General features: G+C 50.3%; 3 long non-coding RNA genes across 3 annotated transcripts; all 3 read left to right on the top strand.

The window, feature by feature from the left end:
* Positions 1 to 6,641: 6,641 nt before the first annotated feature.
* LOC142077100 (uncharacterized) lies at positions 6,642 to 13,866 on the top strand. The gene is made up of 4 exons (XR_012671551.1): positions 6,642 to 6,723; positions 8,474 to 8,532; positions 9,397 to 12,219; positions 12,324 to 13,866. It is a non-coding gene; the product is annotated as an uncharacterized LOC142077100 (long non-coding RNA).
* Positions 13,867 to 28,284: 14,418 nt separating this feature from the next.
* On the top strand, positions 28,285 to 36,670 carry LOC142077103 (uncharacterized). The gene is made up of 3 exons (XR_012671555.1): positions 28,285 to 28,561; positions 30,311 to 30,369; positions 36,658 to 36,670. It is a non-coding gene; the product is annotated as an uncharacterized LOC142077103 (long non-coding RNA).
* An 18,984-nt stretch (positions 36,671 to 55,654) lies between these two features.
* On the top strand, positions 55,655 to 62,751 carry LOC142077101 (uncharacterized). Its single transcript, XR_012671552.1, has 5 exons — positions 55,655 to 55,736; positions 57,488 to 57,546; positions 58,016 to 58,138; positions 58,446 to 61,230; positions 62,209 to 62,751. It is a non-coding gene; the product is annotated as an uncharacterized LOC142077101 (long non-coding RNA).
* Positions 62,752 to 70,784: the final 8,033 nt, after the last annotated feature.

Here is a 70,784-nt window from a genome sequence, read left to right as displayed (position 1 = left end):
GGTGGCCAATGTATAAATTAGAAGATGAGGAAAAATGGCCAGAATTGGGAACCTTGCAATATAATACTATTTTACAATTAATGTTATGAGGTACCTTATGTAATTTGTTTTTTTTTTCTTTGAGAAATGATCATGAAATTTGGAAAAAATATAAACTTTTAGATTTAGATTTTAATGTGATGATGATGATGATGGAAAATAAGGAACCAAAAGTGCATTGTTGTTCTGCTTGTAGCATAGGAAAATGATGTTTAAAACTAGGAGAAGAAGAGGAAGATACACAAATGTTAGTACCACCAAGTAAAAATGAAACTTCTGAAACCGAAGCAAGAGGAAGCAATACTTTTAGTCCGATAGCTGGCAGGACTAGAACCCAGCAAGGGTTAGCACCCCTTCGCCAGGCAGTGGGCCCAAGGGGGGAGCCAGTATTTGTGAAAGTACCATTTACAACTTCTGATTTAATGAATTGGAAAGAATTAGCAGGATCATGTCGAAAGAATTCTGAAAAGGAGTATAGACCTTTTCAAACAATTATTGAAAATCATAATCCAAATTGGCAAGGTATTAAAATTCTTTTGAATAATTTGTTTACTCCTGAAGAAAAGAGGGTAATATTAGAAAAAGCAAATATAGAAAATGAGAGAATAAATGCAAAAGAAGATCCTGCTCATTTTATGCTAACTCAAGACCCAAATTGTAATCCTAATAGTAATGATGGGAAATTGATGATTAAACAGTATCAACAATTAATTTTGTATGGAGGAAAGAATGGAATATCCCGCCCAAAGAATTTGGCGAAATTGACTCAAATAATTCAGGGAAAAACAGAGGACCCATCCACCTTTTATGAACGATTATGTGAGGCAGCTAGGAAATGGACAGACTTAGATCCTGAGACTGATGAGAATAGAGCAATATTTACTACTTTGTTTGTAGGGCAAGCTGCTCCAGATATTCGAAAGAAATTGCAAAAAGTGGATGGGATTACAGGAATTACTATATCACAGTTAATTGAAATTGCTTATAAGGTGTATAACAATAGGGAAGAGGAGGAAGAGAAAAATCAGGAAAAAGAAAAAATAAAAGACAGGAAACAAAAAGCTGCTATTTTAGCAGCTGCTTTTGTAAATGCCCAAGGATCAGCTGGAGGAAGAGGTAGAAGATATTTGAGAGGTAGAGGTAGAGGGTATTTGAGAGGAAAAGGCGGAGGAGGTAGAGATATGTTTAAACAATATACCCCATTAGGATTTAATCAATGTGCTGTATGCAAGAAACAGGGACACTGGAAGAGTGAGTGTCCAGAGAACAAAGGAGCAGTCATGACTCAGTCACAGCAGATACCACCTGAAGCTGATTTACTTATGATGGGAGGAGACTCTGAATGATGGGGACCGGGGGTAGAAAATGATATTTTCCCAGCTGAGCCCCTGGTTCCAGTAAAGCTGGGAGATGAAGTAGTCGATTTTTTAGTAGATACTGGAGCAAAATATTCTGTTATAAATACATGTAAAGGACCAATGAATAAATTTAATGTATCTATTGTTGGGGTCACGGGAAAGAAGGAGATAAGGCCTTTTTTGAAACCTTTAAAATGTAAAATTGGAGGAAAAACACTGATGCATGAATTTTTATATATACCGGAATGCACCATGCCTCTCTTAGGACGGGATTTATTGAATAAATTGGGAGCACAAATTAACTTTAAAAAAGGAAAGATCCAAGTTCATTTTCCTGAAGCTAATGCCTGGCAAGCCCAAGTTTATTTATTACAGACAAACACAGATGAATCTGAAGAAATTCCAGAAGAGATTAAAGATGCAGTTTACCCTTTTGTTTGGGCAACAGAGAAACCAGGAAGAGCGAAAAATGTGGAACCGGTAAAAGTTGAATTGAAAACAGGAGCTCGACCGGTAAGAAAGAAACAATATCCTATTAGTATAGAAGCCAGAAAAGGTTTGGAACCAATAATAAATAATTTTCTTAAATACGGACTTTTAAGAGAATGTCAATCTGATTATAATACTCCTGTCCTTCCAGTGGAAAAGCCACATAACCAAGGATAGAGGCTGGTTCAAGATTTAAGAGCGATAAACCAGTTAGTGGTGGACATTCACCCAATAGTCCCTAATCCATATACGCTGTTAACAACTATCAATGAATCAAATGCATATTTCTCTGTTATAGATTTGAAAGATGCTTTCTTTTGTATACCTCTGGAAGAAAACAGCCAAAAGATTTTTGCTTTTGAATGGAAAGATCCTTCGACTGGGAGGAGGACTCAGCTCTGCTGGACCGTGCTGCCACAAGGGTTTAAAAATAGCCCAACCATCTTTGGAGCAGCTCTGAATAAGGAACTGGAACAGTGGTCCGGTAAGGAAGATCAAATCACCCTCCTTCAGTGTGTTGATGACATCCTATTGGGAGCAGATACTACTGAGATCTGCAAAGAAAAGACTGTTAGCCTCCTAAATTTTTTGGGAATGGCTGGCTACAGGGGGTCAGAGAAGAAAGCACAAATTGCAAAACAAACTGTAATTTATTTGGGGTTTGAGATTTCCCAAGGACAGCGAAGATTGGGAAATGGTAGAAAAGAAGCCATTTGCAGGATGGCACCCCCTCAATCCAAAAGAGAGTTGAGAGGATTTCTAGGAATGGCTGGATGGTGTCGCCTTTGGATTCCAAATTATGGTTTGATGGCAGAACCATTGTATGAGGCAACCAAAGGCCCTGAAGAAAATCCTGCCTCTTTAATGCCAAGTGAAAAAGAGCGTGATCTTAACCATGATTGTTTACAAGTTATCGAACAGGTGTATGCCAGCAGGCCAGATCTGAAAGATGTCCCTCTCCAAACTCCGGATGAAGAATTATTTACTGATGGAAGCAGCTTTGTTGTAAAAGGAGAAAGGAGGGCTGGTTATGCCGTGGTAACTTTAACTGAAGATGGAGAAGTAAAAGCATTACCTCCAAATACATCCGCCCAGAAAGCAGAAATTATAGCCCTCACAAAAGCCTTAAATTTGGCTAAAGGTAAAAGAGTTAACATCTATACAGATTCTAAATATGCTTTTGGAGTTGTGCATGCTCATGGAGCAATATGGAAGGAGCGAGGACTTTTATCTGCTAGCGGTACCCCTATAAAATATGGAACAGAGATTTTGAATTTGTTGGAAGCAGTACAGAAACCTAAAGAAGTTGCGGTGATTCATTGTAAAGCTCATCAAAAAGGGGACTCAAAAGTAATACAAGGAAATCGAAAAGCAGATAAGGCTGCTAAACGTGTAGCATTAAATACTATGATTTATGTTTTAATTCCATCAAAAGAAATTCAGGTGGAATCCCCAAATTATAATGAGAAAGAAAATAAATTAGCTATGTTATTACATTGTAAGAAGAATGATCAAGGATGGTGGATAACTTCACATGGACAATGTATAGTGACCCCTGAAATTATGAAGAAATTAATGGTCAAAACCCATGCTGAAACACATATTGGGAACAGAGGCAATGGTGGAATCAGTAAGACGATATGCGATAGGAACCAAAATGTTATTGATTGCTAAAAGTGTGAGTAATAAATGTGAGATTTGTCCGAAAATACAAATCCGACCGCCTCCTGGAGAGGTAAAAAGAGGCATAACTTCCGGTGAGTATTGGCAAATAGATTTTTCAGAGTTACCGCGATGTAACCAATACCGATATCTATTGATATTGGTAGATATCTTCTCTGGATGGCCGGAAGCTTTCCCGTGTCGAACCAACAAGGCAAAAGAGGTTGTAAAACATTTGTTGAAAGAAATAATTCCAAGGTTTGGAGTCCCTTTAGGAATATCCTCAGACAGAGGTCCACATTTTGTAGCAGAGGTTGTTAAAAACATGAGTGAAACATTAGGGATTAAGTGGGATCTCCATACCCCTTGGAGACCTCAATCTAGTGGGCAGGTGGAAAAGATGAATCAAACATTGAAAAGACAAATTTCTAAAATATGTCAGGAAGCTCAATTGAAGTGGATCGAAGCCTTACCACTTGCCTTGTTGAGAATTAGGGTGACCCCTAGAGCTAAAGAAAAAGTGAGTCCATTTGAAATTTTATATGGAAAACCTGATAGTGTTAATTTGACAGGAGGATCAGAACAAATGCATGTAATAGGAGAAAAAGTATTAACTGAATATCTTTTATCTTTGAGTAAGGTGTTGAATTCTTTCCATAAGTATGTCCTTTTGAAGACACCTTTACCTCTTGAATTTCCAGTACACTCATTTAATCCAGGGGATCAAGTTTATTTGCAAACGTGGAAGGACGACCCTCTTGGAGAAAAGTAGAAAGGACCTTTCCAGGTGCTGTTAATAACAAACACTGCTGTGAAACTAGAAGGAATAGATTCTTGGATTCATTATACGAGGATTAAAAAAATTCCACCTGGACTGTGGACATCTGTATGTAAGGAACCATTGAAGTTAACTTTGCGGCGTGTTCAATGAGATACTGGAGATGCTGCTAAATTAGTGTAACAATTTGATTTTGAACAGAATTAAATTAGAGAGAGAAGGAAGATGTAAAATGTGTTGTTGTTAATAATAACGATCAGTCAGATTGATTCTCAATTTTTGTTATAGAAATCGAAATATCTGGGAACTTTTAGCCCGAGAAGTAACCGACATGTCTTCCTTTTGTATTGCAGCCGAAAATTCTGTGGGAGAGATGTATAGTTCTTGTTTGGTAAGAAAAGATATAAATTATACCTCCCAAGCACTTTCGACTATTGGTATGGAAATGACACAAGTAAGAGAAGCCACACTTGAAAACAGGGCTGCAATTGACTATTTACTTTTAAGACACAATCATGGCTGTGAAGAATTTAAAGGAATGTGTTGTTTTAATTTAAGTGATAATTCACAGTTAGTGGAGAAGAAAATCCAACAATTAAAAGATTTGGCATATGGGTTTAAAGAACTGGAAGGATTAGATTTTCTTGGTTGTTCTCGTGGCTTCCAAATTTAAATTGGCTTAGACAATTATTTTTGTTTGTGGTACTGATCGTTATTTTAGTTATGATTACATGTTGTATGATTCAATTTGTATCTTTTTGTAGAAAATAAGTATTATGAGGCTCATGATGTTTAACATCATAAGTCTCAAAGGGGGGAATTGTTAATGTTAATCTTAATCAATATTAATCTTCAAAGTGTTATCATCCTGTGTATAGCCCTCACCCAGAACTGGGTTAAAAGACCAGTTAATAAGAAACCAGAATGATGAAGCTAGTGAGTGGGTGTTTGATTGGAGGAGATCAAGATGTATATGTTTTAATTTAAGAACACTATGGTGATAGATAGAATCCACAACAAACTAAACTGTATTGCTCGCTTCTGTAATTTTAAACAATGAAGACTTGTTGCTTAGAAGTTAGGTAACTAACAGGTGTGTGTTTTAGAAGTAGTGATAATTAATTTTAGCTATGGAAACTATAAACAGACGTGGTCCAAGCATGGCTCAGGGACAAATTGCGACCCTATAAGGTAAAGAGGAAATAAGTTCATGAAGAGTTCACTGCCCTGCCGACCACCAGAGACCACCCAAGACCCCCAAGAAGACCCTAAAGGCTTTAGTGCGCATGTGTTTAAGATGATGCAATATTATAATTAGTTCTCGGAAATGTAACGCATATGTAACAAGGAAACTTAAAATATGTATGAGAAGCATGGATATAAACAGAAAGGTGATTAGACCGTGTGTGCTTGATTTGTGGCAAGTCCACCGAGCACCCAGGCCTGAATAAAACAATATCTCTCCTGAGCGTGTGGAATTGGTTACTTGCACGCCGGGCACGAATCCGCTTTTCGGACAACACAATCCCCACCGTTGCACGGGGGTCCCTGCGCAGGCACCCGCACTGCACAAGGCGCCGTGCGCATGCGCACTTCCGGGGCGGGGACTACAACTCCCGGCGTGCCCCCCGCGGGCGGCCCGGAGGAGCCGCGCGCTGATTGGCTGCGGAGGATATTTCAACGGGGCGCGCGGCGGGGTCTGCACCCAGGCGGCGGCGGCGGCAGTAGTCTGAGGTGCCGCGGGCACGGCGGGCTGGCGGGAGGCTGCGGACCCCCTGGGGGACTGAGGAGGGGGGCTGTGCGTCTCGGGGGGACCGGGGGGGGGGGCTGAGGGGGGCTGTGCGTCCCGGAGGGGGCCGAGGAGGGGGGCTGGGGGGGGCTGTGCGTCCCGGAGGGGGCCGGGGAGGGGGGCTGGGCGGGGCTGTGCGCCCTAGATGCGCTGAGGAGTGGGGCTGTGTGTCCTAGGGGGGCTGGGGAGTGGGGCTGGGGGCGGGGGCTGCAGTCCCCCAAGGAGCTGGGGAGTGGGGCTGTGGGTCCTGGCGGGGCTTGAGAGTGGAGCTTGGGGCTCCCACGGGGCTGGAAAATGGTGTGGTCGGGTGCTGTGAGCACCGGGGGTCCTGGGGCTGGGAGGCGCTTGCAAACACCGGGGAGGGGCTGCGAGCATGGGGGGCACAAGGGTTGCACCAGGGTCGGTGCACGATCACCTCCATTGTACGGGTGTCGATGTAGAGGCAGCCGGGCTGCACGAGGCGCCGTGCGCATGCGCACTCCCGGGGCGGGGACTACAACTCCAGGCGTGCCCCGCGCGGGCCGTGCGGTGGAGCCGCGCGCTGATTGGCTGCGGAGGGTATTTCAACGGGGCGCGCGGCGGGCTCTGCACCGAGGCGGCGGCGCAGCGTGAGTGTGAGGGGCCGCGGGCCCGGGGAGCCGAGGAGTGGGGCTGTGGCGGGGGGGGGGCTGTCCTGCAGGCTCCGGGGACGGGGGCTGGGGGGGCTCCAGGCGGAGGAGGGGCTGTGAGCATCTGGGGAGTGGGGCTGGGGGGGGGGGGGGGCTGTGTGCCCTAGGGGGGCCGCGCAGTGGGGCCGGGGGGGGCGCTGTGTGCCCTAGGGGGGCCGCGCAGTGGGGCCGGGGCGGGGGGGGGCGCTGTGTGCAAACAGACCCTCCCTGCGAGTCCCCACTGTCGCCCCGTGGGGCCGGGGACCCCCCAGCCCTCCCTGCAGGCAGACGGGCAGCCTGTAGGCAATGGAGGCCGCCCGCCTCAGCGAGGTGCTCGAGTCTGGGGGCTTCACTGGCCGAGTCGAGGGAGGAGCTGCTGGAGAGAGGGCTTAGAAACGGCCTTCTGCCCCCGAAACTGCTGGAGCATTTGAAGGGGAGGGACAGGTCCACCCCAGGGCCCCAAGGGGAAGACCTCGGAGCAGGGACTTGGGGTTGTTCCAGGAGCAACAGCTGGTCCCAGCCAGCTCGCCTCTGCTCCCCCGGCACCGGGATCAGACCTTTCAAAGCCCCGTTTCTGCCCGAAGCATCACACAAGCGCTTGCCCTCCCCGGGGGCATCTTTGGGCCTTGAGAACAGGCGCAGCAGCTGGGTTTTTGGGCTCAGAAATGGGTGCCAAGTGAGCTGGTTTGGGGGCCCAAAGCAGAAGCCGGTTTGGCCGTTTGTGCGGGGGGGTGGGAGGGCATTGGGGGCTGCAGGGGAAAGGAGGGGGTGGGCAGGGTGCGTGGACCCTCCCCGGGGGGAGGGGCTCTGGTCCTGCCGGACCCCGAAGTGCGGGAGGCCGGCATGCACCAGGCCCAACTCAACGTGTGCGGTGGTCTCTGGGGGGAAGAGGTGGTCTCTGCTTTTCAGACCCCGCACGCCCTCTTCGAGTCCAGCTCTTGCTTGTCGACTGCTTCGAATAGTTATTAACTGGTTAGTCCTACAAACTGATTAATGTTTATACAATGTCCAACTATGATATTTTATCCTAATAGTCGAGTTTTGACAGCGGTTGGTTTACGACCTTGTCAAAAGCCCAGGCTGTTGCAAACAGCTGGAGCTTGTAAGGAGAAGGAGCTGAAATCAACGCTGCAGAGCTGGAGCTTCAATTAGCCAGAACCGTCGCAAGCAGGAGCTGGAACGAGACGAGGTGTCCGCTGTCTGGGGCATGCCTTAGCCAGAGGCAAAATTACCAGCAGCTGTAACGAGCGGGAGCTGCGATTCGCTGCAGTGTCTGTTTGCCGGAGCATCCGTCGGCCAGACTGCACTCCCAGCACGGCTGAAGAGCAGCCAGGCGCAGGCAGGGCTGTCCCCAGCAAGGCGCTCCGAGCGGCAGGGAGGCGAGTTGTCCTTCTGCCAGCGGGGAGCCCGGCCTCTTCCCTCGGGGATTAAATCCACGCCACGCGTGGATCCGCTCTCTTTGCGTGGAGGGTCTCTCCCGGACCCGTTCCCGAGGGCTGAAGTGAGGTGGGGGTCCCCCGGCTCTCCCCGGGGGGCAGGCGGCAGCACGAGGCGGCGGTGTCTCCCCGGTACCCGGCAAAGGGGAGCGAAACCGGCCGGCTGGAGCTGCCGGGGTGCACAGCCCGGCCCCGCCCGGCAGAATCCTTCCCTGGGTTTTCGCCGTTGGCTGGGTGTGACAAACAGGTTCATTTTGTGCCTCCTCTTTTCCCAGCGTCACCTTCTGCGTCACGTGAAGAAAATCCTGCGTGGTTGATGCCGCTTGCTGCTCAGGTGATGGCACGTGTGGGGCCGGGGGAGCCGGGAGAAACATTGGTGCGTTCAAGGACGCTGCAGGTGCTCCACGTCAAACCCAGGGAAAAGGCAAATTTGCTGCCGGTGCAGAAAAGCTGATGAACAATTGCCGTGAACAGAGCGTGCCTACGTACCCTCGTTAGCGTAACTAACCCGGGTAGTTACGAGTGTTTTCCTTTCAGGGAAAAGAATGAGCTTTCATCTACGAAAAATTAAGAGCTGCCTGTGTCCTTCTTTAAGTTCAAGTGTTTCTCTTCTGTTTGTTCATACTGATTTTATGGGCAGGTTGGAAATAGCCTTTTATTTTTATAGGCATAACTCAATTTGTAGTACTACGTGGTGTCAGGATAGTGAATTTTGGAGCACCCAGGTGTCACTAGAAACGGAATGAATGAGACACGATGGAAACTGATATTTAAACTTGATTTTTACTTGATTTTTTTTTCCTGAGAGTGTTGATGGCACGTTGTCCTGTGGCTCAATCCACGTTCTGTTCAGTGGAGTCTTCAGTCTAGGACTTTTAAGGAAAAAAGTTGGTCCTTCCAAAAAAGGGCTAGTCATTCATAGGATCGAGGTATAGACCTGGAGAGCCGCTTAAGTACGTGATCAGAATTAAAGCCAAATGTCGCTTCGTGTTGCTGCTGTTGGCCTTCACTTTTGTTAATTTCCCCGCTGCTCCGTCGTGGTTGGGAGCTCTGAATCATCATTTTTTTCACTCCCTAACGCATTTTTCTCCCCAAGGAGAGGCTACGTTTAAAAGTTACTTAGTTTCCTCGCAAATGCATCGGTCAATAAAACGGAGTTATGATTATTAAAACCACACAAATGACACCGGTCTTACAGATCTGGACTATTTCTGAACACGTGTTCATCGCGTGCAGATGTCATCGGGATACAGATCATCTGCATTTCATGCTCTGACGAGACAATCTGCTGAGACAGGGACGAGCTCCAAAAGAAAAAAAAGGTACAACGTCAAGGTTTTGTTTTGTTGTTGGTTTTTGTGGGCTTTTTGTGTTTGTGTTATTTTTTGGTTTGTTGTTTTTTTTTTGTTTTTTTTTTTTTTTTAAAGAGTGCGATGTTGACTGGTGGCAGCCTGCAGAGCTCTCTTGCTGCCTGACCTCTCCTTTTCTTCTCTGTCACTCCTCTTTCGTGGCTGTAATTTTCACTCGGGTAGTTTTAGAAGAGCGATTTAGTTCCTCGCCTGTGTAAATGTGCTGGTAATACCTGGAAGGTAAATGCTTGAACCGGTAGCGAATAACTTGGCTACAAGTAGAATTTCTGAAGGAAGAACAACAACAGCAGGAAGCAAGTAGCGAGTTACCCCAAATTTGTGTGTGTCAAACACATCAAAGTTTTATTGCCAAACATTGTTTGGCAATGTGTTCCAAATGGCTCGTTTTGGTAAACATAAATTTTCAGGAAGTTCAGGGTTGTGTGTGGAAAAACGTGCCCCTCTGTCTAGGTGTCCTGCTACGTAAATAGCATGAGTCAGTAGCACATCCAGCGGCAGGGCTGCTGTTCCCTGCTCTCGATATTGCCGTAGTAGTGTTGTGATGTTTCGACCTAAGAGGCGGGTTTAGGAATGGAAGGAGAATGCCTGTGTTCTGCAAGGGCTACGAATGCCGACCCTTTTCTCTGCCTGCTGCTTTCCTGTGCGTGAGATGAAACTGTATTGTTTTTCTCCCTTGTTCCCGGTAGAAATATTTCTGAAGCTGTCGCTGCTGTGGGTTTGCAATTTGCGTTACTGCGTTTTTGTAGAGTTCTAGTTACGGATCGTTTCTGCCGCGGCAAAGTGTCAAGATACGGTTTTCAGTTTAAAGCTTCAGAAGCTGCATTCGCGGAAATCGGCGTAGGTGAAGCTGGTTGTTGTGGTTTAACCCGGCAGGCAGCTAAACACCACGCAGCTGCTCGCTCGCTCGCTCCCCCTGCCCCCAAAGTGGGGTGGGGGAGAGAATCGGGAAAAAAAAGTGAAGTTCGTGGGATGAGGTAAAGACAGTTTAATGGGACAGAACAGGAAGGGGAAACAATCGTAACGATAAAAGAATACACAAAATAAGCGACGCACAATGCGATTGCTCACCGCCCGCCGACTGATGCCCAGCCGGTCCCCGAGCGGCAGTCGCCGCCGCCCGGCCAACTCCCCCAGCTTATGTACTGAGCGTGACGTCATATGGTATGGACTGTCCCTTTGGCCGGTTTGGGTCATCTGTCCTGGCTAAGGTCCCTCCCAGCTTCTCGCTGGCAGGGCATGAGAAGCTGAAAAGTCCCCGACTAGCGTAAGCGCTACTTAGCCACAACTAAAACATCAGCGTGTTATCCACGTTTTTCTCGTCCTAAATCTAAAACACAGCGCTATACCAGTTACCAGGAAGAGAATTAACTCTATCCCAGCCGAAACCAGGACACTGGTCTTGCGCATGATCCCGCTGTGCTCGCAGGGGTGCTCAGTGGCTCCTCATCAAAACAGCGAGGTGCGTGTGGACGTCCGTAGGGTTGCGCTAGGGGTCTGGGGGCGTTATGTATTTTTGCTGTTGGAAGACGGAATAGAGCGTGTGCCTGTTAAATCTAACGATGGTCGAAGGTTGGGAGGGACCCTGAGCAGGTTTGGTGGCACAACTGCAGTTTTCAAAGATCTTGACCGTCTGGAGAAACGTCCTGGAAAAAAGGATTCCTCTTTTGCAGCGAGTTCGCGAGGACAGACGGGTTGCCGTACTCTTTAACAAAAATACTCAACTTGGGACGTATAGGGTGAGGAAATCGCGGCTCTACTTAGGCTTGAGAAAACGTACGTAGGTGTCTGTGCCTGTCACCTGCGCGTCTCTAGGCAAGTGAGTTCTAGCGAAACTAAAGCTGCCGATGAGCCAAAAAAAAAGGCACGGTGGTCTAAAACATGCATAAGCTCTAGTGGCCTGTCTCAACAACTGCACCAAAGATGATGCAAAATACTTTCTCCTCCATTCAGTTGTAGTCTTCACAGAAAAGGAAGCTTTGTGCTAAACGTGGTTTGTTTTTTTTTTTTTTTTTTTTGCCTTTCCTCTCAGCAGAATGTCAACTGCCGTGAAAGTACGAGACGGATGGAAAGGATCCATAGTGGTCTGCAAGAACAAGGTATGCCTGTGATATGTGTCTGCATTTTTCCTAAGGTGCTTGTAGTGTGGACTTTACAGTTAACACGAAGAATGTGGCAGCTCTCCTTCTATCTGATTTTTTAACATGAAATATTTTAACACAAATACTAAAAATAAAGGTCTGTTCTGGAGCGTGGTACGCCTATTCAAGGCTTGCTTTCCTTCGTCTATTTTCTCTTCCTGAAAGCAGAGTCTTCTGTTTCTGTGTGCTTGCTATTAAAGGGTGCTGTGAAAATAATGTTGGACTAGAAGAGGAAAGGAACCGTTTGTAAGAGTTCGGATGTTCGGGAGAAACAGGCTTTGTTTTCACGATAAAAGCTTTATGCTTTTTCAGTCAGTCAGTGTTTAAAATACCTTACAGGAGCACTCGAAAACCTTACTGAGATACTAGCATCTGTGCTAAAAGCAATCAAGGTCAAAGAAGAGGCGTGGACAACACGGGACAAATCGGCGTCGCTTCGGTGTGTTTTCCAGGCTTTCCCGAGAAGCGGTAGCAGCCTCGTAACTAGCGACAGAGAGTCCTGATGTGTTTTCGGTGAGTTACTGATTCTCTAATGTCCTTTTTCCTAACCTGCAGCGTGTAATTTTGACTTCGGTTGGAAAGAGATTTTCCAGAATGGAAATCTTTTTCATTCAAAGGAGTTGCCTTTTACGAACTTCCCATCAGAATGGATCTTCAGAGATGACGTGCTTGGCAGCAGAAGTCATCCGCAAGGAGACTTTTCACTCTCTCTGGAAAAAAAAAAGGAGTTAAGTCGATTTCCTTGCAAGGACCCAAGCGCAGCACATCTTCCAATAGTCGACGTATGGCTGATCTTTGGTTCTCGGGTGTAACGGTCGAGAGATCGTAAAGACGCGTTCCTCCGCACGCTTGGGTACAGCCAACAGCGTTAGCAAACCTGCCAGTCCTTTTTGGTAGCCTTACGTATTGCAGCACCGGGGATTTGATATTCCCCACCGCCTGCCCTCCCCCTCCCCCCCCCCCAAAAAAAGAAAGTTAAAATTGTCTAATTTCCAAACTGACTTGCATTGTTTAAACTGCAACTGCCAAATAGCTGTAGTGTATAATTTATTAGGTGTGCTTAAGCAGTTGGGTAGTTGCTCTAAACGTTTAAAAAGAGAGGCAACTGAACGTTAGGGGCTTTTTTCCTGATCTTTTGGCAGAGTGCTCTGAAGCACTTTATTTCTGTCTCGCTTTCGACGGCGCGTTTCCCCGGCAGTTCGGTAGCATCGGTCTCGGCGCAGCTGGCCAGGCGTCCCTCCTAGTCATGTCACACACGCAAAACCCCTGGTCAAACGATAGCTGTGTAGCTTGGAGGTAGATAATTTAACGGTATGAATTCACAGCTACGCAATTTCAATTAACGCAAAAGGAAAATCAAATATTTTTATAGTATGAGTCTTCTCATTGTACGTATGTAAGCGTGCGCACGCCTTTTTAGCATAAAATGAATTGCTGAGATTTGTTCTTTCTTTTTCATTTTACTCTTCAAAGTTTTACGCTTCACTTTCAGCTTTATCGGCCAAGCGAGCGAGATGCGCAGCAGCAGCAGCAGCGCAAGGGCTGGAGCTGCGGAGGTGGATCCGTGCGCGTAGATGCTGATTACGGCGCGCCCTTGTCCTGCAGCCTCACGGGGTTATCTCCCGGCAGCGGTGCTGTAAGGAAGGGACGAGGCGTTTTCCGACACCAGCGAGAGCGTTTACTTCTCTGCGAAGAACGTGTTCAGAATCGTGTCAATTAGTCTTCACGCTGATTTTAAGCGTTCGAATCGCTCGAGCTTTTAAAGGCGGCGTTGTGTTTCGAGCTGACCCGTTTGCCTGGCACCCTCCTTTAGCTCGACTGCTACCCTCTCCCTTATCCTGACCGAATTCCTCTGCTGCCTTCGGTGCTGTTTTTTTAACGTGCTGAAATATCCGTTGGGATTTTTGTTTTTCAGATGCCTCGCTGTGAGCGTCCCGTGGTGCTCAGGAGAGACCCCTGGCCCAGGTTTGCCTGCCGGTCGTTAGGCGTGCTGAGGGTAAGGGGCCGGCTGGCAGCCTGCGGGACGGGGGCTGGGGGGGGCTGCAAGCGTTTGGGGGGGCCGCCCCTCCTTTATCTTTCTAGCAGAGCCCCCCTTTTTGGCGGGGGTGCGTGCGTACATACGTAAACGGCATTATTAAAGTAACGAGCTGCCGGTTGGGGCCGTTTCCCTCGTTTTGTGTCTTTTTGGGGGGGTGAATAAAAAGGGGGGGTTGGGGGGCCTGGAGGGGTGATGATGTCATTTGGGGCACCCCAGCATCACCACGGGGGTGATGATGCCGTGGAGGAGCAGGTGAGTGGGGAATGGGGGGTCATGGGGGTCCGTGTCCCCCCCTCCCCCCCCCCCCCCCCAAAGGGGGTCACAGCCCAAATTGCCTGAAAATTCATGGGGGGGCGTTCAAAAATTTTTAAAAACTGTAAATATATCTGTGAGGCCTCGAAAGAGAAAAAAAATCTCTCCTTGTTACATATATTGAAAAATAATATTAATTTATACGTACAAAAGGATTTCAAAATAAGAACCTATATCTGCCCTATTATATAAAGGATTTTAGAGTATAAAAAAATTCGAAAGATGTATATAGGGTTTTAAAATACAAAATTTTAAAATTTTGTCTCTATAAATTAAAAAATAAAGAACTTCCAAATGCAAAAAGGATGATACATTTTATACATGAAGGAATTTAAAATAGAAAAAGGTCTGAATAGATACCGCTATCTACACTTACTACGTGTTACATAGGGAGTCTACATAGACATTATATGTAATCTAAGAGATTATGTACAAGTGTAAATAGACATCTAAGTCTAAAATCTAAGTCTATAAAGATATAGGTGTAAATATATGTAAGTGTAAATAGAGAAGTCTATAAAGACATTTAAGTGTTCAAAATATGGAAGTCAACAGATCCATAGTCTGAGCAGGTAGTATATATAATAAGTGGGAAACGGGGATATAAGTGAAAGATAAATATATTCACTAAATATATATATAGAGATATGTGTAAATACATTAAGTGTAAATGTCTATGATAATAAGGTTTTTAAAATGCAAAGAAACCCTGTTTATAGAAAGGATTTTAAAACTTGACGCCCCCCACCCCCCCCCACCCCCCCGCCCCGAAACACCTCTCTATTGAAGATATAAAAGCGCTTTCAAAAGCTGCCTCTTCCCTGTTCTCCTTTTCCGCCTGTTCCCATCCTGATTGGGGGCCAGTTCCCCCAACAGGGACTTTCCCCTGCAGGGCTGCGCACGCAGAGCGGGACCTGCCGCCATGGCCTAAAAATACCACAAAACCCCTAATTCGGGGCCTGCAAGGGGTGGGGGAAAAAAAAGCCCGCAATTTTGGGGGAAAAATACCCAACTTGGAGCTCCCGGGAAAGCCAAATCCGCCTGGATTTGGGCAGCCGGAAAGCAAAAAAACCCCCATTTTCACACACAAAACGAAAAAGCAAAAACCACCAATTTTTGTGTGAAAAAGCGTTGAAAAACCTCCAAATGGTGGAATGTTTTGGAAAAGGAAAAAACCCCAATTTTGATATTATGGAAAAGCAAAAAACCCCCCGATTTGGGGAAGATTTGGGGTGAAACACCAGCCACTTGAGGGGCATCGCTCGTGGTTATCCAGCAAGGGTCAGTCATCGGGAACGGATTATCTGTTGCGGGTTATCCCAGGCGAGTTTTCTGCTGTGGGTGGTCCCGGGTGGACCCCCTGGCGTAGGTCACCCCCACGCATGTCCCCCCCGCCCCTCCCGGTGTCCGCCCCGCCTTTCCCGTGCGAGGTTTTTCCCACCGTGCGAGGTTTTCCCCGTGACGCGTCCCCCGTATCCCCTGCCCTCCTACCTCGTGCCCGCACTGCCCTCCTCTCTCCTCTCCCTCCTCCCACCCCCCGTGTTCCGCACTGCCTTGCCGTAACCCCTCTGCCCCGGACCCCTGGGGTGCTGCCTGCCCCGCCAACCTGCCCGTTGCCCCCCGCCCAAACTCTGGCACCCCCCTCCCGCTCCCCCGCACCCCACTCCCACCCCACTCTCCCTCCTCCTGCGTTTTGGGTTTGTGCTGCAAACAGCGTCGGTGACACGGGGCTGCGTGGGTTCCTGCTGAGCAGCGCTTGCACGGCGCCGGGGGCTGTTCTGCTCCTCGCCCCGCCCTGCCGGCGAGCGGGCTGGGGGTGCGCGAGGGCCTGGGAGGGGGCACCGCTGGGAGAGCTGACCCCGGCGGACCCAGGGGATGTTCCAGACCCTGTGACGTCAGGAAATAAAACTCGGGGGGCGGTTGGTGGGGGGGGCGCTGCTGGGCTGCGGCTGGCTGGGCATCCGTCGGTTGGCGGTGAGCCATTGTTTTCATTTGTACCGCTTGTCTGTCTGGGGTTTTTCTCTCTGTTGTTTGGGGTTTTTTTCCCCCCCTTTTCCTTACAAGTGGAGTTTTTTCACTTTTGCCCTTCCAATTCTCTCCCACCTCCCACTGAGGGGGGAGCGAGTGAGCGGTTGTGTGGTGCTGAGTTGCCAGCTGGGATTAAACCACGGCACAAGGTGAGTTGCAAGCCCTGCTGGCTAAACGCTTTAGGCTCTCCGTGTTATTCCTGCCATCTTGCCATCCTTGTTCTTTCCTGCTGCTTTCAAGTGCCTTGTGCTCCATGAGCAGGCTGGGAAGGATGGTTGTGGCAGGAGCTGCAGCACCCTGTGACTCCTTCTCAGGCTGCTAGCTTCGCCCTTTGTATGGGCTGCCGAGGTCGTCGGCTCCGCAGGGGCCACAGGCAGCCCGCAGAGCTTGACGCCAAGCCATTCCTTTCCCCTCTGCGCAGCAGTGGTTCTGCCGCTGCTACAGGCAGCCGCTTGCTCGAGGGCGAGGGGCTGGGATGACGACAGGCTGCTGCACGCTTCAGTCGAACTAAGACGCCGTTCTCTGGGCAGCCGGTGCAAGGAGAGCTCAGGTACGTTCTGTACTGCCGATGGCTCTTCACAAGGGAAGCGTGCTCTGGTTTTAGCAGAAAAAGGTGTCGGTCACAGGCAGCCACCTATCACTGCGCACAGCTCAGCTATTTGGCAGGGGTCTTGCTTGTTCAAGTAGAGGCGTATTCCTCGCCTTGCAGTCTCGATGGCAAAACAATCGGGGGTTCAAGCTACAAAAGCACAGAGCAAGGATGGAACCTGCCGGGCTCTACGGTCAACTGCTGAGGACGCCTAATACACCAGCAGGCCTCTTGGCTTTCCCTGCTTCATTTCTAATTCCTTTGCACGCTGGAGGGCAGGGTGGTAAGTGATGTCGTGCAGCGTCTCTCCTCCAAGTGGCAAGCCCTGCGTGTGTGCAGGATGAGGAGAGCAGAGTGCTGATAGCACAGAGGCGAGGAAAGGTGCAAACACCGCAACACAGCCCCAGGACCACCAGCGTATCGCTCGTTTGCAGGTCAGCCACTGGCACCGGGTCTGCTCAGAAGCGCGGTTTCCTGATGGACATAGCTGCCCCTCCCCTGCTCTCAGGGTGTCACCCGTGTGGCCTTATTTTTTTTAAATCTCTCTCCAGCATCTGTTGAGTCGCCGCTGTCACTCCCACAACCCCGATGCCACCTGCAGACCGAGACAGCGATCCCTGGGGCTTCCTCCGGGTTAGAAAGAAACCTGTTCCACAGGTTCCCCGTGCTGCTTCTCCTCCCCGGGTAATGGGCTGGGGGGCACGGGCAGAAACAACCACGGGACTTGTAAAGCGGCCAAAGGGAAAGGACTGAAATGCTGGAGCCACCGGGTGCTTTTTGGTACAGAGGCGATGAAGATTAGTGCCCGGGCCGCGAGTGGGAAAAGGGCAGGGAAATCTAAGCCCAGTACCGCCAGTAAGCAGTTACCGTCTGTCGATGGTACGAACTGGGCGGAGAGAAGGGGAAAGGGCCGGTGAGGCGACGGTGGCACCCGGCGAGCGGAATTGGGTACTGCAGCTCTTGAGCCGCGCATGCGCGGTGGCGCGCTTTTCTTTGGTCACTGCTGCCACCGAGCGACCAGAATTCGGTACTGCAGCTCTTCAGCCGCGCATGAGCAGTAGCGCGCCTTTCTTTGCTCGCTGCTGCCACCGAGCGACCAAAATCGGGTACTGCAGCTCTTGAGCCGCGCATGCGCGGTGGCGCGCTTTTCTTTGCTCGCTGCTGCCACCGAGCGACCAGAATTCGGTACTGCAGCTCTTGAGCCGCGCATGCGCAGTGGCGCGCTCTCCTTTGCTCGCTGCTGCCACCGAGCGACCAAAATCGGGTACTGCAGGTCTTGAGCCGCGCATGCGCGGTGGCGCGCTTTTCTTTGCTCGCTTCTGCCACCGAGCGACCAGAATTCGGTACTGCAGCTCTTGAGCCGCGCATGCGCAGTGGCGCGCCTTTCTTTGCTCGCTGCTGACACCGAGCGTCCAGAATTCGGTACTGAAGCTCTTCAGCCGCGCATGCGCATTGGCGCGCTCTCCTTTGCTCGCTGCTGCCACCGAGCGACCAAAATCGGGTACTGCAGCTCTTGAGCCGCGCATGCGCGGTGGCGCGCTTTTCTTTGCTCGCTGCTGCCACCGAGCGACCAAAACTGGGTACTGCAGCTCTTGAGCCGCGCATGCGCAGTGGCGCGCCTTTCTTTGCTCGCTGCTGCCACCGAGCGAGCAGAATTCGGTACTGCAGCTCTTCAGCCGCGCATGCGCATTGGCGCGCTCTCCTTTGCTCGCTGCTGCCACCGAGCGACCAGAATTCGGTACTGCAGCTCTTGAGCCGCGCATGCGCGGTGGCGCCCCCTTTCTCCGCGCTGCCGTCCGCCGGTAACGGCAATGCCGTACTGTGCTGCCTGCGGGGTGATGCCGCCGCGTTCGTTGGTTCGTTCCGGTAAGGAAACGCCGCTGCCGCCCCACGTGCGCGGTGCCGGCGGGCGCTGGGCCTGCAAAGCGCGGACCTGCAGCGCCGGTGCCGCCCCCGTGCACGCGCCGCCCGGCCGCTGCTCGCTGCTGCCGCCCCGTGGCCGAATCGCGGTACTGCAGCGCCGGCACCGCTCAGGTGCGCAGCAGCGCCGCCGCCGCCTTCGCTGCTGCCGCCCCGAAGCCGAAGCGTGGTCCTGCAGCCCGGCGTTCGCGCGCCGGCTCTGGCCCCTCCATGCGCCGTCCCCATCCCGGTGCCTCCCTCATCCCGGTGCATTCGTCATCCCGGGCGGCAATGGTTAGGGTGCCCCCCCCCCGCATGCCAGCACCCCCAAGAGTATCGGCGTGTCCCGGTGCTGTCCCCATCCCTGGGGCAGCTCCCCGTCCCCTGTCCCTGCGGCTGGTCGTTGGGCTCTGTGTTCCCCCAATAAAACACGGGGACAGAGGGGACCCCTGGGGACAGGGGGTGGGGACCCCCAGAGAGTAGGCTGTGCTGCCGTCGCTCCTTGGTGCTGGCCCTGCTTGTCCCCTGTCCCGCCAGTGGTGACGAACTCCGGGCCACTGGCGGGGACCCTCACTGTCACCTTCCCCCCATGCCGGTTGCCACCAGCGACAGGGACAGCGACGCACCCCCGGGGGTGTTTGGGGTCCCCAGGGTGGGAGCGGAGCTGCAGGATGCCGGGTCCCCCCTGCCCGAGCCCTGCAGACCCACCCAGGTGGAGCGCAGGCAACCCCGGCCCTGTCCCCAGCCCTGTCTCCGCGTGGCCGTGGGTCGGTGCTGCCATTGCGTGGCCAGCGGCTGGGAGGACACAGCTCCCGCCGGCTGGGGCCAGAGGAGCCCGGCAGCCTGGGGACCCCCGGGAAGGGCTGGCTGTCATGGGGACTCGGCGCCCAGGGCCCAGGGCACCCCAGAGACCCTACAACAGGGTGCAGCATGAACTATTTTATTACCTGTGCAGTATCCATGAGTGAGTCCCCATCGTTCCCATCCTGGTCCCCCAGTGGGTCGGGGTCCCAGCTGCCCCTGGGGGTGGCTGCAGGTGTCGGGGGTGGGATCCCTTCTCCCCGCGGTGCCCCCCACCTCCCCAGGGTCATCCCTCCCAGTCTCAACTCCCCACATGGTGTCCTCAATCTCCCGAGAAACACCTCTGTCCCCCAATGTCCCCCTACCTACCCCACTCCCAGGGTCCCTCCCGGACCCCAGGATGCCCCCCCCCCCATCCTGAGGCCGCCCCCCCACCCCCACCCCCATGGTCATGAGACACACACACACACCCCCCCTCCAGCACTGGGGAGACACTGGGAAGAGCCGGCACTGCCATGTCGGGGACCTGCTAGCCCTCATCCTCCCTAAAGTCTTGCACCATGCTCTGCTCCTTGGGGGGAGTGCCCACAGTCAGGGGGGTGGGGGCTCCCCTCCTCCCCAGGGAACCCCCCCAACCTGTCCAGGGCACCCTCTGCCACCTCCCCAGGGTCCAATCACCGTAACAGGGTCTGACCCTGGGATCCCGCTGGTTAACGTCAGGTGCAAGAGAAGGTTCCTCATTACTCCTTGATTAGTTCTTAGGTGCCAGCTCGAGCTGGGTGCCTCCAGAGAGGGACCCCTACCCCGGATCACCCTCCTTGCACACCTGCACCCGTTGCAGGAGGGTCCGCGCACACCATGGGAGCCATGTGGGAACCGGAGGCGGCCTCGAGGCTGCTCAGCAGCAGTCAAAACACCCCAGTGGTTTCAGGCACCGGCTGTTTTGCTCCCGAACCCAAGGGTACTGCCGAGAAAAATAACCACCACTGTCACACGAGGGTCCTGCACGATCCCCACCATCGCACAAGGGTCCCCGTGCACCTGCCCGCCATTGCACGAGGGTCCCCTGCACACCAACCAATTGCATAAGGGTCTTCCTGCACTGCCCCCCCCCCATTGCATGGGGGTCTCCACACACCGACCCCCCGCTGCGCAAAGGTCCCTGCACAATTGTTAATGTTAATCTTAATCAATATTAATCTTCAAAGTGTTATCATCCTGTGTATAGCCCTCACCCAGAACTGGGTTAAAAGACCAGTTAATAAGAAACCAGAATGATGAAGCTAGTGAGTGGGTGTTTGATTGGAGGAGATCAAGATGTATATGTTTTAATTTAAGAACACTATGGTGATAGATAGTTTAGTTTGTTGTGGATTCTATATTGCTCGCTTCTGTAATTTTAAACAATGAAGACTTGTTGCTTAGAAGTTAGGTAACTAACAGGTGTGTGTTTTAGAAGTAGTGAGAATTAATTTTAGCTATGGAAACTATAAACAGACGTGGTCCAAGCATGGCTCAGGGACAAATTGCGACCCTATAAGGTAAAGAGGAAATAAGTTCATGAAGAGTTCACTGCCCTGCCGACCACCAGAGACCACCCAAGACCCCCAAGAAGACCCTAAAGGCTTTAGTGCGCATGTGTTTAAGATGATGCAATATTATAATTAGTTCTCGGAAATGTAACGCATATGTAACAAGGAAACTTAAAATATGTATGAGAAGCATGGATATAAACAGAAAGGTGATTAGACCGTGTGTGCTTGATTTGTGGCAAGTCCACCGAGCACCCAGGCCTGAATAAAACAATATCTCTCCTGAGCGTGTGGAATTGGTTACTTGCACGCCGGGCACGAATCCGCTTTTTGGACAACAGTTTTTGGCGACCCAGATGGGACTGCTGTGAAGCCTTGCCCGGATCGACTCGCCGGCTCTCGGTGGGGAGACCCTGCTCTCCGGACTCCAGCGCGCACCGACCTTTTGATCGGGGACTCCGTGAGTATTCTCCCCGACCAGAGCAGGTGAGTGACTCAACGGTGCAACGCTAAGGTAAATGAGATATTGTTCTGGAGTATAAAACTGTGCATGCATTTGGTAAGGAATTGTGGCCACAGGTAAAGAGGTATATTCATATGCGTTTGACAGTGACGACTGGAGTATATGAAGTTGTAGGCGCCAGGGGTAAACCGGTATATTCATATGCGTTTGACAGTGACGACTGGAGTATATGAAGTTGTGGTAAAGAACGTTCTTTTTTTGGTAAAGATATGGGAGCTCAACCATCAAAAGTAACACCTTGTTCCCCCTTAGGATGCATCATTAAACATTGGGGAAAATTTGGGGGTAATCCTTTGAGAAAGGATAAATTAATTGAATATTGTACTAAATGGTGGCCAATGTATAAATTAGAAGATGAGGAAAAATGGCCAGAATTGGGAACCTTGCAATATAATACTATTTTACAATTAATGTTATGAGGTACCTTATGTAATTTGTTTTTTTTTTCTTTGAGAAATGATCATGAAATTTGGAAAAAATATAAACTTTTAGATTTAGATTTTAATGTGATGATGATGATGATGGAAAATAAGGAACCAAAAGTGCATTGTTGTTCTGCTTGTAGCATAGGAAAATGATGTTTAAAACTAGGAGAAGAAGAGGAAGATACACAAATGTTAGTACCACCAAGTAAAAATGAAACTTCTGAAACCGAAGCAAGAGGAAGCAATACTTTTAGTCCGATAGCTGGCAGGACTAGAACCCAGCAAGGGTTAGCACCCCTTCGCCAGGCAGTGGGCCCAAGGGGGGAGCCAGTATTTGTGAAAGTACCATTTACAACTTCTGATTTAATGAATTGGAAAGAATTAGCAGGATCATGTCGAAAGAATTCTGAAAAGGAGTATAGACCTTTTCAAACAATTATTGAAAATCATAATCCAAATTGGCAAGGTATTAAAATTCTTTTGAATAATTTGTTTACTCCTGAAGAAAAGAGGGTAATATTAGAAAAAGCAAATATAGAAAATGAGAGAATAAATGCAAAAGAAGATCCTGCTCATTTTATGCTAACTCAAGACCCAAATTGTAATCCTAATAGTAATGATGGGAAATTGATGATTAAACAGTATCAACAATTAATTTTGTATGGAGGAAAGAATGGAATATCCCGCCCAAAGAATTTGGCGAAATTGACTCAAATAATTCAGGGAAAAACAGAGGACCCATCCACCTTTTATGAACGATTATGTGAGGCAGCTAGGAAATGGACAGACTTAGATCCTGAGACTGATGAGAATAGAGCAATATTTACTACTTTGTTTGTAGGGCAAGCTGCTCCAGATATTCGAAAGAAATTGCAAAAAGTGGATGGGATTACAGGAATTACTATATCACAGTTAATTGAAATTGCTTATAAGGTGTATAACAATAGGGAAGAGGAGGAAGAGAAAAATCAGGAAAAAGAAAAAATAAAAGACAGGAAACAAAAAGCTGCTATTTTAGCAGCTGCTTTTGTAAATGCCCAAGGATCAGCTGGAGGAAGAGGTAGAAGATATTTGAGAGGTAGAGGTAGAGGGTATTTGAGAGGAAAAGGCGGAGGAGGTAGAGATATGTTTAAACAATATACCCCATTAGGATTTAATCAATGTGCTGTATGCAAGAAACAGGGACACTGGAAGAGTGAGTGTCCAGAGAACAAAGGAGCAGTCATGACTCAGTCACAGCAGATACCACCTGAAGCTGATTTACTTATGATGGGAGGAGACTCTGAATGATGGGGACCGGGGGTAGAAAATGATATTTTCCCAGCTGAGCCCCTGGTTCCAGTAAAGCTGGGAGATGAAGTAGTCGATTTTTTAGTAGATACTGGAGCAAAATATTCTGTTATAAATACATGTAAAGGACCAATGAATAAATTTAATGTATCTATTGTTGGGGTCACGGGAAAGAAGGAGATAAGGCCTTTTTTGAAACCTTTAAAATGTAAAATTGGAGGAAAAACACTGATGCATGAATTTTTATATATACCGGAATGCACCATGCCTCTCTTAGGACGGGATTTATTGAATAAATTGGGAGCACAAATTAACTTTAAAAAAGGAAAGATCCAAGTTCATTTTCCTGAAGCTAATGCCTGGCAAGCCCAAGTTTATTTATTACAGACAAACACAGATGAATCTGAAGAAATTCCAGAAGAGATTAAAGATGCAGTTTACCCTTTTGTTTGGGCAACAGAGAAACCAGGAAGAGCGAAAAATGTGGAACCGGTAAAAGTTGAATTGAAAACAGGAGCTCGACCGGTAAGAAAGAAACAATATCCTATTAGTATAGAAGCCAGAAAAGGTTTGGAACCAATAATAAATAATTTTCTTAAATACGGACTTTTAAGAGAATGTCAATCTGATTATAATACTCCTGTCCTTCCAGTGAAAAAGCCACATAACCAAGGATATAGGCTGGTTCAAGATTTAAGAGCGATAAACCAGTTAGTGGTGGACATTCACCCAATAGTCCCTAATCCATATACGCTGTTAACAACTATCAATGAATCAAATGCATATTTCTCTGTTATAGATTTGAAAGATGCTTTCTTTTGTATACCTCTGGAAGAAAACAGCCAAAAGATTTTTGCTTTTGAATGGAAAGATCCTTCGACTGGGAGGAGGACTCAGCTCTGCTGGACCGTGCTGCCACAAGGGTTTAAAAATAGCCCAACCATCTTTGGAGCAGCTCTGAATAAGGAACTGGAACAGTGGTCCGGTAAGGAAGATCAAATCACCCTCCTTCAGTGTGTTGATGACATCCTATTGGGAGCAGATACTACTGAGATCTGCAAAGAAAAGACTGTTAGCCTCCTAAATTTTTTGGGAATGGCTGGCTACAGGGTGTCAGAGAAGAAAGCACAAATTGCAAAACAAACTGTAATTTATTTGGGGTTTGAGATTTCCCAAGGACAGCGAAGATTGGGAAATGGTAGAAAAGAAGCCATTTGCAGGATGGCACCCCCTCAATCCAAAAGAGGGTTGAGAGGATTTCTAGGAATGGCTGGATGGTGTCGCCTTTGGATTCCAAATTATGGTTTGATGGCAAAACCATTGTATGAGGCAACCAAAGGCCCTGAAGAAAATCCTGCCTCTTTAATGCCAAGTGAAAAAGAGCGTGATCTTAACCATGATTGTTTACAAGTTATCGAACAGGTGTATGCCAGCAGGCCAGATCTGAAAGATGTCCCTCTCCAAACTCCGGATGAAGAATTATTTACTGATGGAAGCAGCTTTGTTGTAAAAGGAGAAAGGAGGGCTGGTTATGCCGTGGTAACTTTAACTGAAGATGGAGAAGTAAAAGCATTACCTCCAAATACATCCGCCCAGAAAGCAGAAATTATAGCCCTCACAAAAGCCTTAAATTTGGCTAAAGGTAAAAGAGTTAACATCTATACAGATTCTAAATATGCTTTTGGAGTTGTGCATGCTCATGGAGCAATATGGAAGGAGCGAGGACTTTTATCTGCTAGCGGTACCCCTATAAAATATGGAACAGAGATTTTGAATTTGTTGGAAGCAGTACAGAAACCTAAAGAAGTTGCGGTGATTCATTGTAAAGCTCATCAAAAAGGGGACTCAAAAGTAATACAAGGAAATCGAAAAGCAGATAAGGCTGCTAAACGTGTAGCATTAAATACTATGATTTATGTTTTAATTCCATCAAAAGAAATTCAGGTGGAATCCCCAAATTATAATGAGAAAGAAAATAAATTAGCTATGTTATTACATTGTAAGAAGAATGATCAAGGATGGTGGATAACTTCACATGGACAATGTATAGTGACCCCTGAAATTATGAAGAAATTAATGGTCAAAACCCATGCTGAAACACATATGGGAACAGAGGCAATGGTGGAATCAGTAAGACGATATGCGATAGGAACCAAAATGTTATTGATTGCTAAAAGTGTGAGTAATAAATGTGAGATTTGTCCGAAAATACAAATCCGACCGCCTCCTGGAGAGGTAAAAAGAGGCATAACTTCCGGTGAGTATTGGCAAATAGATTTTTCAGAGTTACCGCGATGTAACCAATACCGATATCTATTGATATTGGTAGATATCTTCTCTGGATGGCCGGAAGCTTTCCCGTGTCGAACCAACAAGGCAAAAGAGGTTGTAAAACATTTGTTGAAAGAAATAATTCCAAGGTTTGGAGTCCCTTTAGGAATATCCTCAGACAGAGGTCCACATTTTGTAGCAGAGGTTGTTAAAAACATGAGTGAAACATTAGGGATTAAGTGGGATCTCCATACCCCTTGGAGACCTCAATCTAGTGGGCAGGTGGAAAAGATGAATCAAACATTGAAAAGACAAATTTCTAAAATATGTCAGGAAGCTCAATTGAAGTGGATCGAAGCCTTACCACTTGCCTTGTTGAGAATTAGGGTGACCCCTAGAGCTAAAGAAAAAGTGAGTCCATTTGAAATTTTATATGGAAAACCTGATAGTGTTAATTTGACAGGAGGATCAGAACAAATGCATGTAATAGGAGAAAAAGTATTAACTGAATATCTTTTATCTTTGAGTAAGGTGTTGAATTCTTTCCATAAGTATGTCCTTTTGAAGACACCTTTACCTCTTGAATTTCCAGTACACTCATTTAATCCAGGGGATCAAGTTTATTTGCGAACGTGGAAGGACGACCCTCTTGGAGAAAAGTAGAAAGGACCTTTCCAGGTGCTGTTAATAACAAACACTGCTGTGAAACTAGAAGGAATAGATTCTTGGATTCATTATACGAGGATTAAAAAAATTCCACCTGGACTGTGGACATCTGTATTTAAGGAACCATTGAAGTTAACTTTGCGGCGTGTTCAATGAGATACTGGAGATGCTGCTAAATTAGTGTAACAATTTGATTTTGAACAGAATTAAATTAGAGAGAGAAGGAAGATGTAAAATGTGTTGTTGTTAATAATAACGATCAGTCAGATTGATTCTCAATTTTTGTTATAGAAATCGAAATATCTGGGAACTTTTAGCCCGAGAAGTAACCGACATGTCTTCCTTTTGTATTGCAGCCGAAAATTCTGTGGGAGAGATGTATAGTTCTTGTTTGGTAAGAAAAGATATAAATTATACCTCCCAAGCACTTTCGACTATTGGTATGGAAATGACACAAGTAAGAGAAGCCACACTTGAAAACAGGGCTGCAATTGACTATTTACTTTTAAGACACAATCATGGCTGTGAAGAATTTAAAGGAATGTGTTGTTTTAATTTAAGTGATAATTCACAGTTAGTGGAGAAGAAAATCCAACAATTAAAAGATTTGGCATATGGGTTTAAAGAACTGGAAGGATTAGATTTTCTTGGTTGTTCTCGTGGCTTCCAAATTTAAATTGGCTTAGACAATTATTTTTGTTTGTGGTACTGATCGTTATTTTAGTTATGATTACATGTTGTATGATTCAATTTGTATCTTTTTGTAGAAAATAAGTATTATGAGGCTCATGATGTTTAACATCATAAGTCTCAAAGGGGGGAATTGTTAATGTTAATCTTAATCAATATTAATCTTCAAAGTGTTATCATCCTGTGTATAGCCCTCACCCAGAACTGGGTTAAAAGACCAGTTAATAAGAAACCAGAATGATGAAGCTAGTGAGTGGGTGTTTGATTGGAGGAGATCAAGATGTATATGTTTTAATTTAAGAACACTATGGTGATAGATAGAATCCACAACAAACTAAACTATATTGCTCGCTTCTGTAATTTTAAACAATGAAGACTTGTTGCTTAGAAGTTAGGTAACTAACAGGTGTGTGTTTTAGAAGTAGTGAGAATTAATTTTAGCTATGGAAACTATAAACAGACGTGGTCCAAGCATGGCTCAGGGACAAATTGCGACCCTATAAGGTAAAGAGGAAATAAGTTCATGAAGAGTTCACTGCCCTGCCGACCACCAGAGACCACCCAAGACCCCCAAGAAGACCCTAAAGGCTTTAGTGCGCATGTGTTTAAGATGATGCAATATTATAATTAGTTCTCGGAAATGTAACGCATATGTAACAAGGAAACTTAAAATATGTATGAGAAGCATGGATATAAACAGAAAGGTGATTAGACCGTGTGTGCTTGATTTGTGGCAAGTCCACCGAGCACCCAGGCCTGAATAAAACAATATCTCTCCTGAGCGTGTGGAATTGGTTACTTGCACGCCGGGCACGAATCCGCTTTTCGGACAACACAATCCCCACCGTTGCACGGGGGTCCCTGCGCAGGCACCCGCACTGCACAAGGCGCCGTGCGCATGCGCACTTCCGGGGCGGGGACTACAACTCCCGGCGTGCCCCCCGCGGGCGGCCCGGAGGAGCCGCGCGCTGATTGGCTGCGGAGGATATTTCAACGGGGCGCGCGGCGGGGTCTGCACCCAGGCGGCGGCGGCAGTAGTCTGAGGTGCCGCGGGCACGGCGGGCTGGCGGGAGGCTGCGGACCCCCTGGGGGACTGAGGAGGGGGGCTGTGCGTCTCGGGGGGACCGGGGAGGGGGGCTGGGGGAGGCTGTGCGTCCCGGAGGGGGCCGGGGAGGGGGGCTGGGGGGGGCTGTGCGTCCCGGAGGGGGCCGGGGAGGGGGGCTGGGGGGGCCTGTGCGCCCCGGAGGGGGCCGGGGAGGGGGGCTGGGGGGGGCTGTGCGTCCCGGAGGGGGCCGGGGAGGGGGGCTGGGCGGGGCTGTGCGCCCTAGATGCGCTGAGGAGTGGGGCTGTGTGTCCTAGGGGGGCTGGGGAGTGGGGCTGGGGGCGGGGGCTGCAGTCCCCCAAGGAGCTGGGGAGTGGGGCTGTGGGTCCTGGCGGGGCTTGAGAGTGGAGCTTGGGGCTCCCACGGGGCTGGAAAATGGTGTGGTCGGGTGCTGTGAGCACCGGGGGTCCTGGGGCTGGGAGGCGCTTGCAAACACCGGGGAGGGGCTGCGAGCATGGGGGGCACAAGGGTTGCACCAGGGTCGGTGCACGATCACCTCCATTGTACGGGTGTCGATGTAGAGGCAGCCGGGCTGCACGAGGCGCCGTGCGCATGCGCACTCCCGGGGCGGGGACTACAACTCCCGGCGTGCCCCGCGCGGGCCGTGCGGTGGAGCCGCGCGCTGATTGGCTGCGGAGGGTATTTCAACGGGGCGCGCGGCGGGCTCTGCACCGAGGCGGCGGCGCAGCGTGAGTGTGAGGGGCCGCGGGCCCGGGGAGCCGAGGAGTGGGGCTGTGGCGGGGGGGGGGCTGTCCTGCAGGCTCCGGGGACGGGGGCTGGGGGGACTCCAGGCGGAGGAGGGGCTGTGAGCATCTGGGGAGTGGGGCTGGGGGGGGGGGGGGGCTGTGTGCCCTAGGGGGGCCGCGCAGTGGGGCCGGGGGGGGCGCTGTGTGCCCTAGGGGGGCCGCGCAGTGGGGCCGGGGCGGGGGGGGCGCTGTGTGCAAACAGACCCTCCCTGCGAGTCCCCACTGTCGCCCCGTGGGGCCGGGGACCCCCCAGCCCTCCCTGCAGGCAGACGGGCAGCCTGTAGGCAATGGAGGCCGCCCGCCTCAGCGAGGTGCTCGAGTCTGGGGGCTTCACTGGCCGAGTCGAGGGAGGAGCTGCTGGAGAGAGGGCTTAGAAACGGCCTTCTGCCCCCGAAACTGCTGGAGCATTTGAAGGGGAGGGACAGGTCCACCCTAGGGCCCCAAGGGGAAGACCTCGGAGCAGGGACTTGGGGTTGTTCCAGGAGCAACAGCTGGTCCCAGCCAGCTCGCCTCTGCTCCCCCGGCACCGGGATCAGACCTTTCAAAGCCCCGTTTCTGCCCGAAGCATCACACAAGCGCTTGCCCTCCCCGGGGGCATCTTTGGGCCTTGAGAACAGGCGCAGCAGCTGGGTTTTTGGGCTCAGAAATGGGTGCCAAGTGAGCTGGTTTGGGGGCCCAAAGCAGAAGCCGGTTTGGCCGTTTGTGCGGGGGGGTGGGAGGGCATTGGGGGCTGCAGGGGAAAGCAGGGGGTGGGCAGGGTGCGTGGACCCTCCCCAGGGGGAGGGGCTCTGGTCCTGCCGGACCCCGAAGTGCGGGAGGCCGGCATGCACCAGGCCCAACTCAACGTGTGCGGTGGTCTCTGGGGGGAAGAGGTGGTCTCTGCTTTTCAGACCCCGCACGCCCTCTTCGAGTCCAGCTCTTGCTTGTCGACTGCTTCGAATAGTTATTAACTGATTAGTCCTACAAACTGATTAATGTTTATACAATGTCCAACTATGATATTTTATCCTAATAGTCGAGTTTTGACAGCGGTTGGTTTACGACCTTGTCAAAAGCCCAGGCTGTTGCAAACAGCTGGAGCTTGTAAGGAGAAGGAGCTGAAATCAACGCTGCAGAGCTGGAGCTTCAATTAGCCAGAACCGTCGCAAGCAGGAGCTGGAACGAGACGAGGTGTCCGCTGTCTGGGGCATGCCTTAGCCAGAGGCAAAATTACCAGCAGCTGTAACGAGCGGGAGCTGCGATTCGCTGCAGTGTCTGTTTGCCGGAGCATCCGTCGGCCAGACTGCACTCCCAGCACGGCTGAAGAGCAGCCAGGCGCAGGCAGGGCTGTCCCCAGCAAGGCGCTCCGAGCGGCAGGGAGGCGAGTTGTCCTTCTGCCAGCGGGGAGCCCGGCCTCTTCCCTCGGGGATTAAATCCACGCCACACGTGGATCCGCTCTCTTTGCGTGGAGGGTCTCTCCCGGACCCGTTCCCGAGGGCTGAAGTGAGGTGGGGGTCCCCCGGCTCTCCCCGGGGGGCAGGCGGCAGCACGAGGCGGCGGTGTCTCCCCGGTACCCGGCAAAGGGGAGCGAAACCGGCCGGCTGGAGCTGCCGGGGTGCACAGCCCGGCCCCGCACGGCAGAATCCTTCCCTGGGTTTTCGCCGTTGGCTGGGTGTGACAAACAGGTTCATTTTGTGCCTCCTCTTTTCCCAGCGTCACCTTCTGCGTCACGTGAAGAAAATCCTGCGTGGTTGATGCCGCTTGCTGCTCAGGTGATGGCACGTGTGGGGCCGGGGGAGCCGGGAGAAACATTGGTGCGTTCAAGGACGCTGCAGGTGCTCCACGTCAAACCCAGGGAAAAGGCAAATTTGCTGCCGGTGCAGAAAAGCTGATGAACAATTGCCGTGAACAATGAGCGTGCCTACGTACCCTCGTTAGCGTAACTAACCCGGGTAGTTACGAGTGTTTTCCTTTCAGGGAAAAGAATGAGCTTTCATCTACGAAAAATTAAGAGCTGCCTGTGTCCTTTAAGTTCAAGTGTTTCTCTTCTGTTTGTTCATACTGATTTTATGGGCAGGTTGGAAATAGCCTTTTATTTTTATAGGCATAACTCAATTTGTAGTACTACGTGGTGTCAGGATAGTGAATTTTGGAGCACCCAGGTGTCACTAGAAACGGAATGAATGAGACACGATGGAAACTGATATTTAAACTTGATTTTTACTTGATTTTTTTTTCCTGAGAGTGTTGATGGCACGTTGTCCTGTGGCTCAATCCACGTTCTGTTCAGTGGAGTCTTCAGTCTAGGACTTTTAAGGAAAAGAGTTGGTCCTTCCAAAAAAGGGCTAGTCATTCATAGGATCGAGGTATAGACCTGGAGAGCCGCTTAAGTACGTGATCAGAATTAAAGCCAAATGTCGCTTCGTGTTGCTGCTGTTGGCCTTCACTTTTGTTAATTTCCCCGCTGCTCCGTCGTGGTTGGGAGCTCTGAATCATCATTTTTTTCACTCCCTAACGCATTTTTCTCCCTGCGACGAGCGAGGGAAGGCAGGCAGTCGACTCAATGTGAGTGATAAGGCCAGCTTCAACTTTATTGTAAAACCCTACACATATTTATACACTAAGTTCTACCTTATGCACACTTGTCTCACAATCATTGGCTTAGCTCTAAAAATTACATTATCATATTCCTCCTACTTTCGGTTACTGCTACGTGGTCCGGGTTCCATCCTGTTTTCCCTATACTATACTTTCTCAAAGTTGCTTATCTGCACAGAGCAAGGTCAGCATAACTTTCTTTTCTCCCTTGTCAGCATGACTCAGAATTTTCCCACCGCGGCCTAGTCTGGCTAACTTTCTCCAACATTTCCCCCTTTTTCTTTTTGGACCACCAATACATTGTGGTTCATTTTTACAACATTATTTAAAATACAGTGATATGCTATTTTTACTATAACTATAATTGTTAATAAAATACCAAGCCAGCGCGTGCGCAGTGCCTATGTTAGGCACTAGGGAAGCAAATACATTGGCTGTGGTTGACCATAATTCTATATTGTCGTTACAATCTGCTTGCAATTGATGTATAGACCTTTTGTGTCGATTTGTCGCTACTGTAGTTATATTGAGCCAACTTTGTCGGCTAACTGTGAGCAGAGTTAATTTACCTACATAACAAGGCCCTCCAAAGGCGTTCTTTGGAATGCCAGGCCATGCTCGATCCCCACAGATCAAAAAATATCCGGGGGGAAGAGCTTTGGCCGTATCATTGTTCCACAAAGAGTTATTGGTTCCCTTCATACTCTGTCCATAGGCACTGAGTGTTTTGGAAGCGTTATAATTCCCACAATATTGGCCTATTTCGAATCCTTTCGTAAAAGGTGAAACAACAGTCCAACCGGTGGTATTAACAAAAGGGTTGTTATCATCAGTGCGGCTGCTTATGCCGATCAATGACTGAAAGGTCTGGGCCTGTGCGGCAAAGCGGCTAAAGCTGCCAAACACAAAACATGTCTGAGTAGTAACGTTATCAGTTGCATTTCCAATTTTTTCTGACCCCAAAAGGTCAATTTCTTGGGGGTCCCAAGGGAGAGTATGATTTAGGGCTCTTATTAGTTGTACCGAGCAATTTGCTACAGTAACATTTATACAATTAACTGTTACAGACGTCCAATTATCAAAATCTCTGGCAATAATTTCAGGAAAGCCTATCAGACATGTTTTAAAGGGCTCAGTTGCCGTAGCTGAACTCAGGCAAAAATCTGTCATCCCAGTTTTATTTGCCCACGCCACCCATAAGTTCGCACGGCTGGGCAACGGCATCGCTGGGATCAGTACAGACAGAGCTGCATTGATCATCATCAGCAACAGCAGCTTTGGTCCAGCGGCTTGGAATCCACTTCGGCCCTGTGGGAGTAAGTACACACATATAACCTCTACCCATATACTTCACTTCTGCTGGACCTTTCCACAGTCCAGTTGCTGGATCTCTATACATAACGAAAACTGGATTGTCATCCTTATTTTCTTTAGGATAACCATGCACCCATGCTGGTGGCTCTTTCTGATCTGCAAAAATACATAAATGATTTAGCACAAAAAGAGTCTTAACAAGTCTTTCTTGTACATCTGAGATTTCCCTAAATTTTTGCAAATATTGTTTCAGCGTTTGATGCGCCCTTTCAATGATAGCTTGTCCCGTGGGTGAGTGCGGAATACCAGCAGTATGTCGCACTCCCCATGTTTGGAAAAAACGTTTCACTTTGGCGCTTGTGTATGCAGGGCCATTGTCAGTTTTTATCGTTTGTGGCACTCCCATAACTGCAAAACAACTAGTCAAATGTCGCATTACGTGGAGTGCTCGTTCTCCTGTTTGTGCCGTGGCCCATATAAATTTGCTATAGGTGTCAACCGTAACATGTATATATCTCAGTCTGCCAAAGTCAGCAACGTGAGTCACATCCACTTGCCACAATTCTCTGGCCTCGAGTCCCCTGGGATTCACGCCGATTCCGAGACCAGGCCCATGGTGGCTACACGTAGGACAGGCCCGCACAATCCCCTGTAAAATGTCCATAAAATATCCATAAATGTACACAAAATGTCCACTGCATTCATTTAGTCCATGACTTTGGGCTCCATCTGTTATGGTGGTCACTCAGGTCAGCAGAGGTGGTGCGTTGCGTGGAGTTACTGGGCACCAAAGTTGGCTCAGGTCGGGTCACTGCTGCACTTGCGCTGCTTCTTGTAAAGTTTGTCCTCCGTTGGTTCAGGTGGTTCCTGCTGCTTGGGCATGGGCTTATCCACAGTCACAGACGCCTCGGGGCGTCCTGTCCCGCATGGACTCAGCCACAGGTCACAGTCCCTTCGATTCGAGTTCACGCTGCAGTTCCAGCCTGTCCAGCACAGCAGCACAGAAGCAGCAGCGATGCCCTGGCCATCTGCCGGCCCAGGCGCATCCCCATTGCTGTTATCAGAATGTTCCCAGGCACAGCACAGTAAGACGATCAGCAGTGCAGCAGTACAGCAAGCAGCGAGAGCAAAAAAGCAGCCACTAATGAGCACAAGACTCTAATACACATTAAGGCAAGCAAGCCCCATGGCAAGCACAAGAGCCTGCGAATTAATAGCTAAACAGCAGTAACAGCTATAAATTCAATCTAGCACATTCCAATCAAACGTGTCGTTATCTTCAATTGTAGTCTTTGGTTGCATTCCGGTAAATATCCATTCTAATACTCTCACAGTCTCCCCCTTTTTCTTTTTGCACTGCGTGAGTGCACCAATAAAATGTGTGAGGCCGTGCAAAACGGTTAAGTCCACAGGTAAGTCAGGGTCAATACGATCCACTGCTCGGTCAACGATGTGGGTACTGAGTTTTTGAATCACAATCGATAAGTCCTCGTAATATAAAAAGTCCTTGGAGACCACTGGATGATCGCCCCAACAACAACGCTCCATGAGATTGTCCATTGATAACTATGGGCCCTTTAATTCCTGTAGCAATTTTTTCGCGGCCGGTCGTCAATTAGCGTGACATCTACTGCTGTTGCCAGATCCAGTCCGAGGCTCCCCCTGGTTGCTGATCGAAGTTGGGTAATGGCGTCTGGTATCTCTGCACTGTCATTTGGTTGGGGGCTGCCGTTGGCCTGAAGGTGACCGGAGCCGCGATTGGTGTCGGCGCGCTGCGGCTCTTGGCGCTCGGTTTCCCGTTTCCCGAATGCCGGCAGACCGTAGTATTATGATTATTCATTTGACAGTTCTGGCAGCTCCCGACATTGTCGACGCAGATGTCCTGGGTAGCCACATCGGAAGCACTTATACTCTCGTCGGCCAGTCGTCTTACTTTGGTGGGCATCCGGAGGCTTCAGTGGGGCAAGAGCTGCAAACGCCTGTCCCTGCGCCTTGACTAATTTTTCCCCTAGTTCTCTGATTGTTTCAACTAACATGGCTTGAGCTCCTACAGGAACTCTACTCATTCGCTCTAACATGACTTCTATGGTGGCGTCTAAGGGTAAGGTGACAAGGATGCCCTTCGTATAAGTATTACAATTCTCTAATACACACTGTCTCAGCAAAGGTCCTTTCATAAAATCTGCCATATCTGCGTGGTCAATAGCGTCTGTGACTCTATCTACAAAAGATGCAAAAGGCTCCTCTCTTCCTTGTTTAATTGACATATATGAAGGAGGAGCTGGTGTAGTTTTAACTTTCTGCAAGGCTTCTCGTGCTAATTTCATAGATTCTAACAACACGTCTGGGCCAGTTTGCATCTGCATTTCTACAGAGGCAAAAGGACCTATACCCATTAGTTGTTCTACAGTTACTCCAGCTAAACGATCATTTGGGGCTCGGGGCGAGTGCGCAGATATTTCACAAAGTCTTTGCCAGTGAGCTTGCCAAAGTAATTGTTGTGATTGCTTCAAAATAAGCCTCATTATGTTCTTAATATCTTCTGGACATAGCATTCCGCTACCCCAGATATAGTTTAGCATTTGCCTTGCAGGCTCACTATGCACTCCCAATTCATTAACCGTGTTTCGCAATTGATTTAATATTTTCCAATCTAGGGCCTGATGCACCCCAGTCATAGCCCCCGCGTTATCTACCTGGTAGATTACCGGGAAGGCTTGAGGGCTAATTTGATCTAATAAATCAAAATCTTTTTGCTCAACAGCTTCTCGTGCTATTTTGTCCCAACTAACCCGCACTAAACGCGGCTGTTGATGAGCTTGGGACGGGGGGGGGGGGTGGGGGGGTGGGGGTGGGGGGGGGGGGTGAGGGGTGGGGGGGGTGGGGGGGGGTGAGGCCTTTAGAAGACTTTCAGCTTGAGCAGTCTCCTGTCCGCTACCGTCTACCCTCTCATTTTCACTTGGACCCTCCCCCTCCCTTTCCCCCGGCGGTGCGGAGGGACAAGCCCTTTCTGTCGGCGGATCAGGAGGGGGACGAGAGGGTCGGCAGACAACGGGAACAGGAATTCCCGAAGGCGGAGGTGAAAAGTAGTCACCCCCTGCTGTGAGACGTCCAGCGGCAGGATCGGACTGCTCAAGCCGATCTGAGGCGGCTGTAGCTATTCGCCTTTCAGTTTTATATCTTTTTATACAATTAATAACATCTCTCCAAGATTTCATTAATTTTCTTGCTGATTTATCATCATCAATTACTAGATCCCACAAACAATCTCCATAAGAACGCCACTCGTCTACTTCAAACATACTTTCAGGGTCTTTAAAAAACCCTTTCGCTTTCCCTAACGCAATTAAACCAGCCAGGTCTTTTAATTGGCTTACTCCCCGCTTTTCTAAAAAGCATTTTAAAATATCGAAGGCTACCTCTACTTCCATTGCGCGCTTCTCCTGACCCTCTTAATTATCCGGTCGTTTGCAGCCTTTTCCCACGGGTAGCCTTCTATCGGACGGCGAACCCCTTCTTAATTATCCTGGGTTCAAGCACGGATCAGGCACGCCGCGACAGCGTCTACTGATCTTCTGCTCCCTGGTCGCTGCTACCAGTGCTTCTCCGATCTCGCTGTCCGGTGGAAAACAGGGATGGGGGGTCCCTGTTCGGGCGCCACTTGCGACGAGCGAGGGAAGGCAGGCAGTCGACTCAATGTGAGTGATAAGGCCAGCTTCAACTTTATTGTAAAACCCTACACATATTTATACACTAAGTTCTACCTTATGCACACTTGTCTCACAATCATTGGCTTAGCTCTAAAAATTACATTATCATATTCCTCCTACTTTCGGTTACTGCTACGTGGTCCGGGTTCCATCCTGTTTTCCCTATACTATACTTTCTCAAAGTTGCTTATCTGCACAGAGCAAGGTCAGCATAACTTTCTTTTCTCCCTTGTCAGCATGACTCAGAATTTTCCCACCGCGGCCTAGTCTGGCTAACTTTCTCCAACATCTCCCCAAGGAGAGGCTACGTTTAAAAGTTACTTAGTTTCCTCGCAAATGCATCGGTCAATAAAACGGAGTTATGATTATTAAAACCACACAAATGACACCGGTCTTACAGATCTGGACTATTTCTGAACACGTGTTCATCGCGTGCAGATGTCATCGGGATACAGATCATCTGCATTTCATGCTCTGACAAGACAATCTGCTGAGACAGGGACGAGCTCCAAAAGAAAAAAAAGGTACAACGTCAAGGTTTTGTTTTGTTGTTGGTTTTTGTGGGCTTTTTGTGTTTGTGTTATTTTTTGGTTTGTTGTTTTTTTGTTGTTTTTTTTTTTTTTTTTAAAGAGTGCGATGTTGACTGGTGGCAGCCTGCAGAGCTCTCTTGCTGCCTGACCTCTCCTTTTCTTCTCTGTCACTCCTCTTTCGTGGCTGTAATTTTCACTCGGGTAGTTTTAGAAGAGCGATTTAGTTCCTCGCCTGTGTAAATGTGCTGGTAATACCTGGAAGGTAAATGCTTGAACCGGTAGCGAATAACTTGGCTACAAGTAGAATTTCTGAAGGAAGAACAACAACAGCAGGAAGCAAGTAGCGAGTTACCCCAAATTTGTGTGTGTCAAACACATCAAAGTTTTATTGCCAAACATTGTTTGGCAATGTGTTCCAAATGGCTCGTTTTGGTAAACATAAATTTTCAGGAAGTTCAGGGTTGTGTGTGGAAAAACGTGCCCCTCTGTCTAGGTGTCCTGCTACGTAAATAGCATGAGTCAGTAGCACATCCAGCGGCAGGGCTGCTGTTCCCTGCTCTCGATATTGCCGTAGTAGTGTTGTGATGTTTCGACCTAAGAGGCGGGTTTAGGAATGGAAGGAGAATGCCTGCGTTCTGCAAGGGCTACGAATGCCGACCCTTTTCTCTGCCTGCTGCTTTCCTGTGCGTGAGATGAAACTGTATTGTTTTTCTCCCTTGTTCCCGGTAGAAATATTTCTGAAGCTGTCGCTGCTGTGGGTTTGCAATTTGCGTTACTGCGTTTTTGTAGAGTTCTAGTTACGGATCGTTTCTGCCGCGGCAAAGTGTCAAGATACGGTTTTCAGTTTAAAGCTTCAGAAGCTGCATTCGCGGAAATCGGCGTAGGTGAAGCTGGTTGTTGTGGTTTAACCCGGCAGGCAGCTAAACACCACGCAGCTGCTCGCTCGCTCGCTCCCCCTGCCCCCAAAGTGGGGTGGGGGAGAGAATCGGGAAAAAAAAGTGAAGTTCGTGGGATGAGGTAAAGACAGTTTAATGGGACAGAACAGGAAGGGGAAACAATCGTAACGATAAAAGAATATACAAAATAAGCGACGCACAATGCGATTGCTCACCGCCCGCCGACTGATGCCCAGCCGGTCCCCGAGCGGCAGTCGCCGCCGCCCGGCCAACTCCCCCAGCTTATGTACTGAGCGTGACGTCATATGGTATGGACTGTCCCTTTGGCCGGTTTGGGTCATCTGTCCTGGCTAAGGTCCCTCCCAGCTTCTCGCTGGCAGGGCATGAGAAGCTGAAAAGTCCCCGACTAGCGTAAGCGCTACTTAGCCACAACTAAAACATCAGCGTGTTATCCACGTTTTTCTCGTCCTAAATCTAAAACACAGCGCTATACCAGTTACCAGGAAGAGAATTAACTCTATCCCAGCCGAAACCAGGACACTGGTCTTGCGCATGATCCCGCTGTGCTCGCAGGGGTGCTCAGTGGCTCCTCATCAAAACAGCGAGGTGCGTGTGGACGTCCGTAGGGTTGCGCTAGGGGTCTGGGGGCGTTATGTATTTTTGCTGTTGGAAGACGGAATAGAGCGTGTGCCTGTTAAATCTAACGATGGTCGAAGGTTGGGAGGGACCCTGAGCAGGTTTGGTGGCACAACTGCAGTTTTCAAAGATCTTGACCGTCTGGAGAAACGTCCTGGAAAAAAGGATTCCTCTTTTGCAGCGAGTTCGCGAGGACAGACGGGTTGCCGTACTCTTTAACAAAAATACTCAACTTGGGACGTATAGGGTGAGGAAATCGCGGCTCTACTTAGGCTTGAGAAAACGTACGTAGGTGTCTGTGCCTGTCACCTGCGCGTCTCTAGGCAAGTGAGTTCTAGCGAAACTAAAGCTGCCGATGAGCCAAAAAAAAAGGCACGGTGGTCTAAAACATGCATAAGCTCTAGTGGCCTGTCTCAACAACTGCACCAAAGATGATGCAAAATACTTTCTCCTCCATTCAGTTGTAGTCTTCACAGAAAAGGAAGCTTTGTGCTAAACGTGGTTTGTTTTTTTTTTTTTTTTTTTGCCTTTCCTCTCAGCAGAATGTCAACTGCCGTGAAAGTACGAGACGGATGGAAAGGATCCATAGTGGTCTGCAAGAACAAGGTATGCCTGTGATATGTGTCTGCATTTTTCCTAAGGTGCTTGTAGTGTGGACTTTACAGTTAACACGAAGAATGTGGCAGCTCTCCTTCTATCTGATTTTTTAACATGAAATATTTTAACACAAATACTAAAAATAAAGGTCTGTTCTGGAGCGTGGTACGCCTATTCAAGGCTTGCTTTCCTTCGTCTATTTTCTCTTCCTGAAAGCAGAGTCTTCTGTTTCTGTGTGCTTGCTATTAAAGGGTGCTGTGAAAATAATGTTGGACTAGAAGAGGAAAGGAACCGTTTGTAAGAGTTCGGATGTTCGGGAGAAACAGGCTTTGTTTTCACGATAAAAGCTTTATGCTTTTTCAGTCAGTCAGTGTTTAAAATACCTTACAGGAGCACTCGAAAACCTTACTGAGATACTAGCATCTGTGCTAAAAGCAATCAAGGTCAAAGAAGAGGCGTGGACAACACGGGACAAATCGGCGTCGCTTCGGTGTGTTTTCCAGGCTTTCCCGAGAAGCGGTAGCAGCCTCGTAACTAGCGACAGAGAGTCCTGATGTGTTTTCGGTGAGTTACTGATTCTCTAATGTCCTTTTTCCTAACCTGCAGCGCGTAATTTTGACTTCGGTTGGAAAGAGATTTTCCAGAATGGAAATCTTTTTCATTCAAAGGAGTTGCCTTTTACGAACTTCCCATCAGAATGGATCTTCAGAGATGACGTGCTTGGCAGCAGAAGTCATCCGCAAGGAGACTTTTCACTCTCTCTGGAAAAAAAAAAGGAGTTAAGTCGATTTCCTTGCAAGGACCCAAGCGCAGCACATCTTCCAATAGTCGACGTATGGCTGATCTTTGGTTCTCGGGTGTAACGGTCGAGAGATCGTAAAGACGCGTTCCTCCGCACGCTTGGGTACAGCCAACAGCGTTAGCAAACCTGCCAGTCCTTTTTGGTAGCCTTACGTATTGCAGCACCGGGGATTTGATATTCCCCACCGCCTGCCCTCCCCCTCCCCCCCCCCAAAAAAAGAAAGTTAAAATTGTCTAATTTCCAAACTGACTTGCATTGTTTAAACTGCAACTGCCAAATAGCTGTAGTGTATAATTTATTAGGTGTGCTTAAGCAGTTGGGTAGTTGCTCTAAACGTTTAAAAAGAGAGGCAACTGAACGTTAGGGGCTTTTTTCCTGATCTTTTGGCAGAGTGCTCTGAAGCACTTTATTTCTGTCTCGCTTTCGACGGCGCGTTTCCCCGGCAGTTCGGTAGCATCGGTCTCGGCGCAGCTGGCCAGGCGTCCCTCCTAGTCATGTCACACACGCAAAACCCCTGGTCAAACGATAGCTGTGTAGCTTGGAGGTAGATAATTTAACGGTATGAATTCACAGCTACGCAATTTCAATTAACGCAAAAGGAAAATCAAATATTTTTATAGTATGAGTCTTCTCATTGTACGTATGTAAGCGTGCGCACGCCTTTTTAGCATAAAATGAATTGCTGAGATTTGTTCTTTCTTTTTCATTTTACTCTTCAAAGTTTTACGCTTCACTTTCAGCTTTATCGGCCAAGCGAGCGAGATGCGCAGCAGCAGCAGCAGCGCAAGGGCTGGAGCTGCGGAGGTGGATCCGTGCGCGTAGATGCTGATTACGGCGCGCCCTTGTCCTGCAGCCTCACGGGGTTATCTCCCGGCAGCGGTGCTGTAAGGAAGGGACGAGGCGTTTTCCGACACCAGCGAGAGCGTTTACTTCTCTGCGAAGAACGTGTTCAGAATCGTGTCAATTAGTCTTCACGCTGATTTTAAGCGTTCGAATCGCTCGAGCTTTTAAAGGCGGCGTTGTGTTTCGAGCTGACCCGTTTGCCTGGCACCCTCCTTTAGCTCGACTGCTACCCTCTCCCTTATCCTGACCGAATTCCTCTGCTGCCTTCGGTGCTGTTTTTTTAACGTGCTGAAATATCCGTTGGGATTTTTGTTTTTCAGATGCCTCGCTGTGAGCGTCCCGTGGTGCTCAGGAGAGACCCCTGGCCCAGGTTTGCCTGCCGGTCGTTAGGCGTGCTGAGGGTAAGGGGCCGGCTGGCAGCCTGCGGGACGGGGGCTGGGGGGGGCTGCAAGCGTTTGGGGGGGCCGCCCCTCCTTTATCTTTCTAGCAGAGCCCCCCTTTTTGGCGGGGGTGCGTGCGTACATACGTAAACGGCATTATTAAAGTAACGAGCTGCCGGTTGGGGCCGTTTCCCTCGTTTTGTGTCTTTTTGGGGGGGTGAATAAAAAGGGGGGGTTGGGGGGCCTGGAGGGGTGATGATGTCATTTGGGGCACCCCAGCATCACCACGGGGGTGATGATGCCGTGGAGGAGCAGGTGAGTGGGGAATGGGGGGTCATGGGGGTCCGTGTCCCCCCCTCCCCCCCCCCCCCCCCAAAGGGGGTCACAGCCCAAATTGCCTGAAAATTCATGGGGGGGCGTTCAAAAATTTTTAAAAACTGTAAATATATCTGTGAGGCCTCGAAAGAGAAAAAAAATCTCTCCTTGTTACATATATTGAAAAATAATATTAATTTATACGTACAAAAGGATTTCAAAATAAGAACCTATATCTGCCCTATTATATAAAGGATTTTAGAGTATAAAAAAATTCGAAAGATGTATATAGGGTTTTAAAATACAAAATTTTAAAATTTTGTCTCTATAAATTAAAAAATAAAGAACTTCCAAATGCAAAAAGGATGATACATTTTATACATGAAGGAATTTAAAATAGAAAAAGGTCTGAATAGATACCGCTATCTACACTTACTACGTGTTACATAGGGAGTCTACATAGACATTATATGTAATCTAAGAGATTATGTACAAGTGTAAATAGACATCTAAGTCTAAAATCTAAGTCTATAAAGATATAGGTGTAAATATATGTAAGTGTAAATAGAGAAGTCTATAAAGACATTTAAGTGTTCAAAATATGGAAGTCAACAGATCCATAGTCTGAGCAGGTAGTATATATAATAAGTGGGAAACGGGGATATAAGTGAAAGATAAATATATTCACTAAATATATATATAGAGATATGTGTAAATACATTAAGTGTAAATGTCTATGATAATAAGGTTTTTAAAATGCAAAGAAACCCTGTTTATAGAAAGGATTTTAAAACTCGACGCCCCCCACCCCCCACCCCCCCCACCCCCCCGCCCCGAAACACCTCTCTATTGAAGATATAAAAGCGCTTTCAAAAGCTGCCTCTTCCCTGTTCTCCTTTTCCGCCTGTTCCCATCCTGATTGGGGGCCAGTTCCCCCAACAGGGACTTTCCCCTGCAGGGCTGCGCACGCAGCGCGGGACCTGCCGCCATGGCCTAAAAATACCACAAAACCCCTAATTCGGGGCCTGCAAGGGGTGGGGGAAAAAAAAACCCGCAATTTTTGGGGAAAAATACCCAACTTGGAGCTCCCGGGAAAGCCAAATCCGCCTGGATTTGGGCAGCCGGAAAGCAAAAAAACCCCCATTTTCACACACAAAACGAAAAAGCAAAAACCACCAATTTTTGTGTGAAAAAGCGTTGAAAAACCTCCAAATGGTGGAATGTTTTGGAAAAGGAAAAAACCCCAATTTTGATATTATGGAAAAGCAAAAAACCCCCCGATTTGGGGAAGATTTGGGGTGAAACACCAGCCACTTGAGGGGCATCGCTCGTGGTTATCCAGCAAGGGTCAGTCATCGGGAACGGATTATCTGTTGCGGGTTATCCCAGGCGAGTTTTCTGCTGTGGGTGGTCCCGGGTGGACCCCCTGGCGTAGGTCACCCCCACGCATGTCCCCCCCCGCCCCTCCCGGTGTCCGCCCCGCCTTTCCCGTGCGAGGTTTTTCCCACCGTGCGAGGTTTTCCCCGTGACGCGTCCCCCGTATCCCCTGCCCTCCTACCTCGTGCCCGCACTGCCCTCCTCTCTCCTCTCCCTCCTCCCACCCCCCGTGTTCCGCACTGCCTTGCCGTAACCCCTCTGCCCCGGACCCCTGGGGTGCTGCCTGCCCCGCCAACCTGCCCGTTGCCCCCCGCCCAAACTCTGGCACCCCCCTCCCGCTCCCCCGCACCCCACTCCCACCCCGCTCTCCCTCCTCCTGCGTTTTGGGTTTGTGCTGCAAACAGCGTCGGTGACACGGGGCTGCGTGGGTTCCTGCTGAGCAGCGCTTGCACGGCGCCGGGGGCTGTTCTGCTCCTCGCCCCGCCCTGCCGGCGAGCGGGCTCGGGGTGCGCGAGGGCCTGGGAGGGGGCACCGCTGGGAGAGCTGACCCCGGCGGACCCAGGGGATGTTCCAGACCCTGTGACGTCAGGAAATAAAACTCGGGGGGCGGTTGGCGGGGGGGGCGCTGCTGGGCTGCGGCTGGCTGGGCATCCGTCGGTTGGCGGTGAGCCATTGTTTTCATTTGTACCGCTTGTCTGTCTGGGGTTTTTCTCTCTGTTGTTTGGGGTTTTTTTCCCCCCCTTTTCCTTACAAGTGGAGTTTTTTCACTTTTGCCCTTCCAATTCTCTCCCACCTCCCACTGAGGGGGGAGCGAGTGAGCGGTTGTGTGGTGCTGAGTTGCCAGCTGGGATTAAACCACGGCACAAGGTGAGTTGCAAGCCCTGCTGGCTAAACGCTTTAGGCTCTCCGTGTTATTCCTGCCATCTTGCCATCCTTGTTCTTTCTTGCTGCTTTCAAGTGCCTTGTGCTCCATGAGCAGGCTGGGAAGGATGGTTGTGGCAGGAGCTGCAGCACCCTGTGACTCCTTCTCAGGCTACTAGCTTCGCCCTTTGTATGGGCTGCCGAGGTCGTCGGCTCCGCAGGGGCCACAGGCAGCCCGCAGAGCTTTACGCCAAGCCATTCCTTTCCCCTCTGCGCAGCAGTGGTTCTGCCGCTGCTACAGGCAGCCGCTTGCTCGAGGGCGAGGGGCTGGGATGACGACAGGCTGCTGCACGCTTCAGTCGAACTAAGACGCCGTTCTCTGGGCAGCCGGTGCAAGGAGAGCTCAGGTACGTTCTGTACTGCCGATGGCTCTTCACAAGGGAAGCGTGCTCTGGTTTTAGCAGAAAAAGGTGTCGGTCACAGGCAGCCACCTATCACTGCGCACAGCTCAGCTATTTGGCAGGGGTCTTGCTTGTTCAAGTAGAGGCGTATTCCTCGCCTTGCAGTCTCGATGGCAAAACAATCGGGGGTTCAAGCTACAAAAGCACAGAGCAAGGATGGAACCTGCCGGGCTCTACGGTCAACTGCTGAGGACGCCTAATACACCAGCAGGCCTCTTGGCTTTCCCTGCTTCATTTCTAATTCCTTTGCACGCTGGAGGGCAGGGTGGTAAGTGATGTCGTGCAGCGTCTCTCCTCCAAGTGGCAAGCCCTGCGTGTGTGCAGGATGAGGAGAGCAGAGTGCTGATAGCACAGAGGCGAGGAAAGGTGCAAACACCGCAACAAAGGCCCAGGACCACCAGCGTATCGCTCGTTTGCAGGTCAGCCACTGGCACCGGGTCTGCTCAGAAGCACGGTTTCCTGATGGACATAGCTGCCCCTCCCCTGCTCTCAGGGTGTCACCCGTGTGGCCTTATTTTTTTTAAATCTCTCTCCAGCATCTGTTGAGTCGCCGCTGTCACTCCCACAACCCCGATGCCACCTGCAGACCGAGACAGCGATCCCTGGGGCTTCCTCCGGGTTAGAAAGAAACCTGTTCCACAGGTTCCCCGTGCTGCTTCTCCTCCCCGGGTAATGGGCTGAGGGGCACGGGCAGAAACAACCACGGGACTTGTAAAGCGGCCAAAGGGAAAGGACTGAAATGCTGGAGCCACCGGGTGCTTTTTGGTACAGAGGCGATGAAGATTAGTGCCCGGGCCGCGAGTGGGAAAAGGGCAGGGAAATCTAAGCCCAGTACCGCCAGTAAGCAGTTACCGTCTGTCGATGGTACGAACTGGGCGGAGAGAAGGGGAAAGGGCCGGTGAGGCGACGGTGGCACCCGGCGAGCGGAATTGGGTACTGCAGCTCTTGAGCCGCGCATGCGCGGTGGGGCGCTCTCCTTTGCTCGCTGCTGCCACCGAGCGACCAAAGCTGGGTACTGCAGCTCTTGAGCCGCGCATGCGCGGTAGCGCGCCTTTCTTTGCTCGCTGCTGCCACCGAGCGACCAGAATTCGGTACTGCAGGTCTTGAGCCGCGCATGCGCAGTGGCGCGCTCTCCTTTGCTCGCTGCTGCCACCGAGCGACCAAAATCGGGTACTGCAGGTCTTGAGCCGCGCATGCGCGGTGGCGCGCTTTTCTTTGCTCGCTGCTGCCACCGAGCGACCAGAATTCGGTACTGCAGCTCTTGAGCCGCGCATGCGCAGTGGCGCGCCTTTCTTTGCTCGCTGCTGACACCGAGCGTCCAGAATTCGGTACTGCAGCTCTTCAGCCGCGCATGCGCATTGGCGCGCTCTCCTTTGCTCGCTGCTGCCACCGAGCGACCAAAATCGGGTACTGCAGCTCTTGAGCCGCGCATGCGCGGTGGCGCGCTTTTCTTTGCTCGCTGCTGCCACCGAGCGACCAAAACTGGGTACTGCAGCTCTTGAGCCGCGCATGCGCAGTGGCGCGCCTTTCTTTGCTCGCTGCTGCCACCGAGCGACCAGAATTCGGTACTGCAGCTCTTCAGCCGCGCATGCGCATTGGCGCGCTCTCCTTTGCTCGCTGCTGCCACCGAGCGACCAGAATTCGGTACTGCAGCTCTTGAGCCGCGCATGCGCGGTGGCGCCCCCTTTCTCCGCGCTGCCGTCCGCCGGTAACGGCAATGCCGTACTGTGCTGCCTGCGGGGTGATGCCGCCGCGTTCGTTGGTTCGTTCCGGTAAGGAAACGCCGCTGCCGCCCCACGTGCGCGGTGCCGGCGGGCGCTGGGCCTGCAAAGCGCGGACCTGCAGCGCCGGTGCCGCCCCCGTGCACGCGCCGCCCGGCCGCTGCTCGCTGCTGCCGCCCCGTGGCCGAATCGCGGTACTGCAGCGCCGGCACCGCTCAGGTGCGCAGCAGCGCCGCCGCCGCCGCCGCCTTCGCTGCTGCCGCCCCGAAGCCGAAGCGTGGTCCTGCAGCCCGGCGTTCGCGCGCCGGCTCTGGCCCCTCCATGCGCCGTCCCCATCCCGGTGCCTCCCTCATCCCGGTGCATTCGTCATCCCGGGCGGCAATGGTTAGGGTGCCCCCCCCCCGCATGCCAGCACCCCCAAGAGTATCGGCGTGTCCCGGTGCTGTCCCCATCCCTGGGGCAGCTCCCCGTCCCCTGTCCCTGCGGCTGGTCGTTGGGCTCTGTGTTCCCCCAATAAAACACGGGGACAGAGGGGACCCCTGGGGACAGGGGGTGGGGACCCCCAGAGAGTAGGCTGTGCTGCCGTCGCTCCTTGGTGCTGGCCCTGCTTGTCCCCTGTCCCGCCAGTGGTGACGAACTCCGGGCCACTGGCGGGGACCCTCACTGTCACCTTCCCCCCATGCCGGTTGCCACCAGCGACAGGGACAGCGACGCACCCCCGGGGGTGTTTGGGGTCCCCAGGGTGGGAGCGGAGCTGCAGGATGCCGGGTCCCCCCTGCCCGAGCCCTGCAGACCCACCCAGGTGGAGCGCAGGCAACCCCGGCCCTGTCCCCAGCCCTGTCTCCGCGTGGCCGTGGGTCGGTGCTGCCATTGCGTGGCCAGCGGCTGGGAGGACACAGCTCCCGCCGGCTGGGGCCAGAGGAGCCCGGCAGCCTGGGGACCCCCGGGAAGGGCTGGCTGTCATGGGGACTCGGCGCCCAGGGCCCAGGGCACCCCAGAGACCCTACAACAGGGTGCAGCATGAACTATTTTATTACCTGTGCAGTATCCATGAGTGAGTCCCCATCGTTCCCATCCTGGTCCCCCAGTGGGTCGGGGTCCCAGCTGCCCCTGGGGGTGGCTGCAGGTGTCGGGGGTGGGATCCCTTCTCCCCGCGGTGCCCCCCACCTCCCCAGGGTCATCCCTCCCAGTCTCAACTCCCCACATGGTGTCCTCAATCTCCCGAGAAACACCTCTGTCCCCCAATGTCCCCCTACCTACCCCACTCCCAGGGTCCCTCCCGGACCCCAGGATGCCCCCCCCCCCATCCTGAGGCCGCCCCCCCACCCCCACCCCCATGGTCATGAGACACACACACACACCCCCCCTCCAGCACTGGGGAGACACTGGGAAGAGCCGGCACTGCCATGTCGGGGACCTGCTAGCCCTCATCCTCCCTAAAGTCTTGCACCATGCTCTGCTCCTTGGGGGGAGTGCCCACAGTCAGGGGGGTGGGGGCTCCCCTCCTCCCCAGGGAACCCCCCCAACCTGTCCAGGGCACCCTCTGCCACCTCCCCAGGGTCCAATCACCGTAACAGGGTCTGACCCTGGGATCCCGCTGGTTAACGTCAGGTGCAAGAGAAGGTTCCTCATTACTCCTTGATTAGTTCTTAGGTGCCAGCTCGAGCTGGGTGCCTCCAGAGAGGGACCCCTACCCCGGATCACCCTCCTTGCACACCTGCACCCGTTGCAGGAGGGTCCGCGCACACCATGGGAGCCATGTGGGAACCGGAGGCGGCCTCGAGGCTGCTCAGCAGCAGTCAAAACACCCCAGTGGTTTCAGGCACCGGCTGTTTTGCTCCCGAACCCAAGGGTACTGCCGAGAAAAATAACCACCACTGTCACACGAGGGTCCTGCACGATCCCCACCATCGCACAAGGGTCCCCGTGCACCTGCCCGCCATTGCACGAGGGTCCCCTGCACACCAACCAATTGCATAAGGATCTTCCTGCACTGCCCCCCCCCCATTGCATGGGGGTCTCCACACACCGACCCCCCGCTGCGCAAAGGTCCCTGCACAATTGTTAATGTTAATCTTAATCAATATTAATCTTCAAAGTGTTATCATCCTGTGTATAGCCCTCACCCAGAACTGGGTTAAAAGACCAGTTAATAAGAAACCAGAATGATGAAGCTAGTGAGTGGGTGTTTGATTGGAGGAGATCAAGATGTATATGTTTTAATTTAAGAACACTATGGTGATAGATAGTTTAGTTTGTTGTGGATTCTATATTGCTCGCTTCTGTAATTTTAAACAATGAAGACTTGTTGCTTAGAAGTTAGGTAACTAACAGGTGTGTGTTTTAGAAGTAGTGATAATTAATTTTAGCTATGGAAACTATAAACAGACGTGGTCCAAGCATGGCTCAGGGACAAATTGCGACCCTATAAGGTAAAGAGGAAATAAGTTCATGAAGAGTTCACTGCCCTGCCGACCACCAGAGACCACCCAAGACCCCCAAGAAGACCCTAAAGGCTTTAGTGCGCATGTGTTTAAGATGATGCAATATTATAATTAGTTCTCGGAAATGTAACGCATATGTAACAAGGAAACTTAAAATATGTATGAGAAGCATGGATATAAACAGAAAGGTGATTAGACCGTGTGTGCTTGATTTGTGGCAAGTCCACCGAGCACCCAGGCCTGAATAAAACAATATCTCTCCTGAGCGTGTGGAATTGGTTACTTGCACGCCGGGCACGAATCCGCTTTTTGGACAACAGTTTTTGGCGACCCAGATGGGACTGCTGTGAAGCCTTGCCCGGATCGACTCGCCGGCTCTCGGTGGGGAGACCCTGCTCTCCGGACTCCAGCGCGCACCGACCTTTTGATCGGGGACTCCGTGAGTATTCTCCCCGACCAGAGCAGGTGAGTGACTCAACGGTGCAACGCTAAGGTAAATGAGATATTGTTCTGGAGTATAAAACTGTGCATGCATTTGGTAAGGAATTGTGGCCACAGGTAAAGAGGTATATTCATATGCGTTTGACAGTGACGACTGGAGTATATGAAGTTGTAGGCGCCAGGGGTAAACCGGTATATTCATATGCGTTTGACAGTGACGACTGGAGTATATGAAGTTGTGGTAAAGAACGTTCTTTTTTTGGTAAAGATATGGGAGCTCAACCATCAAAAGTAACACCTTGTTCCCCCTTAGGATGCATCATTAAACATTGGGGAAAATTTGGGGGTAATCCTTTGAGAAAGGATAAATTAATTGAATATTGTACTAAATGGTGGCCAATGTATAAATTAGAAGATGAGGAAAAATGGCCAGAATTGGGAACCTTGCAATATAATACTATTTTACAATTAATGTTATGAGGTACCTTATGTAATTTGTTTTTTTTTTTCTTTGAGAAATGATCATGAAATTTGGAAAAAATATAAACTTTTAGATTTAGATTTTAATGTGATGATGATGATGATGGAAAATAAGGAACCAAAAGTGCATTGTTGTTCTGCTTGTAGCATAGGAAAATGATGTTTAAAACTAGGAGAAGAAGAGGAAGATACACAAATGTTAGTACCACCAAGTAAAAATGAAACTTCTGAAACCGAAGCAAGAGGAAGCAATACTTTTAGTCCGATAGCTGGCAGGACTAGAACCCAGCAAGGGTTAGCACCCCTTCGCCAGGCAGTGGGCCCAAGGGGGGAGCCAGTATTTGTGAAAGTACCATTTACAACTTCTGATTTAATGAATTGGAAAGAATTAGCAGGATCATGTCGAAAGAATTCTGAAAAGGAGTATAGACCTTTTCAAACAATTATTGAAAATCATAATCCAAATTGGCAAGGTATTAAAATTCTTTTGAATAATTTGTTTACTCCTGAAGAAAAGAGGGTAATATTAGAAAAAGCAAATATAGAAAATGAGAGAATAAATGCAAAAGAAGATCCTGCTCATTTTATGCTAACTCAAGACCCAAATTGTAATCCTAATAGTAATGATGGGAAATTGATGATTAAACAGTATCAACAATTAATTTTGTATGGAGGAAAGAATGGAATATCCCGCCCAAAGAATTTGGCGAAATTGACTCAAATAATTCAGGGAAAAACAGAGGACCCATCCACCTTTTATGAACGATTATGTGAGGCAGCTAGGAAATGGACAGACTTAGATCCTGAGACTGATGAGAATAGAGCAATATTTACTACTTTGTTTGTAGGGCAAGCTGCTCCAGATATTCGAAAGAAATTGCAAAAAGTGGATGGGATTACAGGAATTACTATATCACAGTTAATTGAAATTGCTTATAAGGTGTATAACAATAGGGAAGAGGAGGAAGAGAAAAATCAGGAAAAAGAAAAAATAAAAGACAGGAAACAAAAAGCTGCTATTTTAGCAGCTGCTTTTGTAAATGCCCAAGGATCAGCTGGAGGAAGAGGTAGAAGATATTTGAGAGGTAGAGGTAGAGGGTATTTGAGAGGAAAAGGCGGAGGAGGTAGAGATATGTTTAAACAATATACCCCATTAGGATTTAATCAATGTGCTGTATGCAAGAAACAGGGACACTGGAAGAGTGAGTGTCCAGAGAACAAAGGAGCAGTCATGACTCAGTCACAGCAGATACCACCTGAAGCTGATTTACTTATGATGGGAGGAGACTCTGAATGATGGGGACCGGGGGTAGAAAATGATATTTTCCCAGCTGAGCCCCTGGTTCCAGTAAAGCTGGGAGATGAAGTAGTCGATTTTTTAGTAGATACTGGAGCAAAATATTCTGTTATAAATACATGTAAAGGACCAATGAATAAATTTAATGTATCTATTGTTGGGGTCACGGGAAAGAAGGAGATAAGGCCTTTTTTGAAACCTTTAAAATGTAAAATTGGAGGAAAAACACTGATGCATGAATTTTTATATATACCGGAATGCACCATGCCTCTCTTAGGACGGGATTTATTGAATAAATTGGGAGCACAAATTAACTTTAAAAAAGGAAAGATCCAAGTTCATTTTCCTGAAGCTAATGCCTGGCAAGCCCAAGTTTATTTATTACAGACAAACACAGATGAATCTGAAGAAATTCCAGAAGAGATTAAAGATGCAGTTTACCCTTTTGTTTGGGCAACAGAGAAACCAGGAAGAGCGAAAAATGTGGAACCGGTAAAAGTTGAATTGAAAACAGGAGCTCGACCGGTAAGAAAGAAACAATATCCTATTAGTATAGAAGCCAGAAAAGGTTTGGAACCAATAATAAATAATTTTCTTAAATACGGACTTTTAAGAGAATGTCAATCTGATTATAATACTCCTGTCCTTCCAGTGAAAAAGCCACATAACCAAGGATATAGGCTGGTTCAAGATTTAAGAGCGATAAACCAGTTAGTGGTGGACATTCACCCAATAGTCCCTAATCCATATACGCTGTTAACAACTATCAATGAATCAAATGCATATTTCTCTGTTATAGATTTGAAAGATGCTTTCTTTTGTATACCTCTGGAAGAAAACAGCCAAAAGATTTTTGCTTTTGAATGGAAAGATCCTTCGACTGGGAGGAGGACTCAGCTCTGCTGGACCGTGCTGCCACAAGGGTTTAAAAATAGCCCAACCATCTTTGGAGCAGCTCTGAATAAGGAACTGGAACAGTGGTCCGGTAAGGAAGATCAAATCACCCTCCTTCAGTGTGTTGATGACATCCTATTGGGAGCAGATACTACTGAGATCTGCAAAGAAAAGACTGTTAGCCTCCTAAATTTTTTGGGAATGGCTGGCTACAGGGTGTCAGAGAAGAAAGCACAAATTGCAAAACAAACTGTAATTTATTTGGGGTTTGAGATTTCCCAAGGACAGCGAAGATTGGGAAATGGTAGAAAAGAAGCCATTTGCAGGATGGCACCCCCTCAATCCAAAAGAGAGTTGAGAGGATTTCTAGGAATGGCTGGATGGTGTCGCCTTTGGATTCCAAATTATGGTTTGATGGCAAAACCATTGTATGAGGCAACCAAAGGCCCTGAAGAAAATCCTGCCTCTTTAATGCCAAGTGAAAAAGAGCGTGATCTTAACCATGATTGTTTACAAGTTATCGAACAGGTGTATGCCAGCAGGCCAGATCTGAAAGATGTCCCTCTCCAAACTCCGGATGAAGAATTATTTACTGATGGAAGCAGCTTTGTTGTAAAAGGAGAAAGGAGGGCTGGTTATGCCGTGGTAACTTTAACTGAAGATCGAGAAGTAAAAGCATTACCTCCAAATACATCCGCCCAGAAAGCAGAAATTATAGCCCTCACAAAAGCCTTAAATTTGGCTAAAGGTAAAAGAGTTAACATCTATACAGATTCTAAATATGCTTTTGGAGTTGTGCATGCTCATGGAGCAATATGGAAGGAGCGAGGACTTTTATCTGCTAGCGGTACCCCTATAAAATATGGAACAGAGATTTTGAATTTGTTGGAAGCAGTACAGAAACCTAAAGAAGTTGCGGTGATTCATTGTAAAGCTCATCAAAAAGGGGACTCAAAAGTAATACAAGGAAATCGAAAAGCAGATAAGGCTGCTAAACGTGTAGCATTAAATACTATGATTTATGTTTTAATTCCATCAAAAGAAATTCAGGTGGAATCCCCAAATTATAATGAGAAAGAAAATAAATTAGCTATGTTATTACATTGTAAGAAGAATGATCAAGGATGGTGGATAACTTCACATGGACAATGTATAGTGACCCCTGAAATTATGAAGAAATTAATGGTCAAAACCCATGCTGAAACACATATGGGAACAGAGGCAATGGTGGAATCAGTAAGACGATATGCGATAGGAACCAAAATGTTATTGATTGCTAAAAGTGTGAGTAATAAATGTGAGATTTGTCCGAAAATACAAATCCGACCGCCTCCTGGAGAGGTAAAAAGAGGCATAACTTCCGGTGAGTATTGGCAAATAGATTTTTCAGAGTTACCGCGATGTAACCAATACCGATATCTATTGATATTGGTAGATATCTTCTCTGGATGGCCGGAAGCTTTCCCGTGTCGAACCAACAAGGCAAAAGAGGTTGTAAAACATTTGTTGAAAGAAATAATTCCAAGGTTTGGAGTCCCTTTAGGAATATCCTCAGACAGAGGTCCACATTTTGTAGCAGAGGTTGTTAAAAACATGAGTGAAACATTAGGGATTAAGTGGGATCTCCATACCCCTTGGAGACCTCAATCTAGTGGGCAGGTGGAAAAGATGAATCAAACATTGAAAAGACAAATTTCTAAAATATGTCAGGAAGCTCAATTGAAGTGGATCGAAGCCTTACCACTTGCCTTGTTGAGAATTAGGGTGACCCCTAGAGCTAAAGAAAAAGTGAGTCCATTTGAAATTTTATATGGAAAACCTGATAGTGTTAATTTGACAGGAGGATCAGAACAAATGCATGTAATAGGAGAAAAAGTATTAACTGAATATCTTTTATCTTTGAGTAAGGTGTTGAATTCTTTCCATAAGTATGTCCTTTTGAAGACACCTTTACCTCTTGAATTTCCAGTACACTCATTTAATCCAGGGGATCAAGTTTATTTGCGAACGTGGAAGGACGACCCTCTTGGAGAAAAGTAGAAAGGACCTTTCCAGGTGCTGTTAATAACAAACACTGCTGTGAAACTAGAAGGAATAGATTCTTGGATTCATTATACGAGGATTAAAAAAATTCCACCTGGACTGTGGACATCTGTATTTAAGGAACCATTGAAGTTAACTTTGCGGCGTGTTCAATGAGATACTGGAGATGCTGCTAAATTAGTGTAACAATTTGATTTTGAACAGAATTAAATTAGAGAGAGAAGGAAGATGTAAAATGTGTTGTTGTTAATAATAACGATCAGTCAGATTGATTCTCAATTTTTGTTATAGAAATCGAAATATCTGGGAACTTTTAGCCCGAGAAGTAACCGACATGTCTTCCTTTTGTATTGCAGCCGAAAATTCTGTGGGAGAGATGTATAGTTCTTGTTTGGTAAGAAAAGATATAAATTATACCTCCCAAGCACTTTCGACTATTGGTATGGAAATGACACAAGTAAGAGAAGCCACACTTGAAAACAGGGCTGCAATTGACTATTTACTTTTAAGACACAATCATGGCTGTGAAGAATTTAAAGGAATGTGTTGTTTTAATTTAAGTGATAATTCACAGTTAGTGGAGAAGAAAATCCAACAATTAAAAGATTTGGCATATGGGTTTAAAGAACTGGAAGGATTAGATTTTCTTGGTTGTTCTCGTGGCTTCCAAATTTAAATTGGCTTAGACAATTATTTTTGTTTGTGGTACTGATCGTTATTTTAGTTATGATTACATGTTGTATGATTCAATTTGTATCTTTTTGTAGAAAATAAGTATTATGAGGCTCATGATGTTTAACATCATAAGTCTCAAAGGGGGGAATTGTTAATGTTAATCTTAATCAATATTAATCTTCAAAGTGTTATCATCCTGTGTATAGCCCTCACCCAGAACTGGGTTAAAAGACCAGTTAATAAGAAACCAGAATGATGAAGCTAGTGAGTGGGTGTTTGATTGGAGGAGATCAAGATGTATATGTTTTAATTTAAGAACACTATGGTGATAGATAGAATCCACAACAAACTAAACTATATTGCTCGCTTCTGTAATTTTAAACAATGAAGACTTGTTGCTTAGAAGTTAGGTAACTAACAGGTGTGTGTTTTAGAAGTAGTGATAATTAATTTTAGCTATGGGAACTATAAACAGACGTGGTCCAAGCATGGCTCAGGGACAAATTGCGACCCTATAAGGTAAAGAGGAAATAAGTTCATGAAGAGTTCACTGCCCTGCCGACCACCAGAGACCACCCAAGACCCCCAAGAAGACCCTAAAGGCTTTAGTGCGCATGTGTTTAAGATGATGCAATATTATAATTAGTTCTCGGAAATGTAACGCATATGTAACAAGGAAACTTAAAATATGTATGAGAAGCATGGATATAAACAGAAAGGTGATTAGACCGTGTGTGCTTGATTTGTGGCAAGTCCACCGAGCACCCAGGCCTGAATAAAACAATATCTCTCCTGAGCGTGTGGAATTGGTTACTTGCACGCCGGGCACGAATCCGCTTTTCGGACAACACAATCCCCACCGTTGCACGGGGGTCCCTGCGCAGGCACCCGCACTGCACAAGGCGCCGTGCGCATGCGCACTTCCGGGGCGGGGACTACAACTCCCGGCGTGCCCCCCGCGGGCGGCCCGGAGGAGCCGCGCGCTGATTGGCTGCGGAGGATATTTCAACGGGGCGCGCGGCGGGGTCTGCACCCAGGCGGCGGCGGCAGTAGTCTGAGGTGCTGCGGGCACGGCGGGCTGGCGGGAGGCTGCGGACCCCCTGGGGGACTGAGGAGGGGGGCTGTGCGTCTCGGGGGGACCGGGGAGGGGGGCTGGGGGAGGCTGTGCGTCCCGGAGGGGGCCGGGGAGGGGGGCTGGGGGGGGCTGTGCGTCCCGGAGGGGGCCGGGGAGGGGGGCTGGGGGGGCCTGTGCGCCCCGGAGGGGGCCGGGGAGGGGGGCTGGGGGGGGCTGTGCGTCCCGGAGGGGGCCGGGGAGGGGGGCTGGGCGGGGCTGTGCGCCCTAGATGTGCTGAGGAGTGGGGCTGTGTGTCCTAGGGGGGCTGGGGAGTGGGGCTGGGGGCGGGGGCTGCAGTCCCCCAAGGAGCTGGGGAGTGGGGCTGTGGGTCCTGGCGGGGCTTGAGAGTGGAGCTTGGGGCTCCCACGGGGCTGGAAAATGGTGTGGTCGGGTGCTGTGAGCACCGGGGGTCCTGGGGCTGGGAGGCGCTTGCAAACACCGGGGAGGGGCTGCGAGCATGGGGGGCACAAGGGTTGCACCAGGGTCGGTGCACGATCACCTCCATTGTACGGGTGTCGATGTAGAGGCAGCCGGGCTGCACGAGGCAGCCGGGCTGCACGAGGCGCCGTGCGCATGCGCACTCCCGGGGCGGGGACTACAACTCCCGGCGTGCCCCGCGCGGGCCGTGCGGTGGAGCCGCGCGCTGATTGGCTGCGGAGGGTATTTCAACGGGGCGCGCGGCGGGCTCTGCACCGAGGCGGCGGCGCAGCGTGAGTGTGAGGGGCCGCGGGCCCGGGGAGCCGAGGAGTGGGGCTGTGGCGGGGGGGGGGCTGTCCTGCAGGCTCCGGGGACGGGGGCTGGGGGGGCTCCAGGCGGAGGAGGGGCTGTGAGCATCTGGGGAGTGGGGCTGGGGGGGGGGGGGGGGGCTGTGTGCCCTAGGGGGGCCGCGCAGTGGGGCCGGGGGGGGCGCTGTGTGCCCTAGGGGGGCCGCGCAGTGGGGCCGGGGCGGGGGGGGCGCTGTGTGCAAACAGACCCTCCCTGCGAGTCCCCACTGTCGCCCCGTGGGGCCGGGGACCCCCCAGCCCTCCCTGCAGGCAGACGGGCAGCCTGTAGGCAATGGAGGCCGCCCGCCTCAGCGAGGTGCTCGAGTCTGGGGGCTTCACTGGCCGAGTCGAGGGAGGAGCTGCTGGAGAGAGGGCTTAGAAACGGCCTTCTGCCCCCGAAACTGCTGGAGCATTTGAAGGGGAGGGACAGGTCCACCCTAGGGCCCCAAGGGGAAGACCTCGGAGCAGGGACTTGGGGTTGTTCCAGGAGCAACAGCTGGTCCCAGCCAGCTCGCCTCTGCTCCCCCGGCACCGGGATCAGACCTTTCAAAGCCCCGTTTCTGCCCGAAGCATCACACAAGCGCTTGCCCTCCCCGGGGGCATCTTTGGGCCTTGAGAACAGGCGCAGCAGCTGGGTTTTTGGGCTCAGAAATGGGTGCCAAGTGAGCTGGTTTGGGGGCCCAAAGCAGAAGCCGGTTTGGCCGTTTGTGCGGGGGGGTGGGAGGGCATTGGGGGCTGCAGGGGAAAGCAGGGGGTGGGCAGGGTGCGTGGACCCTCCCCAGGGGGAGGGGCTCTGGTCCTGCCGGACCCCGAAGTGCGGGAGGCCGGCATGCACCAGGCCCAACTCAACGTGTGCGGTGGTCTCTGGGGGGAAGAGGTGGTCTCTGCTTTTCAGACCCCGCACGCCCTCTTCGAGTCCAGCTCTTGCTTGTCGACTGCTTCGAATAGTTATTAACTGATTAGTCCTACAAACTGATTAATGTTTATACAATGTCCAACTATGATATTTTATCCTAATAGTCGAGTTTTGACAGCGGTTGGTTTACGACCTTGTCAAAAGCCCAGGCTGTTGCAAACAGCTGGAGCTTGTAAGGAGAAGGAGCTGAAATCAACGCTGCAGAGCTGGAGCTTCAATTAGCCAGAACCGTCGCAAGCAGGAGCTGGAACGAGACGAGGTGTCCGCTGTCTGGGGCATGCCTTAGCCAGAGGCAAAATTACCAGCAGCTGTAACGAGCGGGAGCTGCGATTCGCTGCAGTGTCTGTTTGCCGGAGCATCCGTCGGCCAGACTGCACTCCCAGCACGGCTGAAGAGCAGCCAGGCGCAGGCAGGGCTGTCCCCAGCAAGGCGCTCCGAGCGGCAGGGAGGCGAGTTGCCCTTCTGCCAGCGGGGAGCCCGGCCTCTTCCCTCGGGGATTAAATCCACGCCACGCGTGGATCCGCTCTCTTTGCGTGGAGGGTCTCTCCCGGACCCGTTCCCGAGGGCTGAAGTGAGGTGGGGGTCCCCCGGCTCTCCCCGGGGGGCAGGCGGCAGCACGAGGCGGCGGTGTCTCCCCGGTACCCGGCAAAGGGGAGCGAAACCGGCCGGCTGGAGCTGCCGGGGTGCACAGCCCGGCCCCGCACGGCAGAATCCTTCCCTGGGTTTTCGCCGTTGGCTGGGTGTGACAAACAGGTTCATTTTGTGCCTCCTCTTTTCCCAGCGTCACCTTCTGCGTCACGTGAAGAAAATCCTGCGTGGTTGATGCCGCTTGCTGCTCAGGTGATGGCACGTGTGGGGCCGGGGGAGCCGGGAGAAACATTGGTGCGTTCAAGGACGCTGCAGGTGCTCCACGTCAAACCCAGGGAAAAGGCAAATTTGCTGCCGGTGCAGAAAAGCTGATGAACAATTGCCGTGAACAGAGCGTGCCTACGTACCCTCGTTAGCGTAACTAACCCGGGTAGTTACGAGTGTTTTCCTTTCAGGGAAAAGAATGAGCTTTCATCTACGAAAAATTAAGAGCTGCCTGTGTCCTTTAAGTTCAAGTGTTTCTCTTCTGTTTGTTCATACTGATTTTATGGGCAGGTTGGAAATAGCCTTTTATTTTTATAGGCATAACTCAATTTGTAGTACTACGTGGTGTCAGGATAGTGAATTTTGGAGCACCCAGGTGTCACTAGAAACGGAATGAATGAGACACGATGGAAACTGATATTTAAACTTGATTTTTACTTGATTTTTTTTTCCTGAGAGTGTTGATGGCACGTTGTCCTGTGGCTCAATCCACGTTCTGTTCAGTGGAGTCTTCAGTCTAGGACTTTTAAGGAAAAAAGTTGGTCCTTCCAAAAAAGGGCTAGTCATTCATAGGATCGAGGTATAGACCTGGAGAGCCGCTTAAGTACGTGATCAGAATTAAAGCCAAATGTCGCTTCGTGTTGCTGCTGTTGGCCTTCACTTTTGTTAATTTCCCCGCTGCTCCGTCGTGGTTGGGAGCTCTGAATCATCATTTTTTTCACTCCCTAACGCATTTTTCTCCCCAAGGAGAGGCTACGTTTAAAAGTTACTTAGTTTCCTCGCAAATGCATCGGTCAATAAAACGGAGTTATGATTATTAAAACCACACAAATGACACCGGTCTTACAGATCTGGACTATTTCTGAACACGTGTTCATCGCGTGCAGATGTCATCGGGATACAGATCATCTGCATTTCATGCTCTGACAAGACAATCTGCTGAGACAGGGACGAGCTCCAAAAGAAAAAAAAGGTACAACGTCAAGGTTTTGTTTTGTTGTTGGTTTTTGTGGGCTTTTTGTGTTTGTGTTATTTTTTGGTTTGTTGTTTTTTTTTTGTTTTTTTTTTTTTTTTTAAAGAGTGCGATGTTGACTGGTGGCAGCCTGCAGAGCTCTCTTGCTGCCTGACCTCTCCTTTTCTTCTCTGTCACTCCTCTTTCGTGGCTGTAATTTTCACTCGGGTAGTTTTAGAAGAGCGATTTAGTTCCTCGCCTGTGTAAATGTGCTGGTAATACCTGGAAGGTAAATGCTTGAACCGGTAGCGAATAACTTGGCTACAAGTAGAATTTCTGAAGGAAGAACAACAACAGCAGGAAGCAAGTAGCGAGTTACCCCAAATTTGTGTGTGTCAAACACATCAAAGTTTTATTGCCAAACATTGTTTGGCAATGTGTTCCAAATGGCTCGTTTTGGTAAACATAAATTTTCAGGAAGTTCAGGGTTGTGTGTGGAAAAACGTGCCCCTCTGTCTAGGTGTCCTGCTACGTAAATAGCATGAGTCAGTAGCACATCCAGCGGCAGGGCTGCTGTTCCCTGCTCTCGATATTGCCGTAGTAGTGTTGTGATGTTTCGACCTAAGAGGCGGGTTTAGGAATGGAAGGAGAATGCCTGCGTTCTGCAAGGGCTACGAATGCCGACCCTTTTCTCTGCCTGCTGCTTTCCTGTGCGTGAGATGAAACTGTATTGTTTTTCTCCCTTGTTCCCGGTAGAAATATTTCTGAAGCTGTCGCTGCTGTGGGTTTGCAATTTGCGTTACTGCGTTTTTGTAGAGTTCTAGTTACGGATCGTTTCTGCCGCGGCAAAGTGTCAAGATACGGTTTTCAGTTTAAAGCTTCAGAAGCTGCATTCGCGGAAATCGGCGTAGGTGAAGCTGGTTGTTGTGGTTTAACCCGGCAGGCAGCTAAACACCACGCAGCTGCTCGCTCGCTCGCTCCCCCTGCCCCCAAAGTGGGGTGGGGGAGAGAATCGGGAAAAAAAAGTGAAGTTCGTGGGATGAGGTAAAGACAGTTTAATGGGACAGAACAGGAAGGGGAAACAATCGTAACGATAAAAGAATATACAAAATAAGCGACGCACAATGCGATTGCTCACCGCCCGCCGACTGATGCCCAGCCGGTCCCCGAGCGGCAGTCGCCGCCGCCCGGCCAACTCCCCCAGCTTATGTACTGAGCGTGACGTCATATGGTATGGACTGTCCCTTTGGCCGGTTTGGGTCATCTGTCCTGGCTAAGGTCCCTCCCAGCTTCTCGCTGGCAGGGCATGAGAAGCTGAAAAGTCCCCGACTAGCGTAAGCGCTACTTAGCCACAACTAAAACATCAGCGTGTTATCCACGTTTTTCTCGTCCTAAATCTAAAACACAGCGCTATACCAGTTACCAGGAAGAGAATTAACTCTATCCCAGCCGAAACCAGGACACTGGTCTTGCGCATGATCCCGCTGTGCTCGCAGGGGTGCTCAGTGGCTCCTCATCAAAACAGCGAGGTGCGTGTGGACGTCCGTAGGGTTGCGCTAGGGGTCTGGGGGCGTTATGTATTTTTGCTGTTGGAAGACGGAATAGAGCGTGTGCCTGTTAAATCTAACGATGGTCGAAGGTTGGGAGGGACCCTGAGCAGGTTTGGTGGCACAACTGCAGTTTTCAAAGATCTTGACCGTCTGGAGAAACGTCCTGGAAAAAAGGATTCCTCTTTTGCAGCGAGTTCGCGAGGACAGACGGGTTGCCGTACTCTTTAACAAAAATACTCAACTTGGGACGTATAGGGTGAGGAAATCGCGGCTCTACTTAGGCTTGAGAAAACGTACGTAGGTGTCTGTGCCTGTCACCTGCGCGTCTCTAGGCAAGTGAGTTCTAGCGAAACTAAAGCTGCCGATGAGCCAAAAAAAAAGGCACGGTGGTCTAAAACATGCATAAGCTCTAGTGGCCTGTCTCAACAACTGCACCAAAGATGATGCAAAATACTTTCTCCTCCATTCAGTTGTAGTCTTCACAGAAAAGGAAGCTTTGTGCTAAACGTGGTTTGTTTTTTTTTTTTTTTTTTTGCCTTTCCTCTCAGCAGAATGTCAACTGCCGTGAAAGTACGAGACGGATGGAAAGGATCCATAGTGGTCTGCAAGAACAAGGTATGCCTGTGATATGTGTCTGCATTTTTCCTAAGGTGCTTGTAGTGTGGACTTTACAGTTAACACGAAGAATGTGGCAGCTCTCCTTCTATCTGATTTTTTAACATGAAATATTTTAACACAAATACTAAAAATAAAGGTCTGTTCTGGAGCGTGGTACGCCTATTCAAGGCTTGCTTTCCTTCGTCTATTTTCTCTTCCTGAAAGCAGAGTCTTCTGTTTCTGTGTGCTTGCTATTAAAGGGTGCTGTGAAAATAATGTTGGACTAGAAGAGGAAAGGAACCGTTTGTAAGAGTTCGGATGTTCGGGAGAAACAGGCTTTGTTTTCACGATAAAAGCTTTATGCTTTTTCAGTCAGTCAGTGTTTAAAATACCTTACAGGAGCACTCGAAAACCTTACTGAGATACTAGCATCTGTGCTAAAAGCAATCAAGGTCAAAGAAGAGGCGTGGACAACACGGGACAAATCGGCGTCGCTTCGGTGTGTTTTCCAGGCTTTCCCGAGAAGCGGTAGCAGCCTCGTAACTAGCGACAGAGAGTCCTGATGTGTTTTCGGTGAGTTACTGATTCTCTAATGTCCTTTTTCCTAACCTGCAGCGCGTAATTTTGACTTCGGTTGGAAAGAGATTTTCCAGAATGGAAATCTTTTTCATTCAAAGGAGTTGCCTTTTACGAACTTCCCATCAGAATGGATCTTCAGAGATGACGTGCTTGGCAGCAGAAGTCATCCGCAAGGAGACTTTTCACTCTCTCTGGAAAAAAAAAAGGAGTTAAGTCGATTTCCTTGCAAGGACCCAAGCGCAGCACATCTTCCAATAGTCGACGTATGGCTGATCTTTGGTTCTCGGGTGTAACGGTCGAGAGATCGTAAAGACGCGTTCCTCCGCACGCTTGGGTACAGCCAACAGCGTTAGCAAACCTGCCAGTCCTTTTTGGTAGCCTTACGTATTGCAGCACCGGGGATTTGATATTCCCCACCGCCTGCCCTCCCCCTCCCCCCCCCCAAAAAAAGAAAGTTAAAATTGTCTAATTTCCAAACTGACTTGCATTGTTTAAACTGCAACTGCCAAATAGCTGTAGTGTATAATTTATTAGGTGTGCTTAAGCAGTTGGGTAGTTGCTCTAAACGTTTAAAAAGAGAGGCAACTGAACGTTAGGGGCTTTTTTCCTGATCTTTTGGCAGAGTGCTCTGAAGCACTTTATTTCTGTCTCGCTTTCGACGGCGCGTTTCCCCGGCAGTTCGGTAGCATCGGTCTCGGCGCAGCTGGCCAGGCGTCCCTCCTAGTCATGTCACACACGCAAAACCCCTGGTCAAACGATAGCTGTGTAGCTTGGAGGTAGATAATTTAACGGTATGAATTCACAGCTACGCAATTTCAATTAACGCAAAAGGAAAATCAAATATTTTTATAGTATGAGTCTTCTCATTGTACGTATGTAAGCGTGCGCACGCCTTTTTAGCATAAAATGAATTGCTGAGATTTGTTCTTTCTTTTTCATTTTACTCTTCAAAGTTTTACGCTTCACTTTCAGCTTTATCGGCCAAGCGAGCGAGATGCGCAGCAGCAGCAGCAGCGCAAGGGCTGGAGCTGCGGAGGTGGATCCGTGCGCGTAGATGCTGATTACGGCGCGCCCTTGTCCTGCAGCCTCACGGGGTTATCTCCCGGCAGCGGTGCTGTAAGGAAGGGACGAGGTGTTTTCCGACACCAGCGAGAGCGTTTACTTCTCTGCGAAGAACGTGTTCAGAATCGTGTCAATTAGTCTTCACGCTGATTTTAAGCGTTCGAATCGCTCGAGCTTTTAAAGGCGGCGTTGTGTTTCGAGCTGACCCGTTTGCCTGGCACCCTCCTTTAGCTCGACTGCTACCCTCTCCCTTATCCTGACCGAATTCCTCTGCTGCCTTCGGTGCTGTTTTTTTAACGTGCTGAAATATCCGTTGGGATTTTTGTTTTTCAGATGCCTCGCTGTGAGCGTCCCGTGGTGCTCAGGAGAGACCCCTGGCCCAGGTTTGCCTGCCGGTCGTTAGGCGTGCTGAGGGTAAGGGGCCGGCTGGCAGCCTGCGGGACGGGGGCTGGGGGGGGCTGCAAGCGTTTGGGGGGGCCGCCCGTCCTTTATCTTTCTAGCAGAGCCCCCCTTTTTGGCGGGGGTGCGTGCGTACATACGTAAACGGCATTATTAAAGTAACGAGCTGCCGGTTGGGGCCGTTTCCCTCGTTTTGTGTCTTTTTGGGGGGGTGAATAAAAAGGGGGGGTTGGGGGGCCTGGGGGGGTGATGATGTCATTTGGGGCACCCCAGCATCACCACGGGGGTGATGATGCCGTGGAGGAGCAGGTGAGTGGGGAATGGGGGGTCATGGGGGTCCGTGTCCCCCCCTCCCCCCCCCCCCCCCAAAGGGGGTCACAGCCCAAATTGCCTGAAAATTCATGGGGGGGCGTTCAAAAATTTTTAAAAACTGTAAATATATCTGTGAGGCCTCGAAAGAGAAAAAAAAATCTCTCCTTGTTACATATATTGAAAAATAATATTAATTTATACGTACAAAAGGATTTCAAAATAAGAACCTATATCTGCCCTATTATATAAAGGATTTTAGAGTATAAAAAAATTCGAAAGATGTATATAGGGTTTTAAAATACAAAATTTTAAAATTTTGTCTCTATAAATTAAAAAATAAAGAACTTCCAAATGCAAAAAGGATGATACATTTTATACATGAAGGAATTTAAAATAGAAAAAGGTCTGAATAGATACCGCTATCTACACTTACTACGTGTTACATAGAGAGTCTACATAGACATTATATGTAATCTAAGAGATTATGTACAAGTGTAAATAGACATCTAAGTCTAAAATCTAAGTCTATAAAGATATAGGTGTAAATATATGTAAGTGTAAATAGAGAAGTCTATAAAGACATTTAAGTGTTCAAAATATGGAAGTCAACAGATCCATAGTCTGAGCAGGTAGTATATATAATAAGTGGGAAACGGGGATATAAGTGAAAGATAAATATATTCACTAAATATATATATAGAGATATGTGTAAATACATTAAGTGTAAATGTCTATGATAATAAGGTTTTTAAAATGCAAAGAAACCCTGTTTATAGAAAGGATTTTAAAACTCGACGCCCCCCACCCCCCACCCCCCCCACCCCCCCGCCCCGAAACACCTCTCTATTGAAGATATAAAAGCGCTTTCAAAAGCTGCCTCTTCCCTGTTCTCCTTTTCCGCCTGTTCCCATCCTGATTGGGGGCCAGTTCCCCCAACAGGGACTTTCCCCTGCAGGGCTGCGCACGCAGCGCGGGACCTGCCGCCATGGCCTAAAAATACCACAAAACCCCTAATTCGGGGCCTGCAAGGGGTGGGGGAAAAAAAAACCCGCAATTTTTGGGGAAAAATACCCAACTTGGAGCTCCCGGGAAAGCCAAATCCGCCTGGATTTGGGCATCCGGAAAGCAAAAAAACCCCCATTTTCACACACAAAACGAAAAAGCAAAAACCACCAATTTTTGTGTGAAAAAGCGTTGAAAAACCTCCAAATGGTGGAATGTTTTGGAAAAGGAAAAAACCCCAATTTTGATATTATGGAAAAGCAAAAAACCCCCCGATTTGGGGAAGATTTGGGGTGAAACACCAGCCACTTGAGGGGCATCGCTCGTGGTTATCCAGCAAGGGTCAGTCATCGGGAACGGATTATCTGTTGCGGGTTATCCCAGGCGAGTTTTCTGCTGTGGGTGGTCCCGGGTGGACCCCCTGGCGTAGGTCACCCCCACGCATGTCCCCCCCCGCCCCTCCCGGTGTCCGCCCCGCCTTTCCCGTGCGAGGTTTTTCCCACCGTGCGAGGTTTTCCCCGTGACGCGTCCCCCGTATCCCCTGCCCTCCTACCTCGTGCCCGCACTGCCCTCCTCTCTCCTCTCCCTCCTCCCACCCCCCGTGTTCCGCACTGCCTTGCCGTAACCCCTCTGCCCCGGACCCCTGGGGTGCTGCCTGCCCCGCCAACCTGCCCGTTGCCCCCCGCCCAAACTCTGGCACCCCCCTCCCGCTCCCCCGCACCCCACTCCCACCCCGCTCTCCCTCCTCCTGCGTTTTGGGTTTGTGCTGCAAACAGCGTCGGTGACACGGGGCTGCGTGGGTTCCTGCTGAGCAGCGCTTGCACGGCGGCGGGGGCTGTTCTGCTCCTCGCCCCACCCTGCCGGCGAGCGGGCTCGGGGTGCGCGAGGGCCTGGGAGGGGGCACCGCTGGGAGAGCTGACCCCGGCGGACCCAGGGGATGTTCCAGACCCTGTGACGTCAGGAAATAAAACTCGGGGGGCGGTTGGTGGGGGGGGCGCTGCTGGGCTGCGGCTGGCTGGGCATCCGTCGGTTGGCGGTGAGCCATTGTTTTCATTTGTACCGCTTGTCTGTCTGGGGTTTTTCTCTCTGTTGTTTGGGGTTTTTTTCCCCCCCTTTTCCTTACAAGTGGAGTTTTTTCACTTTTGCCCTTCCAATTCTCTCCCACCTCCCACTGAGGGGGGAGCGAGTGAGCGGTTGTGTGGTGCTGAGTTGCCAGCTGGGATTAAACCACGGCACAAGGTGAGTTGCAAGCCCTGCTGGCTAAACGCTTTAGGCTCTCCGTGTTATTCCTGCCATCTTGCCATCCTTGTTCTTTCTTGCTGCTTTCAAGTGCCTTGTGCTCCATGAGCAGGCTGGGAAGGATGGTTGTGGCAGGAGCTGCAGCACCCTGTGACTCCTTCTCAGGCTGCTAGCTTCGCCCTTTGTATGGGCTGCCGAGGTCGTCGGCTCCGCAGGGGCCACAGGCAGCCCGCAGAGCTTGACGCCAAGCCATTCCTTTCCCCTCTGCGCAGCAGTGGTTCTGCCGCTGCTACAGGCAGCCGCTTGCTCGAGGGCGAGGGGCTGGGATGACGACAGGCTGCTGCACGCTTCAGTCGAACTAAGACGCCGTTCTCTGGGCAGCCGGTGCAAGGAGAGCTCAGGTATGTTCTGTACTGCCGATGGCTCTTCACAAGGGAAGCGTGCTCTGGTTTTAGCAGAAAAAGGTGTCGGTCACAGGCAGCCACCTATCACTGCGCACAGCTCAGCTATTTGGCAGGGGTCTTGCTTGTTCAAGTAGAGGCGTATTCCTCGCCTTGCAGTCTCGATGGCAAAACAATCGGGGGTTCAAGCTACAAAAGCACAGAGCAAGGATGGAACCTGCCGGGCTCTACGGTCAACTGCTGAGGACGCCTAATACACCAGCAGGCCTCTTGGCTTTCCCTGCTTCATTTCTAATTCCTTTGCACGCTGGAGGGCAGGGTGGTAAGTGATGTCGTGCAGCGTCTCTCCTCCAAGTGGCAAGCCCTGCGTGTGTGCAGGATGAGGAGAGCAGAGTGCTGATAGCACAGAGGCGAGGAAAGGTGCAAACACCGCAACAAAGGCCCAGGACCACCAGCGTATCGCTCGTTTGCAGGTCAGCCACTGGCACCGGGTCTGCTCAGAAGCACGGTTTCCTGATGGACATAGCTGCCCCTCCCCTGCTCTCAGGGTGTCACCCGTGTGGCCTTATTTTTTTTAAATCTCTCTCCAGCATCTGTTGAGTCGCCGCTGTCACTCCCACAACCCCGATGCCACCTGCAGACCGAGACAGCGATCCCTGGTGCTTCCTCCGGGTTAGAAAGAAACCTGTTCCACAGGTTCCCCGTGCTGCTTCTCCTCCCCGGGTAATGGGCTGAGGGGCACGGGCAGAAACAACCACGGGACTTGTAAAGCGGCCAAAGGGAAAGGACTGAAATGCTGGAGCCACCGGGTGCTTTTTGGTACAGAGGCGATGAAGATTAGTGCCCGGGCCGCGAGTGGGAAAAGGGCAGGGAAATCTAAGCCCAGTACCGCCAGTAAGCAGTTACCGTCTGTCGATGGTACGAACTGGGCGGAGAGAAGGGGAAAGGGCCGGTGAGGCGACGGTGGCACCCGGCGAGCGGAATTGGGTACTGCAGCTCTTGAGCCGCGCATGCGCGGTGGGGCGCTCTCCTTTGCTCGCTGCTGCCACCGAGCGACCAAAGCTGGGTACTGCAGCTCTTGAGCCGCGCATGCGCGGTAGCGCGCCTTTCTTTGCTCGCTGCTGCCACCGAGCGACCAGAATTCGGTACTGCAGGTCTTGAGCCGCGCATGCGCAGTGGCGCGCTCTCCTTTGCTCGCTGCTGCCACCGAGCGACCAAAATCGGGTACTGCAGGTCTTGAGCCGCGCATGCGCGGTGGCGCGCTTTTCTTTGCTCGCTGCTGCCACCGAGCGACCAGAATTCGGTACTGCAGCTCTTGAGCCGCGCATGCGCAGTGGCGCGCCTTTCTTTGCTCGCTGCTGACACCGAGCGTCCAGAATTCGGTACTGCAGCTCTTCAGCCGCGCATGCGCATTGGCGCGCTCTCCTTTGCTCGCTGCTGCCACCGAGCGACCAAAATCGGGTACTGCAGCTCTTGAGCCGCGCATGCGCGGTGGCGCGCTTTTCTTTGCTCGCTGCTGCCACCGAGCGACCAAAACTGGGTACTGCAGCTCTTGAGCCGCGCATGCGCAGTGGCGCGCCTTTCTTTGCTCGCTGCTGCCACCGAGCGACCAGAATTCGGTACTGCAGCTCTTCAGCCGCGCATGCGCATTGGCGCGCTCTCCTTTGCTCGCTGCTGCCACCGAGCGACCAGAATTCGGTACTGCAGCTCTTGAGCCGCGCATGCGCGGTGGCGCCCCCTTTCTCCGCGCTGCCGTCCGCCGGTAACGGCAATGCCGTACTGTGCTGCCTGCGGGGTGATGCCGCCGCGTTCGTTGGTTCGTTCCGGTAAGGAAACGCCGCTGCCGCCCCACGTGCGCGGTGCCGGCGGGCGCTGGGCCTGCAAAGCGCGGACCTGCAGCGCCGGTGCCGCCCCCGTGCACGCGCCGCCCGGCCGCTGCTCGCTGCTGCCGCCCCGTGGCCGAATCGCGGTACTGCAGCGCCGGCACCGCTCAGGTGCGCAGCAGCGCCGCCGCCGCCGCCGCCTTCGCTGCTGCCGCCCCGAAGCCGAAGCGTGGTCCTGCAGCCCGGCGTTCGCGCGCCGGCTCTGGCCCCTCCATGCGCCGTCCCCATCCCGGTGCCTCCCTCATCCCGGTGCATTCGTCATCCCGGGCGGCAATGGTTAGGGTGCCCCCCCCCCGCATGCCAGCACCCCCAAGAGTATCGGCGTGTCCCGGTGCTGTCCCCATCCCTGGGGCAGCTCCCCGTCCCCTGTCCCTGCGGCTGGTCGTTGGGCTCTGTGTTCCCCCAATAAAACACGGGGACAGAGGGGACCCCTGGGGACAGGGGGTGGGGACCCCCAGAGAGTAGGCTGTGCTGCCGTCGCTCCTTGGTGCTGGCCCTGCTTGTCCCCTGTCCCGCCAGTGGTGACGAACTCCGGGCCACTGGCGGGGACCCTCACTGTCACCTTCCCCCCATGCCGGTTGCCACCAGCGACAGGGACAGCGACGCACCCCCGGGGGTGTTTGGGGTCCCCAGGGTGGGAGCGGAGCTGCAGGATGCCGGGTCCCCCCTGCCCGAGCCCTGCAGACCCACCCAGGTGGAGCGCAGGCAACCCCGGCCCTGTCCCCAGCCCTGTCTCCGCGTGGCCGTGGGTCGGTGCTGCCATTGCGTGGCCAGCGGCTGGGAGGACACAGCTCCCGCCGGCTGGGGCCAGAGGAGCCCGGCAGCCTGGGGACCCCCGGGAAGGGCTGGCTGTCATGGGGACTCGGCGCCCAGGGCCCAGGGCACCCCAGAGACCCTACAACAGGGTGCAGCATGAACTATTTTATTACCTGTGCAGTATCCATGAGTGAGTCCCCATCGTTCCCATCCTGGTCCCCCAGTGGGTCGGGGTCCCAGCTGCCCCTGGGGGTGGCTGCAGGTGTCGGGGGTGGGATCCCTTCTCCCCGCGGTGCCCCCCACCTCCCCAGGGTCATCCCTCCCAGTCTCAACTCCCCACATGGTGTCCTCAATCTCCCGAGAAACACCTCTGTCCCCCAATGTCCCCCTACCTACCCCACTCCCAGGGTCCCTCCCGGACCCCAGGATGCCCCCCCCCCCATCCTGAGGCCGCCCCCCCACCCCCACCCCCATGGTCATGAGACACACACACACACCCCCCCTCCAGCACTGGGGAGACACTGGGAAGAGCCGGCACTGCCATGTCGGGGACCTGCTAGCCCTCATCCTCCCTAAAGTCTTGCACCATGCTCTGCTCCTTGGGGGGAGTGCCCACAGTCAGGGGGGTGGGGGCTCCCCTCCTCCCCAGGGAACCCCCCCAACCTGTCCAGGGCACCCTCTGCCACCTCCCCAGGGTCCAATCACCGTAACAGGGTCTGACCCTGGGATCCCGCTGGTTAACGTCAGGTGCAAGAGAAGGTTCCTCATTACTCCTTGATTAGTTCTTAGGTGCCAGCTCGAGCTGGGTGCCTCCAGAGAGGGACCCCTACCCCGGATCACCCTCCTTGCACACCTGCACCCGTTGCAGGAGGGTCCGCGCACACCATGGGAGCCATGTGGGAACCGGAGGCGGCCTCGAGGCTGCTCAGCAGCAGTCAAAACACCCCAGTGGTTTCAGGCACCGGCTGTTTTGCTCCCGAACCCAAGGGTACTGCCGAGAAAAATAACCACCACTGTCACACGAGGGTCCTGCACGATCCCCACCATCGCACAAGGGTCCCCGTGCACCTGCCCGCCATTGCACGAGGGTCCCCTGCACACCAACCAATTGCATAAGGGTCTTCCTGCACTGCCCCCCCCCCATTGCATGGGGGTCTCCACACACCGACCCCCCGCTGCGCAAAGGTCCCTGCACAATTGTTAATGTTAATCTTAATCAATATTAATCTTCAAAGTGTTATCATCCTGTGTATAGCCCTCACCCAGAACTGGGTTAAAAGACCAGTTAATAAGAAACCAGAATGATGAAGCTAGTGAGTGGGTGTTTGATTGGAGGAGATCAAGATGTATATGTTTTAATTTAAGAACACTATGGTGATAGATAGTTTAGTTTGTTGTGGATTCTATATTGCTCGCTTCTGTAATTTTAAACAATGAAGACTTGTTGCTTAGAAGTTAGGTAACTAACAGGTGTGTGTTTTAGAAGTAGTGATAATTAATTTTAGCTATGGAAACTATAAACAGACGTGGTCCAAGCATGGCTCAGGGACAAATTGCGACCCTATAAGGTAAAGAGGAAATAAGTTCATGAAGAGTTCACTGCCCTGCCGACCACCAGAGACCACCCAAGACCCCCAAGAAGACCCTAAAGGCTTTAGTGCGCATGTGTTTAAGATGATGCAATATTATAATTAGTTCTCGGAAATGTAACGCATATGTAACAAGGAAACTAAAATATGTATGAGAAGCATGGATATAAACAGAAAGGTGATTAGACCGTGTGTGCTTGATTTGTGGCAAGTCCACCGAGCACCCAGGCCTGAATAAAACAATATCTCTCCTGAGCGTGTGGAATTGGTTACTTGCACGCCGGGCACGAATCCGCTTTTTGGACAACAGTTTTTGGCGACCCAGATGGGACTGCTGTGAAGCCTTGCCCGGATCGACTCGCCGGCTCTCGGTGGGGAGACCCTGCTCTCCGGACTCCAGCGCGCACCGACCTTTTGATCGGGGACTCCGTGAGTATTCTCCCCGACCAGAGCAGGTGAGTGACTCAACGGTGCAACGCTAAGGTAAATGAGATATTGTTCTGGAGTATAAAACTGTGCATGCATTTGGTAAGGAATTGTGGCCACAGGTAAAGAGGTATATTCATATGCGTTTGACAGTGACGACTGGAGTATATGAAGTTGTAGGCGCCAGGGGTAAACCGGTATATTCATATGCGTTTGACAGTGACGACTGGAGTATATGAAGTTGTGGTAAAGAACGTTCTTTTTTTGGTAAAGATATGGGAGCTCAACCATCAAAAGTAACACCTTGTTCCCCCTTAGGATGCATCATTAAACATTGGGGAAAATTTGGGGGTAATCCTTTGAGAAAGGATAAATTAATTGAATATTGTACTAAATGGTGGCCAATGTATAAATTAGAAGATGAGGAAAAATGGCCAGAATTGGGAACCTTGCAATATAATACTATTTTACAATTAATG

The sequence above is a fragment of the Calonectris borealis genome, unplaced genomic scaffold (genome assembly GCF_964195595.1).
Source record: "Calonectris borealis unplaced genomic scaffold, bCalBor7.hap1.2 HAP1_SCAFFOLD_155, whole genome shotgun sequence".
NCBI classification, from domain to species: Eukaryota; Metazoa; Chordata; class Aves; order Procellariiformes; family Procellariidae; genus Calonectris; species Calonectris borealis.
This window is presented reverse-complemented; position numbering and strand designations above follow the sequence as displayed.